Source organism: Calliphora vicina, chromosome 3 (genome assembly GCF_958450345.1).
Source record: "Calliphora vicina chromosome 3, idCalVici1.1, whole genome shotgun sequence".
Taxonomy (NCBI): Eukaryota; Metazoa; Arthropoda; class Insecta; order Diptera; family Calliphoridae; genus Calliphora; species Calliphora vicina.
In genome coordinates this window covers 36,235,959-36,289,049 of record NC_088782.1, presented here as the reverse complement: position 1 = coordinate 36,289,049, position 53,091 = coordinate 36,235,959, and the positions used below count along the sequence as shown (strand labels likewise).

General features: G+C 31.6%; 2 protein-coding genes across 2 annotated transcripts; both read left to right on the top strand.

Moving 5' to 3' along the window:
• The first annotated feature begins 11,967 nt into the window (after nucleotides 1-11,967).
• LOC135954658 (probable multidrug resistance-associated protein lethal(2)03659) lies at nucleotides 11,968-23,942 on the top strand. Its single transcript, XM_065504873.1, has 7 exons — nucleotides 11,968-12,064; nucleotides 16,608-16,841; nucleotides 16,907-18,913; nucleotides 18,973-19,381; nucleotides 22,290-22,440; nucleotides 22,508-23,456; nucleotides 23,519-23,942. The coding sequence occupies exons 1-7, from the start codon at nucleotides 11,985-11,987 to the stop codon at nucleotides 23,787-23,789; spliced, it is 4,101 nt and encodes a 1,366-aa protein (XP_065360945.1). The 5' UTR covers nucleotides 11,968-11,984; the 3' UTR covers nucleotides 23,790-23,942.
• A 2,978-nt stretch (nucleotides 23,943-26,920) lies between these two features.
• Nucleotides 26,921-41,827, top strand: LOC135954712 (probable multidrug resistance-associated protein lethal(2)03659). The gene is made up of 7 exons (XM_065504931.1): nucleotides 26,921-27,002; nucleotides 34,664-34,897; nucleotides 34,962-36,968; nucleotides 37,041-37,440; nucleotides 40,202-40,352; nucleotides 40,432-41,380; nucleotides 41,443-41,827. The coding sequence occupies exons 1-7, from the start codon at nucleotides 26,923-26,925 to the stop codon at nucleotides 41,711-41,713; spliced, it is 4,092 nt and encodes a 1,363-aa protein (XP_065361003.1). The 5' UTR covers nucleotides 26,921-26,922; the 3' UTR covers nucleotides 41,714-41,827.
• Nucleotides 41,828-53,091: the final 11,264 nt, after the last annotated feature.

The following is a 53,091-nucleotide window of genomic DNA, read 5'->3' as shown; positions in this document are numbered from 1 at the left end:
ACAGTTTTTATTGTTATTGGTTTCGAAGATAGTTTGTTTATTGAAATACTTTTTAAAATTTTTGACTAAACGTGTTAATACAGAAACATATTTTTAATATATCTAGAATCTACAGTAAAGAAAATTGCATTAATGGTAATGGTGACAGTTAAAACTGTAATTCATAATGAAAGTATGGGTAACCTTTAATAAATGGTTCAAAATAAGTTGGCAACATTTTGTGACAGACAAAGAAAACGCCATTAGTTGTTAGTGGGTGCCATGGAGCAATGTGTGTAGCGAAATTTAAGTTTCCAAAATGTTCGCCAGTGCCGAATATGACATCAATATATGACAAGAAACTTCTTGGTGAATTTTGTTTGTTTTTAGTCCGGTGTTGTTCTTAAAAATTACCTCGTTCAACAGCCTCATAAAAATCTTGACCCGGAAGTTGTGCAAAGTCTGGCAGTATATAAGTTTCATTATCCTTCACACAACGAGTGAACATTTTAGTATAAACAAGCTATATTCTGCTATGACGAATATTATGTACTCTTCACCAAATTATACTTCAAAATACAAATTTTAAATATTTTTAGGTAAACAAAAATTTTTTTCTAACTTGTTATTTTTAATTTTTTGGAAAATTTTTTTTTTCGAATTCTTGTTTTAAATTTTTTAAATTTAAATTAAAAAAAAAAAATTTTTGTATTATAATTTTTTTTTGGTGAAAAAAAATTCGTGTTGAAAAATATTTTTTCCGAATTTTATCCATTGTAGCTCCTACTTACTGTGGACTTATATACGTCGTTCCAAAGGTCTTTGAAATATCTATCATTAGATATCCATATTGTTTATATTTTTTCCTCATATATCAGCTACTTGTGGACCGATTTTGCTGATTTTAAATAGGAAACTTCTCGAAAGATTTGGATCCCGATGATATCTGGGATCTTCAGGAAATTGATTTCAACAGACAGACGTACATGGCTTAGGATCCAGAATATATATACTTTATAGGGTCGGAAAATTATATTGGCTTTACTCCATGAAGATTGTTTTAAAATCATTGGGAGCTTCTTAAGCATCAATTTCAAAACGGCAGGATTCATCCAAAAGAAGGGTACCATACGAATTGAAGTCGAGAGATCTTGAAATAAGATCTTGCATATCCGAAATGATGTTTCAACGCTATGAAATAATATAATTTTTGCACCAAATCATTACATTAACCCGAAGCGTAAGATATCGTTTGTGAAGCCCCATTGGTGTTAAGGTAATGTATTTGGTGTGAGCAAGAGGTTCCAATCTATTATGAGCTGCCGAAATCTGTCCAGATCATCATAGGGAACCTGCACCGAGCGCAACAGATTCGTTTGAAGCGAACATTTGCCGAAAAATGCCTAGAATATGCGGCCAGACGTGAAACCGCAATAAAGATACAATACGTGTTAAAAGGTATTTACAATGAACAGAGTATCCGATATTGACAGTATTCCTTCTTGGCCTCAAAAGATGAATAGATTGGCTCGGAATCCATATTTTGCCAGAAAGATGTAAAAATGACATAGCTAACACTGACCAATACTTTGAATAAATTTGCATTGTACAAACGTCTCAAAATAAAAGCTAACAATGTTATATGCGCCCAGTTAATAACTGTAGGTTTAGTATTTTATCACGCCGTTTTTGGAATTTGAAATATATCTATATTAATAATACTTATATGAAGTAATTTAAAGGTTTCTCTTAAAAAAGTACTAAATATTCAATTAAATGAAAATAAATTGTATCCTGAACTCATTACCCTAAGTCAGCATAATTTAAATTTCTCTACCCAATACCAATCAGTATAACAACAGATTAAAGTTTAAGTGTTTGATAATTTGTAGTTATTTAAAATTGTTTAATGATTAGATTACAAACATTTTTGCAACTAAAAATGTTCATATCTTATGTTATAAGTTTTATAAACTTGAAAACATATTTTACCTTGAACCTAATACCTTGAAAATAATACTTTTATTTTTGGCTTGCTTGGAGATTAAACAAATAATTTATTATTTTCCATTTCTATATAACTATGGAAAACTTGAGTTGAATTAAAACTCGAGAGTTTAGTCACAAATTTCGACTAAGTTTTTAAGTTTATGTATTCATATCTTGTAAAGCTGTGCTCGGATTTCTTTGATTCAGCAACCATATGAAACTACTGACTAAATTAAAATGCAATATATAAACGGATTGAAGATTATGTAAATTTATGTTAAATTTCTAAGTTTATATTAATAATATCGGACTAATCGTTTTTATGTAATCATTAATTATGTGAAGAAACGTCTAAAAAAGTTCACAATTTTACTTAAATAAATTTTCTTTTAAAACCTCTACATAGTAATTAAAATTTGGACTATATTTGTACACAATACATCAAAATTCTATAGTTGTTTAAAAACCCTGTAAAATGTTTTCGATTTTATTGCCCTGTGTTTTTAGATATCCATATTATATATATTAATTGCATAGTTATACAGATATATGTAGATAAAAAAATAGATAAAATATCGAGGATGTGGTTTTGTCCTTATATTTCAGCCATTTATTGGTAGATTTTCTCGATTTTTATATACAAATTGAAACAACAAATTGAGACATAACTATTGTCTTAGCAACAGTTAACAACAAAAAAATACACTGATATTTTTTTTTATAGATAAATAAGTGTATTTTCCATAGTTTCAGCATATAAACCAAAAAAAATTAATTTTGAACTGGGTTTGCGATATATACCATTACCACTCATAGTGAAGATTATAATAAACCTCAGTTTAACAGACTACTCAATCGATAATTCAAATATTCTCAATTAGCTTGTTTTGTACTCAAAATAAAAACTCAAATGATCTCATAAAAACAATTCCGTACTCACATATCTACAGTATTTACAATGAGCATGCTGTTGCTTGCTCTTATCTAAATTTGTATTTGATAATAGAGCGTATGCAGCAGCTCATTAATAAATAAAAAAAACACACACACAAGATTATTATCAGTATTGTCGAGTGGCTAACATGTGAATGTTAAAAACGTGTTGAGGATGTAGTAAAATAAATAAAAACAAAAACAATTGATAAGAACTATTAGAACGAATCATAGGCAATAGTTGTAATAGTAATTGCTCATTCAATGTAATCAACTTATTCATAAAAAGAAAACCCTTATCTGAAAAATTATATACATAAATATATTAAAAAAAATAAATAAAAATAAAACCTTACCTCCTTATTCATTTAGTATATAAATATTTAACTGACATAGAATTTTCATATTTTCCCATATTCTCCCGCTATTTACTTTGTATTTATTAAATGAATATTTTTTGTTGATTTTTCAAATGAAATACAATATTTAGATTATGTGTCACCTATTTGAGAAGCTAATTATCTTGTGTACATTTATGGATAATTGTTTATACAAACGACTTTATTGAGCACGATAAATTATACACTAGAATGGCTCTGCTTGTGTGAAACCCAAAACCATAGTCAGCCATGCCAATCCACATTTAATATTACTGAAAGATATTTTATACATTAAACTTAATATCATGGGCATAGATAAATACACATAGATCGGAAACTCTGCTATCAAAGTCCTAACTCAGTTGTCAAAAAACTTAAGTGCTGAGAATGTATTAGTAAAACCAACTATGTGAAAACAAAAACAACACTCGTGTATGTGATTATTATGAGTAATTTTGTTGTTTGGGTTTTTTTCTAGTTTCCGGTCTATATGTATTCTCTATGTAACCATAGAGAATACATACTGTAACCATATACATGGTTGATACAATCATGTGAATCGTAAATTAACCATATTATGGTTACCACAATCATGTAAATGGTTACTGTGACTATAATATTGTTAAAAAACTTGTAACAATATTGAAATGGTTACAGTAACCATGCCCAACTATATTTTTTCTCTGCGTGTAGGTAATATCAGCGAAACAATTTCTGAAAGTCAACTTTTTTTGAGACTATATCCCATGTCCGTCTGACCGTTTTTCTGTTGTATTCAACTTACCGAATTCCATAAATTTTTTACTGTGCCGAATCTTATATACTCTTTACCAAAGTATATTTTAAGCAGAGATCGAAAATAACTCGTCCATATACCAAAAAACCCAAATTGTGATTTATATTTTTGTGATAAAAATAAATCACTGAAAATAACAGTTATAAAATGATTTTTATTTAAATGGTTTGGTATGACCTTTATTGGTTTTTGTTGTTTTTTAATAACTGTTACTTTCTCTTTTATTTATATATAAATATTATATATATATATATATTAGTATGAAGTCTGAGTAACAGAAATGAGAATTTTTTTTAAGTTGTTATTAATCTTTTGATAAATTTTATATATTTAATCGTTGATTTGCATCAAATGCATTTTTGCAATTTATTTTTCATATTCGCAAATAAAAGTCACAAGCTGACCTTTACGAAAAAAATAAATTACAAATCACTCATCCAGATTATTTGTGTTTGTTTCTTTTCTGTTTCTCTCAACCCCAAACCTAAAATGTTCTCGAATAAATCACTCTTTCAGTGATATATCACAAAAAATTATTTATAAATGGCTGCGAATGAGAATTTACCATTAAAATGAAAGTGAACCCGTTATTTTCGGTTTCTAATATTAAGTTTGAAAATAATTTTTATTGAAAAATCGAGGTAGTCGAGGTTTTTTTGTCTCAATTTTAAATAGCAATATAAGTTGGACTATAGCGGATAAATTGATGTATCAATCATATATGAAAGCTATGAGGACTTGGGAAAGTTGATTTCATCAGACTGACGGTCATGGAACTAAAACGATCCAGAAGCAAATGAAATAAAACTTAATGTATGTATGTCTGTTTAATTAATTGTTAATTTGTTTGTCAGTGAATTATAGAAGCCTAAACCACTAGACCGATCCCCTTGGAATTGATATTGAAAATTCTGGTGGGAGTTGCACTTCCCACAAAAAGTAAATAGTTATTATGAAATAACTTGTGAATATGGTGAACTATTATAATTGTGAAAGCCGCAAAACTTCGCGAAATTTACTTCGTTACACTTTTGCGGTTCTTGGCTGAAAAATGGGCGTGGCACCACCCATACCATTTAAATTGTTATTTCCGAATATCTGCAGAACTGTAATTGTGACAGTCATCAAACTAAATACGAATCAATTTCTGATCAGTGTATGAAGTTTAACCAAAACTAGGACGGATCGGAACAGAGGTTGTGGATCCTCCCATACAAAGTAAATAGTTATTTTCGAATATCTGGAGAACTATAGTAGTGGAAATCTTAAAATGTTGCCCTTATTATTGTACAAGTCTTCAAAAATTATATGAATCAATTTCGTATCACTGCATGAAGTTTAAGTAAGAAATGGGAAGTATCAAAATTGGGATTGAGTCACCTTCCATACAAAGTAAACAGTTATTTCTAAAAGTCTGGAGTACTATAATTACGATATTGTTCAAAATTTGTTGGAATAGCTCCCTTATCATTTTACATAGTTTGACTGAAAATGGTCGGGATTGGATTAGTGGGCATGACAACTTCCAATAGATATGACAAATTGTATATAGGGGAAGCTATAGCAGCTATAAATATGAATATTTAGGACATTAATTTATGTAACCTTTATTAGTTTATTTATATTCACATAGAAAGGCCAATTATATATTGGGTTATTTCAAAATATTTCCAATTGGAAGCAGGAAACATTGAAAACTTGACTTTCTGTTCTCCTCAAACCATTTTCGCATGTAGATAACAATGGCTACGTGCATATTTAAATTATTTGTTTTCGAATAAGTTTTGCAATAAGTACTTCGGCTAAAACCAATTGCAGATTAATGTACAGTAAATATAATACTCATAATTCAATATTACTATTATATTAGCATTCATATATACATTCATATTTCAACATGTCATTTTAGTTTATTTTTCAATCTTAATATAGTAAGTTTATACTTATGTTTAATCAACAAATTTTGGCAATGCACATCGCAACAATGCTTGTCATGATTGTTAACAATTTTTATTTTTATTTTCAAAGGCGTGTTACTATCTGCAAAATGCTTTAGTTGTGAATGAGTTTATTTTCGAATTTATTATTGTATCGATTAGTAATCGGATTTTGTATTGATAAAAAAGAAAATTAGCAATCGTTTAAGAAATTTCACGTGTGTTTTTTTTTTTGCATGGTGAGTAAATAAATATAGAATATTTATGTTTTGATAATCTCAACATATTTGGAATTTGATTTATGCCAGCGCGGTTTCTATTGATGAAGTTTAATCTAGTGCATATGTGCAAGTTTCTAGAAAATAGTTGGTGTTGAAATAAATTCTAGAAAATATTGTTCTAGAGATTGCTGTTGCCAGAAAGGTCTACGTGATGATAGTATAAGTTCGATTCTACTACCAAAGGGTAGTAAAACCCTATACTCAGTTTTGCGATTTTGGTGACCAATTTTCATTTTATGGGCCTCCAAAGATTTTGAAATTCAGTGGGGCCTCATCACTTTTTAGCCAAAAGCTAATTCAGACTTGGTGATACCGCTTAATTGTGTATAGTAATAATACGATACAATTTTTTTGTATAAATTGTTTGCCAAAAAAAAGGTACAAAATGATATTTGTGAGCTATTCAGAGTACCTAGACACATTCAGATTGCATTGATATTAGGGTATTCAATTAATCGGATTTCTGGATTAATCGGTTAATCGAGCAAATAATTAAACGGGGTTTAGATTTAATCGGTTAATAATAAATAATTCGATTAACCGAATAATTTCTATTTTATTTTTAAATTGAAAAGAAAAACACGAATTTTGTATACTTATATAAGCATTTTGTTAATAAAAAGAACAAAAACATAAAAAACAAAACAATAAATAACACAAGTAAGAAAGTATGGTCGGTCATGCCCGACCATATAAAATCCTATACTAAGTAAAAGAGCAAAAACATGTTTCTTTTAAAATTTCAATAATTTATATTTTTGAGTGATTTTCGGAAGTGGGCCTTATATGGGGGCTATGACCAATTATGGGCCGATCACCATGAAATTAGGTCGTGTAATTTATGTATATATTAAAGTTAACTATGTTGAATTTTGTGTGTATACCAACATTTTTAAACGATTTATGCACGTTAAAGTGATTTTCGGAATCGGGACTATATGGGAGCTATGACTAATTATGGACCGATCGTAACAAAATTTGGTGACATGAATTTTGTATATATAAAAAAAAGTTATTTGGAGCGTAATTTGTAGAGATACATATATAAATTAAACATTTATGACCGATAAAGTCCAATTTCGGAAGGACATTTATATGGGGGCTATGTGAAATAATGAACCGATTTTAGCCAGTTTCAATAGGCTTGGTCCTTGGGGCAAAGAAATAATATTTATCAAATTTGATCGAAATATCTTCAAAATTGCGACCTGTACTCTGCGCACAAGGTTTACATGGACAGCCAGCCGACCAGCCAGCTAGACGGGCGGACGGACATCGTTTAGTCGAATCATAAAGTCGATTGGTATACTTTTAGCATTAAACACATTATACCCTCCCCGCTATGATGGTGTAGGGTATAAATATACACATGTGAGTTAATTTTTTGTCGATTTTAGGGAGATCTTTTGAAATAATCTTTTTAAAAAAAATGTAATTTAAATGCTTCAAATTTAAACGATTTTCTTTTAGTTTCAATTAAACTTGACTTGAAAAAACTATCTCACTGATTGATAAAAAGTTTCTCAGTTCTTTTTTAGTTTTTCTCTAAGCATATTTTTTTACATTTCTAATACTTTAATAGTTTCGTTAAGTTCTGATTAAAGGCTCATTTCAGTAGTGTCTTTAGTTTCGTCTATTACCATGTCGTCCTTCAACTCATTATCACAAAGTTCATCATACAATATTCTAGAAAAAATGTCATTTCCAAATTCCTTAGTTTCAGTTTTCGTACTATACTTCAAAAAACTATTGCTAGAAGGGAATGTGCACGAGTTAGGAAATTAAATTTTAAAAAATAATTCAGTTTAAAGTGCAAAAAAAAGACATTTCGGTTAATCGGTTAATCGATACAAATTAATCGGTTTATTCGTTATTTGAAAATCGTCAATTTTAAATTATTCGAACAGTTAACCGCCAAATATTGAAATATTGACAAATCGATTGAATACATTAATTGATATATTCACAGGAGTTGTTCAGTAATTTCAAAAAAAAGTGAACAAAATGTATTGCTATATTTTTCCAAAAAATAACACGAAACAGCTATTTTTTTGGCAAAAAAATTTTATAAAATTTGTTTGGTGGACTCTTAGCTATATTATTGCCATATATAGTTAAGCGGCAGCACTAAGTTTGAATTAGCTGTTGGCCAAAAATTGATGACACCATTTGTTGAGGCCCCACCGAATTTCAGAATCTTTGGAGGCCCATAAAAATAAATTGGACATCAAAATCGCCAAACTGAGTATAGGGTTTTACTAGACCTTGGTAGTACAGTTCAATCAATGATCGTGTGTTTTTCCAAAAGCCTTCATTTGATGCATAGTGTTATTGGTTCGAATAATGGACGAAATTTGAAAAATGTATCGATCATTAAATAAAGTTATAAACATTAATTCGTACTTATTGTTCTTTAGAAACAAGTCGAAGATTAATTATAATAATAACTTTTTTCAAAACGAATATTAAAAATTCTTTAAAATTTTAAGAAATGACAAAAATTTTAGAAATATATTAAACTCACCATTTTTTTATCATTCAGTTAAGTTTCGTATGCTTTTTAAGCTTTCTGAAAAATAAAGATCAAATAAAAGTTAAAAAATTATTATCGACTTTTTAGGTAAATATTTGAGAGACTAACAAGTAAGAGAGCTGTGCCGAATCTTATATACCCTTCGCCAAATTATACTTCAAAATACAAATTTTAAATATTTTTAGGTAAACAAAATTAGTTTTTTCCAAAGTTATTTTTTTAATTTTTTGGAAATATTTTTTTTTCGAGTTGTTTTTTATACCCTTCAGCTTCGTGAGAAGGGTATATATAAGTTTGTCATTCCGTTTGTAATTTCTACATTTTTCATTTCCGACCCTATAAAGTATATATATTCTGGATCCTTATAGATAGCGGAGTCGATTAAGCCATGTCCGTCTGTCTGTCTGTCTGTCTGTCTGTCTGTCTGTCTGTCTGTCTGTCTGTCTGTCTGTCTGTCTGTCTGTCTGTCTGTCTGTCTGTCTGTCTGTCTGTCTGTCTGTCTGTCTGTCTGTCTGTCTGTCTGTCTGTCTGTCTGTCTGTCTGTCTGTCTGTCTGTCTGTCTGTCTGTCTGTCTGTCTGTCTGTCTGTCTGTCTGTCTGTCTGTCTGTCTGTCTGTCTGTCTGTCTGTCTGTCTGTCTGTCTGTCTGTCTGTCTGTCTGTCTGTCTGTCTGTCTGTCTGTCTGTCTGTCTGTCTGTCTGTCTGTCTGTCTGTCTGTCTGTCTGTCTGTCTGTCTGTCTGTCTGTCTGTCTGTCTGTCTGTCTGTCTGTCTGTCTGTCTGTCTGTCTGTCTGTCTGTCTGTCTGTCTGTCTGTCTGTCTGTCTGTCTGTCTGTCTGTCTGTCTGTCTGTCTGTCTGTCTGTCTGTCTGTCTGTCTGTCTGTCTGTCTGTCTGTCTGTCTGTCTGTCTGTCTGTCTGTCTGTCTGTCTGTCTGTCTGTCTGTCTGTCTGTCTGTCTGTCTGTCTGTCTGTCTGTCTGTCTGTCTGTCTGTCTGTCTGTCTGTCTGTCTGTCTGTCTGTCTGTCTGTCTGTCTGTCTGTCTGTCTGTCTGTCTGTCTGTCTGTCTGTCTGTCTGTCTGTCTGTCTGTCTGTCTGTCTGTCTGTCTGTCTGTCTGTCTGTCTGTCTGTCTGTCTGTCTGTCTGTCTGTCTGTCTGTCTGTCTGTCTGTCTGTCTGTTTGTCTGTCTGTCTGTCTGTCTGTCTGTCTGTCTGTCTGTCTGTCTGTCTGTCTGTCTGTCTGTCCGTCTGTCTGTCTGTCTGTTGAAATCAATTTTCTGAAGGCCCCAGATATCTCCGGGATCCAAATCTGCAACAATTCTGTCAGACATACTTTCGAGAATTTTGCTATTTAAAATCAGCAAAATCCGTCCATAAATAACGGAGATATGAGCAAAAATCCGAGACAACCTCTGAAAATTTCATCAAAAAACACAATGTATTGCATGCTTTGACAAAAAAGCAACAAAACGTATGTTTTTGGATGTGCATGCTTTGCGTATTTTGTTTTTTCTGTGTTTTGTTTCTTTTGGCGTTGTTGTTGTTTTTTATACAACTAAACGTTTGTTTGGTTGTGTGTTGGCTTTTTTGACAAAAAAGCAACAAAACGTATGTTTTTGGATGTGCATGCTTTGCGTATTTTGTTTTTTTTTTGTGTTTTGTTTCTTTTGGCGTTGTTGTTGTTTTTTATACAACTAAACGTTTGTTTGGTTGTGTGTTGGTTTTTTTGTTTTGTGTTTTGTTTCTTTTGGCGTTGTTGTTTTTTAAACAATTAAACGTATGTTTGGATGTGTGTTGGTTTCATTGGCTTGCGTATTTTGTTTTTGTTTTTTCTTTTGGTGTTTTGTTTCGTTTGGCGTTGTTGTTTTTTGTGTTCTTGATAAATTTAGGATGCTGTACGCTGAAAGTGGGCAATGTACATACATATATACTAGTTATAAAAAATAATAATGCATCCACAACAAAGGTGAAGGGTATATAAGATTCGGCATAGCCGAATATAGCACTCTTACTTGTTTTAATTGTTTTTTCAAAATTTTTTTTTGTTTTTTTCCATTTTTTTTTTAATATTAGCGAAAAAATACTTTTGGTGAAAAAAATTCTGGTTAAAAAATATTTTTTCCGGTTTTGACCCAACTTAGTATGGTCCAACTTAGTATGGTCTTCTATACGCTGTTGCAAAGGTCTTTGAAATATCTATCATTAGATATCCATATTGTCTATATTAATGACTTAGTAATCCAGATATAGAAAAAAATAGGTCAAAAATCGAGGTTGTGAGAAGGGTATATGTATATAAGTTTGTCATTCCGTTTGTAATTTCTACATTTTTCATTTCCGTCCCTATAAAGTATATATATTCTGGATCCTTATAGATAGCGGAGTCGACTAAGCCATGTCCGTCTGTCTGACCATCCGTCTGTCCGTATCCTGTCCGTCTGTCTGTCTGTTTGTTGAAATCAACTTTTCGAAGCCCCCAAATAACTTACACAGCCGAATATAGCTCTCTTAATTGTTTGGAGTGAATTTGTTTTCAGTTTAATAAATAAAAATGTACACCTTTTACCACCCAATATTATGGTGATTGCTGATTATCCTACATAAATAAATACATATGTATATGCAATATTATTATCGGTTATCAGCTCTACGTACTATCGGTCGTACGTCAGTACTCATGAAATTAATAATTTCTTTGAAATTTTTATGATAAAATTTACGAGTGTGTGGAATGTAAACAATTGAGTTGTTTTTGAATTCTCTGTCCGCTCAATCATTCTTGTTTATATGTTGGCAAAAATAATTTTAAAAAGAATTAAATATTTCGGCGAGACATTAGTTCAAAAGTAAAACTGAAACAAGAAGCACTAAATTGAAATTGAAATAAAAAACCAAAGAGATATAATAAAAAATAAAAAAAAATAAAAATTGTATAATAAAAAATAAAACACAATTAATTTATATTTTAATTTTTTATCATGATGGCAGTGGCAATTTAATGAATTTCAATTAATGTGTAACCCACAAAGTGATTAATAATGTTTTATTAATTCAAATTAATAAACATAAAGTATATTTTAAATTCAAAATAAAAAAAATATTCCCATAATAATTAAGTATTATTCAATTTCAACGCACACCCAACTCATAACCACCGCTAAATAATGAATCGTCCAAGAAAAAAAGTTATACGTCCACAGAATCCATATGTTAAAGCGAATATATTTTCTCGCATGAGTTTTTGGTAAGTTTATGGGCAACTGATAGTAAAAAAAAATTATATTTTGCATTTGACAACATTATCAAATATGTATAGACAAATTATGTTTTTTTAACACCCAAAAAAAAAAAGTGATTTGCAAGTCAACAAGTGTTTACTAGTGAAAATTATATAAAAAAAAAATAAGAAAATATTCTCCACCTAATGCTGCACCTTATGAATTCCGTCTTATAGGTATTTTACGAATATGAATTCAAAAATGTTCTCTAAAAATTTAAAAAAAAACAACTGATAAGTTTTTTAATTATTTTGAATAAACAAATGTCTGGAAGAATTTAATTATTATACACGTTTTTTGTATAAAATATTAAACGAGTATTTTGTTTTAAATTGAACACAAAAGCATTAACAGCCTTTTTGGAATATGAAAGTATATGATATTGTTTGTATCATTTGTCAGTTAGAATGTGACAAAGATTTATGACTACAGTGTTTTTCAGAATTATTTTAGTTGCTAAGCGAAAAACTTTTGTAAGTAAATTTGGCTGACCAAGAAACATCATTACATTTGAAATAAATAAAAAAGTATAATCCCAAATTTGTGTACCCTAACCTATATATTCAAAAGCAGTTTTAGTTTTTAAATTTCAATATTTATTTGAATTTTATTTATCATTGGGTCCAAAAAAGTACCTACATGTACCAAAATGTTATCTTAAAATTTAAACAGACACCTAGTCAATTTCAGGTTAGAATTGAGATTAGTTTTAGTTTAGAATTAAACTTTTGGGCTTTACAAACATCAGCATACACCACAGTTTTTCCCTTAACATTTTTAATATTCATTCAACACTTATTAGAATCAAAAATAAATTGTTTACTGGTTTGAAATTCCGTTTAAACAAAAATATTGAAAATGTAAAAATTACACTAATTTTTTGGGTATTTTTGGTATCAAGTTATATGTTGAGCTTTCAAAGAAACATGATGTTAATACTAATAACACTCCATGTACCAATGATGCAAATTATAAATTGTGAATTTGACCAATATATAACAACCAAGATATAATAAACAAGTAAGAAAGACCCGCTTCCGAAAATCACTTTAACGTGCATAATTGCTTAAAAATGTTGGTATACTCACAAAATTCAACATAGTAAACTTTCATATAGACATAAATCACACGACCTAATTTCATGGTGATCGGTACATAATTGGTCATAGCCCCCATATAAGGCCCACTTCCGAAAATCACTCAAAAATATAAATTATCCCTTTCGGCTTTAATGCGGGAATTCCCGTCATTCACTAGTCCTTAAAAAAACTAATGACTGGAATTCCCGCTGATATTCATAACAATTTTTTTAACTATTACAGCTGATTTTTGTTTTTTCTTTGGACGTAGTGAGAGGTGCTATAGTGCTAAAATACTTACTCTGAGAAACAAAACTCAATTCAACAAATTCTTATTGGAAAAATGTTTGGGAGAAAGATGTACGTTTTTGGTTTTTTTTGTTGTGTAAAAACGTCCACCATAAAATATATTGCGGGAATTCCCGTCAAACGTCCATAAGAAATACATGTACGTAAAATTAGTTGAGTTTCTGAGTTTCAGTTTGATAAACTAATTTACTGATAAAAAAATTATAAAAAATAATTTTTGTAACGGTTTTATAACGTATTTTTCTTAAAAAATGGAAAATAAAAATTTGCAAAAGTGGGTGTCTGAAATATTAGAAGATTCTGAAGAGGAAATGTCATTGGATGGTGACTTAACAGGATATTCAAGCTCCAACGACACCGGCAATATAAGCGATGATAATGGTGAGCTAAATGAATCTGATCAAGAAGATTCTTATCAATATCTACATATATCTGATGAAATTTGGCATGAGAATACAAAGTCGATACCATCGTTTCCATTTAACGAATCAGGGGGCGTCTGTGGCGAAATTCAAAATGACGCAACTCCGCTAATGGTATTCAAAAATTTTTTTGATGAAAACATAATTAATTTGTTGACTTCTTCATGCAATGCTTATGGAAAAAAAATTGGAAAATAATGATACCAAACCGTCGACAAGAAAGCGACCTAAAATAATTTTTCCTGAAACATCAAAAGATGAAATGCTTAAATTTTTGGGCTTGTGCCTCCTACAGGGCCAGAACAGAAAACCATCCATTAAAAAATGTTTTCAAAAAATAAATTCTACTACCAACTAGTATTTGCGGCTGTTATGTCTGGAAGACGTTTCCAGCTAATTCTAAGGTGCTTTAGTTACCACGAGTCATATGAGCAAGTTAAATGGACAGGAAAGCTGGAAAAAGTAATACCGCTTTTGAATTAATTTTAAGAAGTTTTAGAAATAACTACAGACCTAATAAAGAATTGTCCTTAGATGAGTCTCTAATGCTTTTAATGGAAGACTATCGTTTAAGCAATACAATAAAGGGAAACGTGCCAAGTACGGCACGTGCAGGAAAAGTTATTGAAGATACGATAGGATCGAAAACAAAAACTGTAGTCTTGAAACTTATGGATCCATTTCTTAACCGTGGCCATCATTTATTTATGGATAACTACTACAACAGCGTTAAATTGTCTCAAACGCTACTTCATTACAAAACCCACACCACGGGTACCTTAAGTTTTAATCGCAAGCCAAATCCTAAATGTATAACCACTAAAAAACTAAAGAAGGGAGAAATGATTTGGAGAAGAACTGGAAATGTTTACGTTACAAAATGGAAGGACAAACGCGATGTTTTATCCATAACTACAGCACATCACCCATGTCTTATCGAAGTATCCACAAGAAGATGAAACCAATAGACATTGTTGCTTATAATGAAAATATGGGAGGAATTTATCGATCCGACCAACTATTATCATATTATTCTAGTCCAAGAAAAACTATTAGATGGTATAAAAATGTCCTGTTTCATATCCTGGATATGGCTGTGTGGAATTCTTTTTTTAAGGCAAGGATCTCGTGAATTACATATCAAGGACGTCATCTAAAGCCACAAGGAGAATCTCCTTCAATAGATTTGAGTACTCAGCACTTCCCAGAAACAAGCTTTCAATAAAAAAACAGTTTTAATTTAAAATTATCATTTAATGTTAGCATAAAAGTATAGTTTTTAATAAAAAATAAAAGATACCTTTTTAAAAAAACTTTTTCTTCATATTAATGACGGCATGTCCCGCAATTATATTCTGGGAGCTAAATAAACTTCATAAAACTAAATGACGGGAATTTCCGTCCTTAAGGAATTCCCGCCATTTGTTATACACTGCTACATATATCATTGACAAATTAAATGCGTGAATTCCCGTCATCGCGGGAATTCCCGTCATTTGATCCACAGTTAAAAAAAATGATTAAACGATAAAAAATATGTGATTCTCTTGGTAGCTACAGCTAAATTCATGTGCGGGTTATTGAAATTTTAAAAGAAAAAAGTTTTTGCTCTTTTACTTAGTGTAGGGTATTATATGGTCGGGCTTAATCGACCATACTCTCTTACTTGTTTATTTTTTGTTTGTGGTCGATAAACTTCTAATTTATTCGCTCAAACCCAAATAATGGAAATATGATGTTTAAAAATGTGACAACAATATATTATTCTTATAGCAAAATGTCACTAAGTATTAAACGTTAAACGAAAGTCTGGATAAATCTGGTTTTTATACCCTACACCACCATAGCGGGGAGGGTATAAAGCGTTTGTGCAGATGTTTGTAACGCCCAAAAATATTGGTTCACCGATCGACTTAGAATCACTTTCTGAGTTGATTTAACGATGTCCGTCCGTCTAGCTGGATGGCTGTCCATTCTAGAACGGAGTCTAGAAGTAGTTGGCATATCACTACTTCTATGGTTGCAATCAAATAATCTGAAGAGGTTTTGGAAATACTCATTCTAGAACTAGTAATGTTGAATCAAATTATATGATATAAAACATTACGAATTTAAAATCGAATTTTCGAAAACATGTTAAAAAACAATATGGAGCAACAAAATGTATGAAAGTTTTTAACATAGGATACAACTAGTGGCGCAACTGAGAGTAAGCTGAGAGTTACAATAATTACTCTCTTCAGACGTACTTGTGATATGTGAATTCAACATACCATTGAGAGAATTTAACATATCAAAATACTTGAAATTTTAACATTGATTTTCCGATTAAATACAGACCGAACCACTTTACTTTTGAACACTTTTTTGCCGAAACACGTTAATTTTGCTCAAACGAAAATAATACATAATACATTCTCACGACTTAGCTTTTTGACTACAGACTTAGGTTTTTCCCCTCTTAGTAACGCTTCTTTGGATACATTATTCTATCATTTTTAATTTCAATATTGCATTGTCACCAGGTATGTATGAATGACAAATTTCAGCCTATTCGGGCTACAAGAACTGGTACACAATTCAGTTAAAAATTATTACCTAGAAAAACATACAAACAATTACTGCAAGTTAAATAAAAACTAATAAGGAAACTAACATTTCATTTCATATTATGACTTTTTTTATAACTTTTTTTCCAGGTGGACAACAGACCTTTTCCGTTTGGGTTGGACAAAATCACTCGAAGAAACCGACTTATATGAAATACCCCGTGATTTAGACTGTGAAGATGGTACTGAATTCCTGGGTAAATTGTGGGAAGAAGAAAAGAGAACAAAGCCAAATCCAAATATTGTACGTGTGATATGTAAAGCCTATGGAAAACGCTTCTTGCCGGTTGGCTTTTTCTGTGCATTGTTAGAGACAACACTAAAGTAATGAAGTAATTAACTTAGGAAACATAAATTCAATACTAACTTTTACAAATAAACTCTTATAGATGCTTGCAACCATTATTTTTGGGAGGCTTAGTGTCATTTTTTGCTGCTGGTCAGACTAATGTCAGTGAAAAGGAAGCTTTCGCATATGCCGCTGGTATTGTCTTGTGTTCCCTGCTGTTGGTGATGTCTCTGCAGCCATATCTGTTCTATGCATTTAAGACCAGCACCCGAATTCGTGTGGCCCTGTCTGGCTTGATATATCGTAAATGTTTGCAAATCTCTAAGAATTCCAGTGATGATGGTCTACGTGGCAGAGCTATTAATATATTGGCCAACGATTTGTCTGTGTTTGATGCGGCGTTGTGCTTTATACAGGACTGGTGGAAGGGTCCAACTGAATCTTTAATCATAGGCTATCTAATGTATCGTGAAATTGGCTGGGCGGCAGTAGTTGGTATTTCGTTTTTGTTGGCTTTTATACCCTTGCAAGCATGGGGTGCTAAAAAGGCAGCTGGTTATAAACAAAAGACTGTGGAAAGAACCGATTGGCGTGTCAAGCTAATGAATGAAATTATTCAAGGTATTCAGGTGATCAAGATGTATGCCTGGGAAAAATCATTTGCCCGGGTTATAAGTTTTGTCAGACGCAAGGAAGTGAATGCCATTAAAGGCTCTTCTTATGTATATGCCAGTTTAAATTGTACCTACATGATCTCTCCCATTTCCATATTTTTGGCTTTGATTTCCTACATCTATTTTGGTGATGTCTTGACGGCCAAAAAAATATTTACCATTTCCTCGTTCTTTACCATGCTCAATGAGTCTATGGTAAGATTTTGGCCAATGTCTTTGATATTTTTGGCTGAAACCTGGATTTCAATTAAGAGATGTAATGCATTTTTGCTGTATAATGAAGACGGACAGACGGAAGAGACGAACTTGTATCATAAGAATATTCATAATCAAAATGGAAATGGAAAGCATGAAAAATCTGCCCAGGAGCTATTGCTAAAAGGCTTAAAGGACAACAAGCGTACTGTAGATGTACAGGCTAAAGTGAAAAGCGTGGAGATGCGCCATGTTTTGGCTACTTGGGAAACCCAGGGAGCCGAGGGTTCTATGAAGACACCAGCTTTACAAAATTTTACTACCACATTTGAAGAGGAAACATTGGCTGCTATTGTGGGTCCAGTGGGAGCAGGTAAATCTACTTTACTTAATGCCATTTTGGGAGAAGTGAAAATAGAGTCGGGAGAAATTCTAGTCAATGGCAAGATCTCCTACTGTTGCCAAGAGCCCTGGGTATTTGAAGGCACCATTAAGGAGAATATAATATTTGTGGAGGACTATGATGATAGGCGTTACAAGCAGGTGTTGAAGGTGTGTGCCTTGGAGCGTGATGTAGAATTATGGCCCAAGCGTGATCAGACAATGGTGGGAGAACGTGGTGTAAGTTTAAGTGGTGGCCAAAGGGCGAGAGTAAACCTGGCGAGAGCTATTTATCGCAAGGCCGATATATATCTTTTGGATGATCCCCTATCGGCCGTAGACACTCATGTGGGCAAACATATAGTGGACTATTGCATCAATCAGTTTCTGTACGATAAAATACGTATATTGGTGACACATCAATTGCAATATCTCGCCGATGTGGAACATGTCATTCTTATGGATGGTGGCAGCATTGCTGCCCAGGGCAATTATCAGGAATTACAAAACTCCAAACAGTTTCAGTTCCTGGCTCAATCTCAAAAGGAAAACCAAGACAATGATGATTTGGAATATATTGATGAGGTTTCAGAAGATGAAATAAGTCTTAAAACACATAGATCTCGTTTGGCTTCTGAAAATAGTACAGATTTTGATTTGCATGATATGGTGGTAGATGAAAAAGAAGAGATTGAGGAACTTAATAAGGAAGCCCAGGCCGGTGGCTCTGTTAAGTTTGACACGTATTTAACATATTTCAAGGCCTTGAATAATACTTGTTTTTTCATAACTGTAATTGGTCTTTTCATATGCACGCGTTTCATGTTGAACAGTATGGATTATTTCTTATCCAGATGGTGAGTATATTTAAATAATTTTACATAGATTTATAAACTAATTCGTTTTCTATTTTTAGGGTAATTTGGGAAGAAAAAATAGCTTTGATGCCATTTAATAACAACACAGATTTAGGTGAAAATAATGCTACTTATTTGGCAGCTAATAATAAGACAGATTTTGTATTCAATAGTACAACCCAAAAATCAAATTACGACAGTCATAGTGATGAGCGTTATGAACGCATTATTATGTATTTGATCATATTGATCTCCACCATTGTCGTTTATACTCTTCGTACTTTTGGTTTCTATCGCATGTGTCTTCAGATTTCATTACATCTTCATGATTTGCTATTCCGTGCCATAACTCGCACTTCTATGCTGTTTTTCAATACAAATCCTTCGGGTCGTATATTGAATCGTTTCTCGAAAGATATTCGTACACTGGATGTGGATGTACCACGTACTTTAATTGATTGTATATCGGTGAGTAAGACAAATTTATGATTTAATAGATATTTAAAAACAATTTTCTCAATACAAGAATATACAGAAGTGTGTTGGAAATCGAACGTTTTCCAATCGATCTATATATATAAGTGTAATGAATTTCGATAGATCTTAAGTACAATTCAAGCAATTCAATATAATTTCTTTTAAATGAAAATTCAAGCCAGAGATATGCTAAAAATTTATGGAAAATTATTGAAGTATAATTTTAAGTAATATTTAAATCGGTAATATTAAATACCATCGGGAAAATATGTTACTTCCACAACTGGTTCTAGGAAGCAGTACACATTCTAGTTTGGATTTGGGACCAATGATTATATCATTCACCATGAGTGGCCAGGATATTTACAAGTTTGTAATTCCAAAGTTTTTTATTTCCGACCCCATAAAGTATATATTTTGTGTATTGTTATAGACAGCAAAGTTGTTCTAGCCATGTCCGTCCATCTGTCCGTAGGGATGTGTATGTCAAATCCGCGTTACACATTTATGCTTACATTCCATCAATGGCCGGCTAACCCATCTTTTACTTTAACACACAACAAATTAGGTAACCAACATTATATATCTTTCTCTTGTTATTACAACTGCTTTAAGAAACTGATTCTGACTTTTTTGAAACGATAAAATCATCACCTTTGTATACTTTACAAGCTTTTGCACGGGGATGTTGTGTTACGATTGTTTACCAAATTTTTTTTCACCCAAACTTTTTTCTTTTCAATTTTTTCATCTCCTAAATTTGTTTTGTAAAATGTTTTTTCTTCAAATATTTGATGTTAATATTTATATTAAAGTATACTTGGTGAAGGGTAAAAAATCGAATATATCACTCTTACTTGTTTTTGTATGTAATTATACCCTACACCACCATAGTGGGGAGGATATAATGCGTTTGTGCAGATGTGTGTAACGCCAAAAAATATTGGTCTAACACCTTAAAGTATACCGATCGATGTCCGTCCATCCGTCCGTCTGGCTGGCTGTCCAAGTAAACCTTGTGCGCAGAGTACAGTTCGCAATTTTGAAGATATTTCGTTCAAATTTGGTGCATATTATTTTTTCGGCCCAAGGACCAAGCCTATTGAAACTGGCTGAAATCGGTCCATTATTTCACCTAGACCCCATACAAATGTCCTTCGGAAATTGGGCTTTATCTGTCATAAATGATTAAATTATAAATGTTTCTCCACAGATTGCGCTCCAAATAAGTTTTATATATACAGAATTCATGTCACCAAATTTTGTTACGATCGGTCCATAATTAGTCATAGCTCCCATATAGACCCGCTTCCGAAAATCACTTTAACGTGCATAAATCGCTTAAAAATGTTGGTATACACACAAAATTCAACATAGTTAACTTTTATATAGACACAAATCACACGACCTGATTTCATGGTGATCGGTCCATAATTGGTCATAGCCCCCATATAAGGCCCACTTCCGAAAATCACTCAAAAATATAAATTATTGAAATTTTAAAAGAAAAATGTTTTTGCTCTTTTACTTAGTGTAGGGTATTATATGGTCGGGCTTGACCGACCATACATTCTTACTTATTTTTACATTCAGAACTTGTTGTAGAGAATCATTACGGAGCTAGCTCTCGTTATTTAATCGAAATAACTAGTTCTAGATTAAACTAAAGAACCAATGAAATATTTTACTATTCAGAATCTTATATTTGTCGAAAAATTGTTTGGTGAAATTAGTGAAAACATATTTTGGTGCAAAAAAATTTGTTAAAACAAGTAAGAGAGCTATATTCGGCTATGCCGAATCTTATATACCCTTCACCAAATTATACTTAAAATTAATTTTTTTTAAACTAAATTTATTTTTTTTGTTCCATTAAAAAAAAAATTAAATTAATTTTTTCAAACATTTTTTTAATTTTTGAAAAAAAATTTTATTTTTAATTTTTAAAATTTTTTTTTTAAAAAGAGTTTATGACAAAAAAACTTTTACTCTAGCCTTATATACATCTCTGCAATGGACTTTGAAATATCTATCATTAGATATCCATATTGTCTATATTAATGTCTTAGTAATCCATATATACAGTGGTGGCCACCAATTTAAGACAAATACTTGAATTTTTTTCATCAACTGAATTTTAAGTGCGATAGAGCCAAAATAAAAGGCCTCTAAGGGTATGAAATTTATTATTAATGTTTCTAGTTTCTGAAAAATGTTTGGAAAAATCGGTAAAACATATATGAACAAAGATATGTGGAAATACGTTGACCCACCTCAGCGAACTTCAGCTGTTAATAACATGATATGAGCGAAACTAATGGAACTAAAAATACGAAATTTGGTCCGAATATTTTATAATAATAAAAATTACAAATTACAAACGGAATGACTAACTTATATTTTTGTAAAAAAAGTGTTAAACCGAACACTTTGTAGGTCTTCTGAAAGTTGATTTCAAGAGACATAAAAGGCTCCACTATCTGGAATGATCTAGAATATATACACTCATGATGAAGTGTATAAAAACTTAAGTATTACTATAGTGTTTTACAGAATGGTTTCTACAAGTAACTGCGACATTATTATTTAACCTTGAATTTTTTCTAAAAGTGAGTGGTTCATATTTGTGATATTTTACAACTCTTATTTAATTTCAATTGTCAACAACTACGGTAGGTTTTTGGAAAAAAAGTTACCATTAAAGAATTTGAAAATATTCTGATTACACTAGTTCTGGCACTAGTTATTCTAGAACAAGTTCTTAAAATATTTGTATCTTTTCATGTTTAAAATTATTTTCATTTCGAAATGATTATCCATCTTATATGTGATCTCAAAATATGTACTTCTAACTAAACCCAAGTATTTATTTCAATATATTTTATTATTATTTCTGCAGTTCATAATTGACATATCCGGTGTGATGGCCATAGTGGCCATTGTCAACTATTGGCTGCTGATACCTTCCCTGTTAATCGTTCTGGGTCTCATATCGTTAAGGCAAATTTTCGTCAATACCAGTCGTGATATAAAACGTTTGGAGTCAATTTGTAAGTTTATTTTGTATTAGCCCGAATTAATTTTGAATTAAATTATTAAACTATTTCTCCCTTACAGCCCGCAGTCCCATCTATTCCCTTACAAATCAAACATTCCAGGGCCTTACCACTATAAGAGCTTTGGAGGGTGAAAAGGTATTAGAATCAGCGTTTTATGATCATCAAAATACCAATACTTCGGCCTGGTTTTTGTTCTTCTCTTCGAATCGTGCCTTTGCTGCCTGGATTGATATCCTGTGTGTGTGCTACATAACCATAGTCACCTTTAGTTTCCTGGCTTTACGTTCAAGTTTCAACAGTGGTGATGTGGGTTTGGCCATTTTGCAGTCGTGTGCCTTGGTGGGTATGTGTCAATGGGGTATGCGTCAATCGGCGGAATTGGAAAATAATATGACAAGTGTGGAACGTGTTTTGGAGTACACAAATCTACCATCAGAACCTGCCATGGAAACTGAAGAACATGTAAAACCCAAAGGTCCCTGGCCTAGCAGAGGACGCATAGAATTCATAAACTTCCATTTGAGATATAATCCCGATGATGAGTGCATTTTAAAGAATTTAAATTTTACCATAGAACCCAAACAAAAAGTTGGTATTGTGGGTCGCACGGGAGCTGGCAAATCATCTATTATACAGTCACTCTTTCGTTTGGCTTACAATGAGGGCGTTATACGCATCGATGATGTAGATATTGAAACAATTGGCTTGTATGATTTGCGTAGCAAAATTTCCATTATTCCTCAAGATCCGGTTTTATTCTCGGGTACTCTACGCTATAACTTAGATCCTTTGCAAGAATATAGCGATGAGAAAATGTGGCAGGCTTTGGAAGATGTGGAATTAAAGGAACATGTTACAAAATCTATGGGTGGCTTAGGCTGTGCCATGTCAGATGGAGGTTCCAACTTTAGTGTGGGTCAAAGACAATTGGTTTGTTTGGCTCGTGCAATTTTGAGACAGAATAAGGTGTTGATTTTAGATGAAGCTACTGCCAATGTGGATCCCATGTAAGTTTGCTAAAACTTCTTTTAAAAATAGTTCAGTTTTATAATTAAGACTTTATTTCCAGCACCGATGCCCTTATACAGAACACCATACGCAGTAAATTTGCCGATTGTACCGTCTTAACAATTGCCCATCGTCTGCACACCGTTATGGATAGTGATCGTGTTCTTGTTATGGATGCTGGCCAGGCTGTGGAATTCGATCATCCATATTTGCTATTGCAAAGACCTAAAGGTTTTCTACGCAGTTTAGTAGACGATAGTAGTTCGGATGCTGCCGCTGCTTTATTCCAATCGGCCCAGGAAAGTTACAAGTCGAAAGTACAAAATGTATAGCGACATTTAGACTATAGAGGAGAATAACTAATGGACTTAAACTAATTTAATTTATTTAGGGAATAATTATATTAATTATTAAGAAGAATCAATCTTTATGGACTTAAATGTATTTACACATATGAATAGAATTTTAAAAATTGTATATATGTATTTAAACATGTGTTTTTTTTGTAAAATTATTTTTAATGTATAAGAAGAATTTTACCAGTATTTGTTATCAGTTCATTATTAGGTGAAGAAAAGTATAACAATATGGCAAAAAAATGACAATTTATCAAAATTCAATTTTCTAATTTTCAAAAATGTATTAAAAATATCGCTCTAAATCAGGGAAATGCAAACTCACACCACTACAGTTTTTAGATATTGTAGTTGTATGAGTTGAGAATTATTCTCTGGCAAAAACAAAAACAACTAGCTGAAATAGTGAAATAAACAAGCATAAAATCGTAACACAACCTGCTTCTATCAATGCTCATGCGAGACTGACTGTTTTTATACAATGTGTGTGCTTGCGTACATGTGAAAATAAAAACAAGAGAGCTCATTTGAGAGCTCATTGCATTTCGCTGCTCTAAATTCAGATAATTTTGGGTTTTTCATAAACTCAAAACTTTTGCAGATGTTTCTTCCCAAAAATAAATCCTAGAACAGATCAGGTTAGAAGATGAGTCTGAAAAAAATGTATGCAATCGAAAATTCTTTTCATTTTTGCCAGCTTTCCTATAATACTGTTCTCTGGGAATAATTTGGTTTGTAAGAAACTTTAGCTTAAAATATATTGCTACGAAATTGTACTTGAATTCAAATATAACGATTTTAACGGCTGATTTAAAGTTGCATAATGCTATTTGAAAGCAGTGCCTCTCAAACTGTAACATATCTGTGGGCACTATTAACATTAAATAAAAGCTTTGAGTCGATCATTGATCGTAATTATGGCAACGCTGAATGTTAGCTGCAACTCGTATATTCGAATATACGAGCTTTGACAGTTAAATAACATTGTAGGAAGTTCACCAGAGATGGCGTGTGCTCTAGGCTTCGAATATAACAGCTTTGACAGTTGAAGAACAATCTAGAGTGCAGATGGCAGTGTTATAAATAGTGGCAGATATTGCAGTCGTTAGTGAGTTTATCAGAGACGCTATTCGAATAAAAATCAACTGAGTGCCTTAAACTGTGCTGTATTTTTCAAGTGAATTCGTGTACATTTTTTTGGTAAAATCGTGAATTTTTTTAGACGTTTCTTCACATAATTTATTATAACTTAAAAAGGGTTAGTCCGATATTATAAAAATAAACTTAGAAACGTTTAAAGTTACATAACCTTTAATCCGCTATTTATTGCGTTTTAATCGGCTCAGTAGTTTCTTAGTTATAATAACAAATTGAGCAAATTAGTTTGTTTTAAAAAAATCTAAAACGGCAGAAATTGTTCAGATTTATTGCCTTATCGCAAAGCCTCAATTAAGAGAATACACTTATTTTCAGAAAATTGTATTTTAAAACCATCAATATTTTGATCGAGCTGAAAGTAATAACTCAACTGTAACTCAACATATTTTTAAATATTTTTCTGCTCAAAAGAAAGCTTGGGTATATTCCTTTAAGACCTATTTTGTTGATTAGTGGGATATATAGCAAAATAAATGTTTTGAAACTCTTTTTAAATTTTTTTTTACTCAAATTAAAGCATAGGTCGATTCCTTTAAGAGCTTTTTGGTCTCTTATCAAAATAAATATTTTGTAACTCAAGATATACAATGGGTGTGTTAAAACATTTATTTTGATACTTCCCACTCGCATCCCATTAAGAGACCAAAAAGCTCTTAAAGGAATGGACCTAAGCTTTCATTTGAGTAAAAAAAAATTTAAGAAGAGGGCCCATTTAAACTAAAGTGTAAAATTTTGACCCCCTCTAACTAAGAGAGTTCTTGACCGATCTTGTTAAAAATTGTGTCTGAATTACTATCCAATAGGTCTAACCGTGGTGCAAATTTCATCCCGATCGGATGACATCGATTTTAAAAGTTAGTAGACATGAAATGTCCCATATATAAAATTTTTTCTGGAATAATTTTAAATCATAAAAGCCTTTAAAAAAATTTGAAAATTCAAACATTTTACTTCCCATGAAATTGATTTTTTCCACAAATTTCAACTTTGCTAACCCATTAGTAGGCACTTGAAAGGAAAAGAACCAAAACTTTGTAGACTAGTGTTATTAATATTGCGCACAGTGGCGAATTGTAATGAATACAGCTTCTAACTATTAAACTGATCATTTGCTAAGAGAGCTCCACTGATAAATTAGATATCTAACATAAATAAAAACAGAATAATCAATTATTGCTTCTCTCTCTCTCTTTAGTTTCTTATCTCTAGCAGTTTGAACCTACCCCAACACAAAAAATTATTATTTTCAAATTACTTATCCAAATTTCGAATAAAACAAACTGAACACACAAAAGCAATCAAGTTTATTTTTGGTTATCAGCACTACGTGCTACATGCTGTTGGGTAGCCGTACTCACAATACAGTTTGTTGGGTATCTGTGAATTGTGTATGATCAAATACATGAGTGGAGTGTAAATATTTGAGTATTTTTTTGTTTCTTTCTTATAATCGAGTAAGTATGTAAAGCTCTCTGCTCCCATAAATCTTGTTTATGTTGGCAAAATCATTTTAAACCAAATAAAATATATGAGCGAGACATTAGTTAGTTGTAAAACAAAACTGAGGCAAGAAGCACTAAAATTTAGTGACTAAATACAAAATTTAACAAAAAAAATATTTGTTGTTTATAAAACAAAGAAAACTAAATTAAGAGAAAAGATAAAATAAAATTGAGTAATAGTTCATAAATAAAGCTTTATGAAATATAAATTTATAAAAAGCATAAAAACATGTGTAGCTGCTGGCAGTGGCAGTTTAATGAATTTCAATTAATGTGAAATTCACAAAGTGTTTAAAAATGCTTTAGTAATACAAGTTAATACATATTTTTAATTATTTATTTAAAAAAAAAACAAAGTAATCTCAAATATACAAATATAAAAATATATATATAAAAGAAGAATTCAATTGATAAACCTCATATAATAAAAACCCACCGTTAGTTAAATAATGAATCGTTCAAGAAAAAAAGTTATACGTCCACAGAATCCATATACAAAAGCGAATATATTTTCTCGTGTGAGTTTTTGGTAAGTTCTTTGTTGGCAACTGATATTAAATAAATAATTTCAATGAATTCAAAAAAAATATTGCGAAATATTGTTAAACAAATTAATCAACCAGTGCCGGTCTGCTAGTGTTTTCTTGTATAAAATATTCACATTGACTAAAAAAAAATCCCCGCTATAAATTGCTAAATATTTGAAGTAACGATTTTTTGTTTGTTAGACAATTGTCTGGAAGTATTTAATATTTGTTGTTCATGTATGCACGTTTTTAATTCAGTTGAAAATAAAACAAGTTTTTTGATTTTAATTAATTTTTTTATACCAATTTTATATTTATACTTTTTATGAATGCGTCAGTTGTTTGTATCTTTTATTTATTGATATTTATTTGCGGCATTTGTTAATTAAAACGTGAAACAAATTGACGGTTAGTATTTTAAAATAAATATCATTGCTGTTCTTAATAAAGATTAGGGGACAATTATTGAACATTTGATTAAGGAACAGTTCTTAGTTTTTATTGAGTGAAAAAAAATGATCAACGACATTTTTTCTTTTTTGTAAGAAATTGAATTTAAACTAAATATGAAAGTATAGTCGGTCAAGCCCGACCATATGATACCCTACACCAAGAAGATGATTGTAATCAGTTTTCTTTTTAAATTTATATGGAAGCTATGACTAATTATGAACCGATCGTTACACAATGTTATTGCTCGTCTTATATAAAACTTTTTTCTGTTGAATTTGGTTTTGACCAATTCACAACAGACCCAACAGACTCCATTACATCCAATAACATGTACCTATTGGTACAGTTTACACGCTGGAAGCTGTAGCTAGCGTTACGGCTAATGGAGATCGTTACAGCATCATGATCAATGATTTCTATGTTCTTAAATAAGGATAAAATTGATCCGGGCAAAATGTGGTTTTAACAGGATTGCTCTACGTGTCGTACGGCGACCACAACCATAGATTTTTGAAACTAAAATTTGCCGATAACTTGATTTCGAGAATAGGACCTTCCAATTGGCTCCCAAGGTTAATCGATTTAACTACTCTCGATTGTTTACTGTCCACAGCAACAATTTACGCCTTGGAGGCCAACATTGTTTGGGTTATTCGCTACATTCGGCCAGCAATGCTCGAAAAAGTTTTCAAAATTTTGACGACCAGAATGTTCTTCATCAGGAACAGATGAGGTGTCCATATGTCCGTAATTATTTTTAAATATTAGTGCCATGTATAGATCTTTCCAATACAAATATTTATTGCTTTTGCAATTTAAATGCTACTGGTTTATGACCCATTTTTGGGGGCGCACAGTGGTTCAGAAACGTATTTTTTTGGCAATAATTCGGTATCTCGGGAACTATTAGAGATATTATTACGAAATTTCACGTGATTGGAGCTGAGGTGGTTTCGAGTTGATTTGCAGTTGTTCAGCTTCCTAGGGGTAATGGGGGCCAGCACGTGGCCCCTCAAATTTGGTCACCTCGGGTCTTAAATTTTTAAAAAAATCGCCAAAAATCCATTTATAATCCGAATGAGCTGAAATTTAAAATATAAATAGTCCTTGAGAAGATCTACTAAAAATACGCTTACACGTGTAGGTTATCTCTATTAGTTGAAGAGATATTTAGGTTTATTGATTTATTTTTTTTAATTTTGTTCGACCTTTTTTTGGTTTTTTAGTTATGGCGGGCCAACGGAGGGTCGAAATTTTTTTTTAAAAAATCAGCTATATTGGCGATAAAATTCTAAATAAAATACAAACAACTTGCGACGAGTCATGTCGTCACTATAAAAACTTACACTCATCCAAATTTGGAACATGTAAAAAGTCCGTATTTTTTAAGTTTTTACCAAAAAAGTGCCTATATTTTTTCTTTTGTAGAAAAAAATTTTCTTCGGAACTATATACAATTTGTATATGATCCGAAAAGAGAACTTAATGGAAAAGCGTGTAAACTAAAACTTGGCTCACATAAGCGAACATAACACTCCCTAGATCTGTCCAAACTTGGCCAATTTAAAAAAAAAAAAATTTGGTTTGAGTAAAAATTTTTAAAAAGTCAAAGCATCGATCCTCGAATTTGTATAGCCCTATATGTTTCTTAAATATTTGCAAAGTTTTTTTACTATCACACGGTAAATAACGTCACAGTAGGCAGTTTTCTAAAAAAAACTGAGTTTTTGGAACACATTTTCCCCGTTTCAGGAATTTCGGCATTTGAAAATAAAAAATGTCAAAAATTATAATGCCATTGATTTAAGGACATTTGAGTCTATATCAGTTCCCAATTTTGTTATGATATCTTTAACCGTTAAAATTTTACATTAATTAAAATTTTATATTTTTCTTCATGGAAAATCACCATATTATAATTTTTTTTAGTTTTTACATTTTCTAACTTTGGATGCATGTAACCTTTTATAGGGACAACATAACTGTCTCCAAGTTGTTTTTATTTTATGTAGAATTTTATCGCCAATATAGCTGACGTTGTGAAAAAAAATTTCGACCCTACGTTGGCCCGCCATATCTAAAAAACCAAAACAAGGTCGAGCAAAATTAAAAAAAAATAAATCAATAACCCTAAATATCTCTTCAACTAATATAGATAATCTACAAATCTAAGCGTATTTTTAGTAGATCTTCTCAAGTACTATTTATATTTTAAATTTCAGCTCATTCGGATAATGAATGGATTTTTGGCGATTTTTTTAAAAATTTTAGACCCGAGGTGACCAAATTTGAGGGGCCACGTACTGGCCCCCATTACCCGTACGACTCAACTCGAAAACACCTCAACTACGACTCAACTCGAAAACACCTCAGCTCCAATCATGTGAAATTTCGTAATAATATCTCCAATAGTTCCCGAGATACCGAATTATTTTTAAAAAAAAAGCTGTTACTGCATGCGCAATAACATGCTTTTGAAGCACATTTTTCCTAATTTTTTGTTTGTTTTTTGTACCGGAATTGCTTAGGGGCAAAATCGTTAGCTGAGACTTCAGGCTTTAATTCGATATAAGTCTCGGGCTAGAGGTCGTTGGAGATCAATAGGTACAATCCATAGAATTTGGAGAAAATAAATATTTTTGGACAATTTATAGTAGTAATTTTTTTTTTTTTTTTTTAATTTTCAAAGTTTTTTTTATTTGCATATATAATATTTATAACATCCAATTCTATAAAAAAAATCATTATAGTGTCATTACAAGAATATTTTAACAGCATGAAGCGATAAAAGGTAATGATAATTAGATTGTTTATTACAAACTGTGAAAAAATCAGGCAGATCAGAAGACATAAAAAAAATTAATTAATGCCGCCCTTGAACCAGTGTGGGGCGTTTTCCTACAAACTTTTGGCCTTAATCATAATCAGTTTTAAAATTTATCAAAGATAAATCGAATTTTGTATGGAAATTTTGTTTCATGAATCTTTTATAAATTTAAAAGTTGTTTATGAAAATGAGGTTTATGTTTTGAGGCAGTTTTTTATTATATCCTTTACCATGTGTGGCAAGGGGCATTTCATGTCAAGTGAACCAACTTTTGAAATCGAGGTCTTCCGATCGGAATGAAATTTTCACCAACGTTAGTTCTATTGGATAGTAACTCAGACACAATTTTTCAACAAGATCGGTCGAGAACTCTCTGAGTTATAGGGGGTCAAATTTTGACATTTTGGTCAAACAGGTGTTTTTTCTTATCCATGTAACTTATTACCTATTGTTCTTAGCAAAATGTGTCCCAAATAGTTTAGATAGCTCTTTCTTCAATCTTTCGAAAAAAAATATTTAAAAAAAAAATCCGAAATCAAAAACTTTTTTTTTTAAAATGGGCCCTTTTTTTTTCTTAAAATAAAGCTTAGATATTTTCCTTGAACACCTATTTGGTCGCTTAGTGGGATGCGAGTGTGATATCTATCAAAATAAATATTTTGTAACTCAAAACATAAAATTTTTTACTTTTTTTGCAAAATCAAAAACTTTGTTGACTTTTTTTTTTCAAAATGGACCCTTTTTAATTTTTTTTTTAGCTCAAACAAAAGCTTAGATATTATCCTTGAAGACCCTTTTGGTCGCTTAGTGGGATGCGAGTGGGATATCTATCAAAATAAATATTTTTCAATTCAAGACTTACAATTTTTGACTTTTTTTTTGCAAATACGATTTTTTTGATTTTTTTTTGCAAAATCGAAATTTTTTTCCAATATGGGCTCTTTTTTTAAATTTTTTTTTTGCTCAAAAGAAAGCCTAGGTCCATTCCTTTAAGATATTTTTAGTCCCTTAGTGGGATTCGAGTTGGATATCTATCAAAATAAATATTTTGTAACGCAAGACATACAATTTTTTAATTTTTTTTGCAAAATCGAAATTTTTTCCAATAAAAATTAAAATTTTTTTGCTCAAAAGAAAGCTTAGGTCTTTTCCTTTAAGACCTATTTTGTCACTTATTAAGATGTGAGTGGGATATCTATCAAAATAAAAATGTTAAAAATATTTTTTAACCCAAATTTTTTTTCCAAAATTTTTTTTGTAATAAATTCTTTTTTCAAAAAAAAAAATTTTGAAAATTATAAAGAAAAATTTGAAAAAATTAAAAAAAAAATTGTCAAATGTGTAGTATGTATTCCCACATATTGATGGTGGTATGCAAGATACGGAATAGACGACTTGTTTTATTTCAGATTGAAAAATAAAGAGAATATGATTGGATTGTTATGTAGAAATTATGTATGTATTTTTCTTTGTATACAAATATTTTACCTTATATTATTAAAGTTTTGGTAATTTTAATTATTAAATTTTATTTTCGTCACGATATTAAATATTACAAGACAATTCTGAATGTTCTATTAATTTTCTTAGGGGGCCTTATATGGCGACTAAGGACAAATGTAGCCGGATTTTCGTCATACTTTGCAATATAATTTCAAAGTACTTAGACCTAATTTGTGCAAAATTGTATAACGATTGCCTCATAAACAATATATTTATTACAACTCAAACAGTATTCCGGTGGGACATTTGTATTGCGGCTAGGTGAATTCATGAAGCACTATTGCCTATTTTCACTACCAAATAAAACTTATCAGCAAAAAGCATTTTTGAAAAATTTTAGTCAGCTAGCTCCTCTCTTTTGAGCCCTATCGGGATTTCAACAGACAGACACACGAATAGACTATCGGACATTGCTAGATCAATTTTGAATTTGATAGGGACCCAGAATATATAAATCAATATACCCCCATCTATTTTGCAACAGTTTCACTTTTACATTTTTTTTAAGTAGCAAAACGTCATAATTATACCCTTGAACAAAATTATGAAAATCGATATCTTCAGAATTTGGAAAAACTATGTTTTTTCTGAAGCTGACAATCTGCTCTCCTCCAATACAAATGGGTTTTTCAATTGGACATTTCGTTTTCTCGACAGAAACGCCAGAAATTCAAAAAATTTTTAATCATATTTTCGTTAATTTTGTTTAATATTTTACTACTTTACTAAATTAGATATATCTCAATGGTTTTACCATATAGAAATTCATACTTCAAAACATAGATAAACATTGATATAGGCTTTTATTAAATGTATATCTTATATTTATGGCTATATACATCATTTAAAGAAACGTCTGGGGAATGTCTTTGTAAAAATTGTAGCTGCCAGCACCCGCCGAAATACTTTTTTTTAATTTTTACGGAATGGAATTTTTAGAAATATTTCTTTATTTATTATTGATTTTTATATATCTAGACCCTACTGTAACTTGAAATATAGTAAATACAGATCTTTTTAAAAATTTAGTTTCAGAAAGACATGAAATCGTATTTTTTTTTAATTTTTAATTAATGTTTTTTATATGTATATCTAGACCCTACTGTAACTTGAAAAAAAGTTTATATTGATCGTTTAAAGATTTTTTTTGGAATCGGAGATACCAATTCTATATAAAACAAGTAAGAGAGCTATATTCACCAAATTATACTTAAAAATATATTTTTTTTAAATATTTGTATTTAAACAAAATCAAAATTTTTTTTTTAATGTTTTAAAATTTTTAAAAAGAAAAATTTATTTTTTAATTTTTTTTAAAAAAAGTTTTTTCAAATTTTTTTTTTTTAAATTTCTGTAATTAATTTTTTTTGGAAAAAGAATTTATGACAAAAAAAAAATTTTTTGATGAAAAAAAAATTCGAGTTAAAAAATATTTTTTTCCGATTTTGACCCTTTGTATGCCCAACTTACTATGGTCTTATATACGTCGTTGCAAAGGTCTTTGAAATATCTATCATTAGATATCCATATTGTCTATATTAATGACTTAGTAATCCAGATATAGGTCAAAAATGGGTCGAAAATCGAGGTTGTCCTAGTTTTTCCCTTATATCTCAGCCCTTATATCTCAGCCATTTGTGGACCGATTTTCTCGATTTTAAATAGCGACCGAGCCGGAAGAATTTCGGAGATATTGATGTATGAATCGTGTATGTAAGTTATTTGGGGGCTTCGGAAAGTTGATTTCAACACACAGACGGACAGACGGACATGGCTATATCGATTTCGCTATCTATAACGATCCAGAATATATATACTTTATGGGGTCGCAAATGAAAAATGTGGAAATTACAAACGGAATAACAAACTTATATATACCCTTGCCACTCAAAAAGATCGACAAATAATTTTGTCAACCTAGATTTTGATTTGGAACAACAGTGAAAGGGTATATATAAGTTTGTCATTCCATTTGTAATTTCTACATTTTTCATTTCCGACCCTATAAAGTATATATATTCTGGATCCCTATAGATAGCTTAGTCAATTAAGCCATGTTTGTCTGTTGAAATCTATTTTCTGAAGACCCCAGATATCTTCGGTATCCAAATCTTCAATAATTCTGTCAGACATGCTTTCGAGAAGTTTGCTATTTAATATCAGCAAAATCGGTCCACAAATGAGGAAAAAACCAGGAAAGCCGTTATCTAATGATAAATATTTCAAAGAACTTTTGCAATGACGTATACAAAACCATAGTTAGTTGGACCTACAATGGTTCAAAATCGGAAAAATATTTTATAACCCGATTTTTTTTTTCACCAAAAAAATATTAAATAAAAAAAAAATTTAAAATTTCCAAAAAAAATTTTCAAATTTTAAAAATTTCATAAAAATAATTCGAAATTTTTTTTAAAAAAAAATGAAAAAACTGCAAAAAAAATAATTTTTTTTTACCTAAAAATATTTAAAATTTTTATTTTGAAGTATAATTTGGTGAAGGGTATATAAGATTCGCACAGCCGAATATAGCTCTCTTACTTGTTTATACTAAAATTTTGCTATCTCTTTTAAACCACTGGTTGTTTCATTATAAATCTAACACACGTACATACAATATAATCAGACACTTGATTTTCATACTTTTTTAAATAAACATTTTAAATTTTGAGATTATGAGATAATGACCTTTGACCTATGACAAATAAAATTTAATTAAATGATGCTTGAAAGTCTGTTTCTATATAATGTCTCGTTTAATATTGGAATATTGACAGCCTTAATGATTTTTAATCATTTAGATTATATCTGTGACGACTCTTTTAAACATATTTTTTATTCCCACTTTAATATTCTTTACTATTTTTTTTTTTATTTCAGCTGGACAACTCACATTTTTCGTCAGGGTTGGAAGAAACCACTCGAAGACACAGATTTATATGAAATTCCTGAAGAACTAGACTGTGAAGATGGCACCAAACTTATGGCCAATTTATGGGAAGAGGAAAAGAGAACCAAAAAGAATCCAAATATTATACGTGTGATATGTAAGGCCTATGGAAAATATATTCTGCCATTTGGCTTTTTCTGTGTATTGCTGGAGACAACACTAAAGTATAACTAATTTCGAAGTTAAAGAAATTTCAATAATAAATTTATTAAAATTAATAATTTATAGATCCCTGCAACCTTTATTTTTGGGAGGTTTAGTATCATTTTTTGCTGCTGGCCAGACTGATGTTAGTGAAAGAGATGCTTTCTTATATGCAGGCGGCATTGTTTTGTGTTCCCTGTTGATGGTGATGTCGGTGCAGCCGTATCTGTTTTATGCCTTAAAGACCAGCACGCAAATACGTGTATCTCTTTCCGGCTTAATATATCGCAAATGCTTGCAAATCTCTAAGAATTCCAGTGATGAGGGTTTACGTGGCAGAGCCATTAATATATTGGCCAACGATTTGTCCGTGTTCGATATGGTTTTGTGCTTTATACATGACTGGTGGAAGGGACCACTAGAGTCATTAATTATCGGCTATCTTATGTATCGTGAAATAGGCTGGGCAGCAGTGGTTGGCATTTCCTTTATGTTGGCCTTTATACCCTTGCAAGTTTGGGGCGCCAAAAAGGCGGCCAGTTATAAGGAGAAGACTGTGGAACGTACTGACTGGCGTGTAAAGTTAATGAATGAAATTATTCAGGGTATCCAGGTGATTAAGATGTATGCCTGGGAGAAATCATTTGCCCAGGTTATAGGAGTAGTAAGACGCAAAGAAGTAAATGCCTTTAAAGGCTCTGCACATGTATATGCGATTCTGAATTGTACCCACATGATATCCCCCATTTCGGTATTTTTGGCCCTGGTTTCCTACATCTATTTTGGTGATGTCTTGACGGCCAAGAAAATCTTTACCATTTCCTCTTTCTTTACCATGCTCAATGAGTCCATGGTAATGTATTGGCCAATGTCTTTGATATGCTTGGCTGAAAGTTGGGTCTCAGTTAAGAGATGTAAAGAATTTTTAATGTACAGCGAAGAGGCAGGTAGAGATATAAACGAGGAGCACAAAGCTACTCATGAACATGGCGAAAAGGAAGACAAGACTGCCCAGGAATGTTTACTTAATGGAAAAACCCAGCAGAAAAGCAAAAGAGTTGTAAATATTAAGGCTGAAGTGAAAAGCCTGGAAATGCGTAATGTGATGGCCACTTGGGAAAGCAAGGGTGCTGATGGTTCTACAAGAACGCCAGCTTTACAGAATTTCTCTACCACATTTAAAGAAGAAACTTTGGCTGCTATTGTGGGTCCCGTAGGAGCGGGTAAATCTACTTTACTTAATGCCATTTTGGGAGAAGTGAATATAGAGTCGGGAGAAATTCTAGTCAATGGCAAGATCTCCTATTGTTGCCAAGAACCCTGGGTATTTGAGGGCAGCATTAAGGACAATATCATATTTGTGGAGGACTATGATGATAGGCGTTACAAGCAGGTATTGAAGGTGTGTGCCTTGGAGCGTGATGTAGAATTGTGGCCCAATAGAGATCTGACTGTGGTGGGAGAACGTGGTGTTAGTTTAAGTGGCGGACAAAGAGCTCGCGTCAACCTAGCAAGAGCTATTTATCGCCAGGCAGATATATATCTACTAGATGATCCCCTATCGGCTGTGGACACTCATGTAGGCAAACACATAATGGATAACTGTATCAATAAGTTTCTATACGATAAAATACGCATATTGGTTACACATCAATTGCAATATCTCGACGATGTGGAACATGTTATTCTTATGGCTGAAGGTAACATTGCTGCCCAGGGTAACTATCAGGAATTGCAAAATTCCAACCAGTTTAAGTTTCTCGCTCAATCTCTAAAGAAAATTGGCGATACAGCAGATGATATGGAATACATTGATGGAGTATCAGAAGATGAGATAAGTTTAAAAGTCCATAGAGCACGTTTGGCTTCCGAAAATAGTGCAGATTTTGATGCAAAAGATTTGATAGTGGATGAATTGGAAGAAATCGAAGAACTTAATAAAGAGGCTAAGACTGCTGGTTCAATTAAGTTTGACACTTATTTAACATATTTCAAGGCCTTGGATAATTTTTTCTATTTCTTTGTGATAATAACTCTATTCATAGCTACTCGGTTTTTGTTAAATGGCATGGACTACTTCTTATCCAGATGGTAAGTTGTATCTTAAATGAAATTTGTTAATAATTAAAATCTGATTTATATGTATTTATGTTCTAATTACAGGGTAATTTGGGAAGAAAAAATAGCTTTGAGTAACAACACCGATTTAGATGTAAATAATTTCACAGATATTAGCAGCATTAATGACACAGATTTTGCAGTCAGCATGTCAAGTGGTAGAATAAATTACGACAGTCATAGTGATGAGAGATATCAGCTAATTATTACTTATTTATCAATATTGATTGCCACTACTGTCGTTTATATCTTGCGAACTTTTGGCTTTATTGACATGTGTCTGAAGATTTCATTACGGCTTCATGATTTGCTATTTCGAGCCATAACTCGCACTTCTATGCTGTTTTTCAATACAAATCCTTCGGGTCGTATCTTGAATCGTTTCTCAAAAGATATTCGTACATTGGATGTAGATGTGCCAAGGACATTAATGGATTGTTTATCGGTGAGTAATATGGTTAATGTAAATATAAAATAGATCACAAATATCAGGGAATAAGAAATATGTTTATGCGCTCAAAAAAACCTAAGTCACACTGTCAGCATATCAGAATGAATACATTTTTCTTTCGAACAGGTTATTTTAATGCGGAGAAATATTAAAAAGTATTGTTTCTGAAATAATGTGTTAGAATCAGAAACAGTAAATAATGATTATATATGGGCATTTTCTGGGATCACGAACGTACGTTCGTATGCTTTTGATGTCCAAATGTCGTAGCATTTTTTTTTTTTTGTGATTCAATAGCATTTCGGTAGCTCTATGTTTAGTGCAAAAGATGGATTTAATCGAGTTTAGGTTTTCATAATCATAGTTATAAACATGTGGTCACGAACGTATGCAAAATAAAAGTCAACTTTGGCTGACAGTAGTGAAATGTAAAAATCTGCGGAATGGAAAGTAATATTTAAAGGAGATTAATTTATGTTAAAAGTGTATTAATATAGGTCTCTATCCGGTATTTATACAATAAAATATCTCTATTGGTTTTTGTTTAATTGGCTTAAGTACCGGTCGCGAACGTACGATTTTTCCATATGTTTTTTACATGCATTTTCCCATAAATATCTTAAAATTTCCTTAACAAACAAGTAAGAAAGTATTGTCGGCCAAGCGCGACCATATAATACCGTACACTAAGTAAATGAGCAAAAACATTTTTCTTTTAAAAATTTCAATAATTTATAATCGTAGTGATTGTCAAAATGGCGAGAGCTATGACCAATTATTGACCGATCACCATGAAATTAGGTCCTAGTTTATGTCTATATGAAAGTAATTAATGTAAAATTGTTTGTGTATAGCAACATTTTTATGAGATTTATGAAGGTTAAAGTGATTTACGAAAGCGGGACTTATATGGGAGCTATGACTAATAGGGTGGGTCAATTTGTTCGGGCCCAAAAAACGTGGTAAAGCGTATAGCAAATTCGTAATCTACGGAAAATTCTATGAACTTTTTCAGAAGAAACAATGGTTCTAAAATCAAAATCGAGCTTCCGGTTTTTTCGAGAAGATTTGGAGCTCAAGACCTCTTTTGCTAGGAGACTTCGGGTATTTTCAATTTTAAAAATAATAATATTTCTTCGTTTGTGTACCGATTTCAAAAAAATTGCATATATATATAGAATCTTCTCGTCGAGTACTACATATAACATCTCGTAGCTATATATTCTTTATACATCTTCTTAGAATTTTTTTTAGATGACTTAAAAAGAATAAAAGCACCTTTTTCCCAAAAAAATAACGAAAAATCGCCTTTTTTAATTTTTTGAAATTTAAGCATTCTGGTTTACTAATCGGAGGAAATGCCCATATATATATAAATTAATGGATGTCTGTTTATTTGTTTGTTATTCTGTTACTTATAGGAACCCATATCAATATACCTATCCTCTTAAATATTTTACTGTATATTCCTCTATATCCGAAAGGAACAACAGGCTGCTTTTTATTTTGACATTTCAAGTGGGCGTGGCACTTCTTATGCGAAGGAAATAGTTATTACAGAATATCTGCAGACCTATAATTGTGAGTCTTTAAACTTAATACGAATAAATTTCTTATCAGTGTATAAATTCTTACCACAACTGGGACGCATACGAATAGGGGGCGTGGCACCTCCCATATAAAGTAAATAGTTATTTTCGAATATCTGGAGAACTATAATCGTAAAAGTATCTAAATATTGTATGAATCAATTTCTTATAACCGTATGGAGTTTGGATGAAAATGGGCAGGATTGGATTAGTGGGCATGGCACCTATCACACAAAGTAAATAGTTATTTTCGAATATCTAGAGTAATATATTTGTGAATGTCTTCAAACTTTAGATGAATAAATTACATATCGCTATATGAATTTAACCAAAATTGGAAAGGATCGGAACAGGGAGTGAGTCACCTCCCATATAAAGAAAATACAAGGTATTTCTAAATATCATGAGAACTATAAATGCCAGATTCTTCAAACTTTGTTCGAATAACTCTCTGAAAAAGTCTGGATTGAATTAGTGAGCGTTGCATCTCCCATACTAAGTAAATAGTTAATTTAGAATATCTGGAGAACTATAATTGTGAAAGTCTTCAAATTTTACACGATTCAATTTCTTATCATGCAGTGATACAGGTTTAACCAAAAATTGGAGGGTTCGGAAAAGGGAGTGAGTCACCTACCATACAAAGAAAATTGTTGTTTCTAAAGATCTTAACAACTATAATTGCAAGATTCTTCAAACTTTGTTCGATAGCTCTCTTATAATTTTAGATAGTTTGGCGTAAAATGGTCGTTGTATTCATTTATTACTTTATAACATCTTTTCACATAACAGAAATTAAAAAAAATAAATTTAAAAAACAATTTGGAATAAACAATGTTTGAATTTTTTTTTTTTACATTTTGTTTACCTAAAAATATTTAAAATTTAGCTTTTAAAGTATAATTTGGTGAATTGTATATAAGATTCGTCACATCCGAATATAGCTATCTTACTTGTTTGTTATCAAAATCCGCCTGTAAAGATTACTATTTTGCACTTAAAATGTTTTCACTGTTAGTTTCGATATATACAAACCTACATATGTATATTATTGTTCCGGACAGTAAATGAAATTCCGCACTTTTTCTATATTCAAATCATATTTCAAAAGCTCACAAAATGAAGGCAATTTTTTCATTAACCAACTTTTTTTATTATTTCTTCAGTTTGTCGTTGATATATCTGGTGTAATGATTATAGTGGCTATAGTCAACTACTGGTTGCTGATACCAGCCCTGGTAATTATTGTGGCTCTCATAATGTTAAGACAAATCTTTGTTACCACCAGTCGTGATGTGAAACGTTTAGAGGCAATTTGTAAGTTTTAGTAATATATTTCAAGTATTTTAAAAAAAAATGGTTAAGCAGTTGTGTAAATTTTCTTCCTTCAATGTAGCTCGCAGTCCCATTTATTCCCTAACAAATCAAACATTCCAGGGTCTAACCACCATAAGAGCTTTGGAGGCGGAAAATGCCTTGCAGTCTGAGTTTTATGATCATCAAAATGCTCATACATCTGCCTGGTTTTTGTTCCTATCAACGAACAGAGCCTTTGCTTCTTGGACTGATATCCTGTGTGTATGTTACATAACCATAGTCACATTTAGTTTCCTGGCATTGCGTTCTAGTTTCAACAGTGGTGATGTGGGTTTGGCCATTTTGCAGTCGTGTGCCTTGGTGGGTATGTGTCAATGGGGTATGCGTCAAACGGCTGAATTGGAAAATAATATGACAAGTGTGGAACGTGTTTTGGAGTACACAAATCTACCGCCAGAAGCTTCTGCGGAAGTAGCGGAAGAAATAAAACCTGTAGAAACTTGGCCTAATAAGGGACGCATAGAATTTATAGACTTCCATTTGAGATACAATCCCAATGAGGGCTGCATTTTAAAGAATTTAAATTTCACCATAGAACCTAAACAAAAAGTTGGAATTGTGGGTCGCACGGGAGCTGGTAAATCTTCTATTATACAGTCAATCTTTCGCTTGGCCTACAATGAGGGTGTCATACGCATCGATGACATAGATATTGAAACAATTGGCCTGTATGATTTGAGAAGCAAAATCTCGATTATTCCTCAAGATCCGGTTTTATTCTCGGGTACTCTACGCTATAACTTAGATCCCTTGCAAGAATATAACGATGAGAAAATGTGGCAGGCTTTGGAAGATGTGGAATTAAAAGAACATGTTACAAAAAATTTGATTGGTTTAGACTGTGCCATGTCAGATGGTGGTTCCAACTTTAGTGTGGGTCAAAGACAATTGGTTTGTTTGGCTCGTGCAATTTTGAGACAGAATAAGGTGTTGATATTAGATGAGGCTACTGCCAATGTGGATCCCATGTAAGTTGGCTAAATTTTTATTAAAAATAGGACAATGATTTAATTCTTATTTTTTTTTTCAGCACCGATGCTCTTATACAGAACACCATACGTAGTAAATTTGCCGATTGCACGGTCTTAACGATTGCCCATCGTTTGCACACCGTTATGGATAGTGATCGTGTTCTTGTTATGGATGCTGGTCAAGCTGTTGAATTCGATCATCCATATTTGCTTCTAAAACAAACTAAGGGGTTTCTTCGTCGTTTGGTAGACGATAGTAGTTCAGATGCTGCCGCAGCTTTATTCCAAACAGCCCAGGAAAGTTATAGGTCAAAAGTACAAAATGTTTAGTAAAATTTAGCTTTATTGTTTAGATTATAATTACTTTAAGAAAAAATAATGTGCAATAAGCTATTACTTACATTTAGCTACTTAATTAAATGAATTTTTAAAATATTTAAATAATACTCTTACTGTTTTTATAACACTAGTGAATTATCTCTTCGTTTGTCAATTCAAAGAAAAATCATAGAACTATTTCCAGATAATTTTCTAAAAATTAATGCTTATAAAGCTTCTCGCGAACTAGTACCGATTGTGTCAACTTAAAATAAAGTTTTCCAAGATGTATGTCGCCATCGCAATGCTTCACCCGTACTAGCCAGCGCCAAATGCGACATTTGCCCACACAGAAAGAATTATTGCTAAAATATTTTCAAACAATCGCCTGTATGAAACTAATTTTATTTTCTATTAATATTTTTATAGATTCTATTAATGTTTTTGTTTGATTTTTATTTTAATACAACACTTGGGATAAAACAACAACACAAGCAAGTAAATAAGGGTGTTTGTTGTTATCATGTGCATATTATCATGTGCATATTATATTATCATTTGACATTGCAATGTCAAATGATAAAGCATGTGACTGAGCCGATCAGTTTAATAAAAACTTTTTATTCCCTTCACCATGAGTGGCAAGGGTATATATAAGTTTGTCAGTCGGTTTCTAATTGCCACATTTTTTATTGCGTCCTATAAAGTATATACAGTGGTTGACAAAACAATGGAAACAATTAGTGGCCTAAAATCTGAAATAATTTTTTAAAAAATTTTAAAATTTTGTAGTATTTTATTTGTATACTTTTATTAGCTTAATTTAACAAAAAACAAAGGACATAATTAATTAAATTATAAAAATGAGAAAACAAAATTAAAAGATTTCTTTATTACGGCATTGACAAAACAATGGAAACTTAGGTATTATTTTAACAAATATGGTCTAAGCTTTGCAATAACTCAATTTTTTGTTGGGTATCCCTTATTTTTTATAACTGATACACATCGACGATGCAATTAAAGAGTCAATGGTCTCCATTGAAATATTTTGCCATTCCCTTATAACCGCCTCCGATAAATCTGCCTTCCTGGTGTAATTTTGGGTCCTTATTTTACGATCTACAATTTCCCATAGATTTTCTATGGGCTTGAGATCTGGCGATTGGGCAGTCCACTTCAAAACACGTACCTCGTTGGATTGTAACCACTCGGTTACAACCATAGAGGTGTGTTTCGGGTCGTTGTCGTGTTGGAATCTCCAAACTAGGGGCATATTTTCATCAGCGTATGGATACATAACATCGTTCATTATGGTTCTGTATCCTATACCTGTCATGGTATCTTTTATAATATGAATTGGGCCCATGCCTTGCCCTGAAAAACATCCCCATACCACCGCCAAACTTTACAGTCTTATTTGTGTACTTTGGATCTAATCTTTTCCCCTTTGGCCGTCTTACAATGTTCTCCCATCACTGCCTCTTAAATTGTATTTGGATTCGTCGGAAAAGAGGACAATATTCCCTTTCTGTATCGACCAGTTTAAATGATCCCTGGCAAATTCTAAACGAGCAGAACGGTCCTTTTTAGAAATGAGTGGTTTTTTCACAGGACGATAGCAACCAAGACCAGCCTCATTTGCCCTGCGACTAACTGTTCGGGTACTTATTTCTAACTTTAGGCTATTAACAACCTCTCGAGGAGTTATTTTTGGGAATTTCTTGAACTCTCTCGCTATTAAATTATCTTGTCTAGGAGAAGTCTTACGTGGTCTTACACCTAAATGTTGAGTTTTTACAGAACCGGTCTCACGAAATTTCTTTATAATTTTTGAAACTGCTGATTTATTTATTAAATTTTGTTACAGATACTTTTTTTGTTTTAAACCAGCTTTAAAATCGTTAATTATTTAATTTTTTTGTTAGTAGCGAAATAGTGAATATTTTTAATGTTGTTCCCTTTTTTCAGAATATAATTAATTATGTTGTTTGTTTTTCAGTTAATTTATATAAATAAAACTATACAAGTAAAATACTAAAAAAAAAAATTTTTATTTTAAAAAAATATTTTAAATTTTACATATGGAATATTTAGAAAAGTTTCCATTGATTTGTCAACCACTGTATATTCTGGATCGTTACAGATAGCGCAGTCTGTATGTTGAAATCAACAGACTTTAAGAAGCTACCAAATAATTTACATACTTGATTGATACATACCCTGCAGGAAGTGTCAATAGTGAAACTATACTGACTTACTATTGACACAGTCACCAGTACTAGTGACTTATTTTACCCCAGACAATGCTATTTACTGTAGACATTTAACATGTGCGTGTCATTGGAAGTCTACTACTGACGATATTACTATTGACTAGGTACTTATTCACTAGTACATTTTAGTAATTCTAATCTACACTTTTGGTACTTTTCTGAAGTAGATATAAATAATGAAACTGCATATTTTGTTAACATTTGACGTTGTATTAAACAAATTAAAAAACGAAATGGTATGAATTCATAACAGATGGAAGAGTCGTCTTCGTTGACGCTTCGTTGACAATGTCGCTAAAAAGTCACCAAAATAGTCGACAAAACTGGTGACTTGGAGACACTTGTCCTCAGGTTTCCTTCAGGGTAAATTTATCGGCTATAGTACAACTTGGATTGCTATTTAAAATCGAGAAAATCAGCCCATAAATGGGTGAGCTAAAAGCAAAAAAAATTGTTGACCAAAAATTTTGTTCACAAAAATAGTTATTCACCAATTTTTGTCCACCAATATTTTTTTAACAAAAAAAGTATTTCACCAAACATTTGTCTAAATATTTTTTTTAAAGTTCTCAATTTCCGTCCGTCTGACCGTCTGTAAGTTGAAATCAACTTTGATTCATACATCAATATAGGCGGTATAGACCTGGTTCGGTTGTTATTAAAATAGAGAAAATCGGCCCACATATTTTTTATCAATATCTGGATCACATTAAGTCATTAATATGGATATCTAATAGGGTATTCATTCGACTAATGATCGTTCGATTAATCGAATAATTTCTTACAAATAATTATTCGAACAATTTAAAAATGGCCATTTTCGAATAACAATTTTATTTAGAATAATCGAATAAATGTTCATATATATTTAAATTTATTAAATTGCTTAAAATTTTTCATTATTTTCAAATTTAAATAAGTAATAATGACTCACAAAAATTGTATTGTTTCTGAAATTCGACAAATAACTAAAGACAAAGGGACTTTCGATCACTGTTGATGAGTGTCTCGATAGCTCCTTCTATAAATATATAAATATTACTGCAAGAAGTTACAATTCTAAAAACAAATCTTTCAAAATTTTTAACTTAGGTCTTGAACCAATGAAAATAAAAGGTACGGAAAAGGAAACTAGAAGAAGCGCAATTAATAATTAAAATTTTAACTTAGATTAAAATGAAATTGAATGTGATGGAGAATGTAATTTTGAAATGGTCGTCGAAAGTGATATTGAGGATGACATATGTGTATATAAGTGATGTTATTAACCACGTACGTAAGAGTTGCAAAATATTTAATAAATCGAATGATAAACACAGATATTGCAAACTAACGTTTTGTTGCAAGAAAAGCATGGAGTTCGTCTTGTACATGATTTTGAACATCTTTGTCTAACATGGTAATAAACTTTCTTGCGTATTAATAAATGCGTCAATCATGCACTGCCTGACTTCAAATTAGCCATGTTCACTGACAATGATATCAAACTTTGGACAGATTCCCTTTATTGTGTAATTCCCCAAGACCACTATATTAAGCAAAGATTCGGCAACGTTGATAGAGCTTGATATATAATACAATTTGTTATAAATAATTTAGAAATAGTGAATAATTAATTTACTAAAGAATTAGTTACTCAATTTAAAACCCGAATTAATGAACTACATAAAAAAGTTCTTAATACGTTTATATTGCATTTGAATTCAGGATCGTGTCCAACTAGCTAAAATTTTTTAAAGCATACCACCAAAACGGAAACTAAAGGGTTTGCTAGTCAATTATTTTGTAGATTGTTCGGTAGTTAATCTGATCAGAATATTTCTGTTGAAAATTTAATGATGGACTTTGTTTTCGAATGTTTTATAACATTATCAATACTTGAATTGATAACTTTAACGCTATTTTTAGTTTTTCTTTAACAATAAAATATTAAAAAACCGACATCAAAACTTCATTCTTTACTTTATTAAAAAAATTAAAATTATTCGAATAATTTTAAACGTGTGATCGAATTATTCGAACAAGTTAAAATCTCTTATTCGAATTATTCGTTTTATTCGAACAAGAGAAAAATCGAATAATTCGAATACCCTAATATCTAATAATGATCTAATGAAGACGTTGCAACGGCGTAAAAAATTCCATAGGAGGTCGGACCTACAATTGGTCAAAATTTGGAAAAATATTTTTTAACCCGAATTTTTTTTCATACAATTTTCTTTACTAATTTAAAAAATAAAAAATTTTAATATTTTTTCGAAAATTTTTTGTTAATTAGTAAAAAATAAAAAGGCATTCAACAGTATAAAGAAGATATGAGCATTGAAAGAAAACCAGGATCAGTAAGAAAAAAAGGTTTAAGGCAAAAGAAGTCAAACAACTCTTTCGATAAGCACCGAACACTTCTATCAGAAAAATAGCTCGTAAAGCTAAATGATCTGATTCTTTTTTGTGCAGAGGAAAATATAATGCTGGGTTGAAGTCAAATAAAGTTCCAGATCGCAATTAGGTAAAGAACTTAGAAGCAAAAGAACAAGCAAAAAAATTGATGTAAAATTTTATAAAAAATACATCTGTTTGTGATGGATGGATTTTTATATAAATGAAGGACGAGGTAATGTTCAAGAACTATTCTTCTATTGCAAGCAATTTGCAGTTGTGGCAAAATAAGACAATCATTTGTGACATCAGGCATGATAAACACAGAAATACAAAGTGGCGCAAAAGTAAACTTCCGATGTTTTTTGGCTGTAATTAAAAAAAATGAAAAACTTTGATTCTTCTTGTGGATTATATTTATTTGGTCTTTTAATTTTTTTTACATCAAGTCGAGAATATGATGTCATGTAAATGGCCGCCGCCACAGTTGATTGTCATTTGAGCCCTTTTTGTGGCATTTTCCATCACTTTGGCCAAAACTTCCGGCGATAGGTCCTCACATTCTTAACGGATATTGTCTTTAAGAGCTGCAAGAGTCTGAGGCTTGTTGACATAAACCCGCGACTTCAAAAAGCCCCACAAAAAGAAGTCTGGAGAGGTCAAATCAGGCGATCTTGCTGGCCAGTGCAAATCGCCAAAACGGGAGATTAGGCGCCCGGGAAATGCATCCTTCAGTATATCGGTTGTGGCATGTGCAGTGTGTGCCGTTGCACCGTCCTGTTGGAACCACATGCTTTCCAATCCCAATTCATCAAGTTGCGGCAAAAAGAACTCGTTGATCATTGCTCTGTAGCGCTCAGCATTCACAGTAACCGTTTGGCCAGCGACGTCTTCGAAGAAAAAAAGTCCGATGACTCCTCCAGCGAAAACAGCACACCATACAGTGACTTTGAGCGGGTGTAATGGCTCTTCGTGGGTTACATGCGGATTTCAGTGCCCCAGAAGCGTAAATTTTGCTTAATGCCGCTAAGATGAAAATGGGCCTCATGATTATTTTTGCTGAAAAATCATCTTCGATTATTGGTCAAATAAATAGTCAGCAATATTCCGCGTTCTGGAGCAGTGTAGCGTAACATTGTTTATTAACGTGTATTTCGCATGTGTTTACTACACAAATGTCAAAACAGAACTGACATTAGGGGCCAATAGCAAAAATTTATAGCATTTTCTGATAGGAGGATTACTTTTGCGCCACCTTGTACATCTGTGGTAGTTTGAATGTCTGTTGATAAGAAAAGTGTTGCCCTTTCAGTTAAGAGCTGGAAAATTCAAATAGTCACAGACTTATGGACCTGTTAATGACACCCTTGGAAGGGTAGAAAATGCATTCCAATTTGCCAGTTGTCTAAGTTATTACATAGTAATTATAATAAATGAAATTGAGCCGGAATTAAAAAATGTACTTTCAAGTTGTGGCATCAATTTATCTTCATTGAATTGGTATCAATTTGTCTCTATCAATATTGTCTCATCATATACATACTTGGGGTATTCACACGGTCTACTATTTGGTCATATTGTCATAATGTCCTAATATATTATGATAGTTTAATCAAATTTTTGTTGTGTTTCAAACAAAAAAGTTCTAAACTAATAAGACTATTTGAACTATGTTTATTGTTTTGTCATAAAATAATACTTTTTTTTGTATAAAACACAACAACAAATATTATAATATATTAGGACATTATAACAATACGACTAATAGGAGACCGTGTGAATAACCCAACTATGTATGTAAAGTCTCATAGTATTCCAATATACAATATTTAATACATTTTATTTAAATTGAAGTGTCTTAATATTTTAAGATCTTTTGCTTTAACCATTTCATTTGCAGTTAATTTTTAAATTCCCCTCTTTTAATTTCCAGCAATTTAGTAAATTTTTTTTATTGTTTCTTGGTTTACAAAACTTCTGTGTTTCATGGCAAACAATTAACAACAATTAGTTTATATTAAATTTAATTCTTGGAAAACATTTGTAAATTATTTATTAAAGTACAGCAATTGAACAATTTAATGATATCAATATATATTTTTTGTTCTTTCGTTCTATCGTAACTGGTATAAAAGCTATGTAGCAATGTAAGTGGCTGTAGCTGAGGTTTTTTGTATGCGAGAAAAAAAGAACAATTAAAGAAATACAAATAAAAATATATATATTTTTTTTTGGTTTTCTTTGTGTATATGTATTCTTCTACAACAATATTCCTAAATGATATGGCAGTTTTATAGCTGTCGTCTCTTTTATGGTACCCGAAGTTTGGCCAACAAAATACCACATCCATACATAGAAAAAGAAAACATCACACACACGCACCAAAACACGCATATACAACATCAACAGCTAAGAGAGAGAAAAAAAATATCGTCTATATTTATAAAAAAAAATTAATTTAATTAAAAAACTTTAGCAATTAAATGCAAACCGACTGAAATTGTCTTTAGTGGATTTCGGTTGTACGAAACAAACGACACATACACTCACTCACTTCTAACATAGCCAGAGCTTGCCAGCGGGAAAAGAGGCTTTTATAAAGGCCTTATTGTGCAAACAGAACTTAATGGCTCAGAACTTAATTTCGTCTGCCAAAAGTCCATTTTTTGGTTAACAACGATTTTCAAAGTTTTAATGCCACACAGCAACCGAATTTGTTGTCAATCGAATGATTCGGTTGTACACATAGAATTTTTCGATTCTATAAACAGAAAGACAGTTGACAAAGAAGAATTTCGATTAAAGCAACCAAACTTTTGTTACCCCTTTTAAAATTCTATAGCCACAACTGTAAAATTCGGTCACTAAGGTAGAATTATTCGATTGTCAACAAATTCGGTTGCTATCACGAATCTGTTTTCTATGTGCATTCAATAGTAAACATATTGAAACTAAAGAAGCCAAAAAATTTGATAAAAATATTATTAATTGTGGGCGTAATAAATATTTGATGTTATTTTACAAAAAAAAATTATTTTTGTAAATTTGATCGGAAGTAAACTACTCACAAACTATTATCGATATTTTATTGAAGTTGGTACACAGAGAAAAGAGATTCATGATAGCAACCGAATTTGTTGCAAATCGAATGATTTTACCTTAGTGACCGAATTTTACAGTTGTGGCTACAATATTTTGGAATGCGTAACTAAAGTTTGGTTGTCTCAACTGAAATTCTTCTTTATCAACTGACTTTCTGTTAGAACTTGAAAATGCTATGTGTGCAACCGAATCATTCGATTGGCAACAAATTCGGTTGCTATCATGAACCTGTTTTCTCTGTGTAGGATAATAGTCTTTGATGTGTCGTACCGTTTATACCTGCTGTGTTATAAAATCTTTTCTTTTTAGTCAAATTTTAATGGAATAGAACTTCTTAGGGTCAACAGGGGTTAAACAAATTTTACTACCAGAATAAAGGTGAAAATGTCTTCCTTAGTCCCATATATACTTGTTTTGAACTGTCTGTAGAAACCTTTTTTCATTGGAATGAAATTACTCCAAACATTTTTTCTATTTTTATTTTAATTGTTCATATGAACAGATTGTCGCAAAGTATAAGTCGCAATTTTGAATATATTACGATAAAATTTGGTACATAAATTTGTTCGACCCGAGGTCGAGGTCTATTGAAACTTGCTGAAATCGGTCCATTATTTCACCAAGCACCCATACAAATGTTCTCTCGTAATTGGACTATACGGTCATAAGTGGTTACTTTATATAGGTATCTACACTAAGTAAATTTTATATATACTGAATTCATGTCACTTAAATTTTTGACGATCGGTCCATAAACAGTCATAGCTCCCATATATGGCCCGCTTTCGAAAATCACTTTAAAGAGTATAAGACATAAATCACACGACCTTTCATAGCGCTCGGTATATATAACTAGTCATAGCTCCCATATAAGAGAGCATAAATCTCTTAAAAATTTTGGTATAAATATAAAATTCAACAGAAATAACATCCACATAGGCACAAATCACACAACATAATGTCATGGCAATCGGTCAATAATTAGTCATAGCTCCCATATAAGCCTATCTTCCGAAAATCATTCCCGAAAATAAATTATAGAGTAGGGTAATATATGGTCGGGCTTGACCGAACATACTTCCTTACTTGTTTTTATCTGCTTATAATTTTATATATATTTAGATACTAAATGCTATAAAAAATTTAAAGTTCAATTTTAGCTTTAAATTTCTTAATAACTGATGAAGCGATTTTTATGACATTAAAACTGTAGAAAAATTCAGAAAAAATAGTTCTCTCCAAAAAAAATTCTAAAATATCTCCATCACGATTTTGGCCGATGAAATACGATTCTGAGCCACTGTGTGTCGTTGCAAAGGTCTTTGAAATGTCTATCATTATATATTCATATTATCGATATTAATGACATAGTAATCCAGAAATAGATAAATAATAAGTCAAAATTCAAGGTTGTCCTGGGTTTTTCCTTATATCTCAGCCATTTGTCCGATTTTCTCGATTTTAAATGGCAACCGAGCCGGTACGCAAAGTTGATATATCTATAATAATATATATACTTTGTGGGGTCCCAAATGCAAAATGTAGAAATTACTGACGGAATGACAAGCTTATATTTATGTACTATATAACCTTACTACCTTAAAAACGACATAAAATTTTACAAAAGATTAATTTTTTTGGAAGCTCTTCTTAAACCTTCACTTAACGGTTTATAGTAAAAACAGAAAAACAAATATTATTGTAGAGAGACAACAGATGAGAGTAATTTCAGAACCAATCATGTTTGAATTTTAAATAAAAGTTTGTTAGACTTTATTTTGCATTACAATTTTCCATTTTTTTTGAAAAGAAGTAAAGTCGTTCTGGAACATCTTCTGTGAGAGGGCTGACGTTATAGAATATGTAAACAGGTATATTTTAAAAGGCCTAGTGAAGTGAATCCCTAGCATTTTGCCCGCTGGGCTTACACAGGCCATATCACTGCTTGAAAGTAAATATGTGTGTGTGTTTCTGAAGTTAATATGAAAATTCAGACAATAAAACAGGGAAAATTAAATATTTTCTTTTATTTTTGTGAAAACAAGAAGAAGTCATTTTAGAATACAATATTAGAAGCTGTTGTTGTATAACTAAAATAGACATTTTAAATATTTAATAAAATTAAGTCAATTAAAGAAATTTTCAAAATTTAAATGCAGTAACATTTATAAGGAGTTAGAAAATTATTATAAATTTTAAATTGTTTAAAGCAACTCATGCTATATGTATAAAACAAGTAAGAAAGTATGGTCGGTCAATCCCGACCATATAATACCCTACACTAAGTAAAAGAGTAAAAACATTTTTCTTTTAAAATTTCAATAATTTATATTTTTGAGTGATTTTCGGAAGTGGGGTTATATGGGGGCTATGACCAATTATGGACCGATCACCATGAAATTAGGTTGAGTGATTTATGTCTATATTAAAGTTAACTATGTTGAATTTTGTGTATTTACCAACATTTTTAAGCGATTTATGCACGTTAAAGTGATTTTCGGAAGCGGGTCTATACGGGAGCTATGACTAATTATGGACCGATCGTAACAAAATTTGGTGACATGAATTTTGTATATATAAAACTTATTTGGAGCGCAATTTGCGGAGATTCATTTATAAATTAAACATTTATGACGAATAAAGTCCAATTTCGGAAGGACATTCGTATGGGGGCTAGGTGAAATGATAGACCGATTTCAGCCAGCTTCAACAGGCTTGGTCCTTGGGCCGAAAAAATAATATGTGTCAAATTTGATCGAAATATCATCAAAATTGCGACCTGTACTCTGCGCACAAGGTTTACATGGACAGCCAGCCAGCCGACCAGACGGATGGACGGACATCGTTTAATCGACTCCGAAAGTAATTCTAAGTCGATCGGTATGCTTTAAGGTGGGCGTTAGACTAATATTTTTGGGCGTTACAAACATCTGCACAAACGCATTATACCCTTCCCACTATGGTGGTGCAGGGTATAAATAATATACATAAATCTATCTTTATATACATGTGTATGTACATTAGAGTTAATTTCAAAAATTTGATTTTCTGAAGTTTTTAGCGTTAATAAAAATAATGGCTTTGTAAACAACAAAGCTTCGAAAATGACGAATTTTGTTCGAAGGAATCGTCATATGTGGAAAATTTTCCTTTACTTCTTTAATGTGAAAAAGAAGTGCCGCCGAACCATACTAATTGCTAATCATTGCAAACGATGAAAGTGTTCCATCAGCTTTTACTGGGGAGTAATGGTGTTTGATGTTCAGAAGTGGTGATTTTGAGACAAAGTGCTGAGACAATGTCAGCCAAACAAATTTGAAGACCAAGAATTGAAGATTGTTGTAAAACTCAACAAGAGCTACTCAGTCAGCAATTTCAAAACATTTGCGAGCACCAGGATTCATCGAAAAGCAGGCCAATTGGGTATTATAAGAAATGAATCCAAAAGACCTTGCAAGACGATTTTGCATGTCCGAAATAATTCTTGAACGCTATAAAAGAAAAAAATAATTTTTTCACCAAATCATTACCTGTGATGGAAAATGGATCCATTACTATAGCCCGAAGCGTAGGATATCGTATGTGAAACATGGCCAACCAGCAGACTCCAAAATATCCATGACGCTAAAGCAA

Excerpts from the sequence above, each read along its gene's own strand:
- LOC135954658 (XM_065504873.1), top strand. The coding sequence starts at position 11,985 with ATGAATCGTCCAAGAAAAAAAGTTATACGTCCACAGAATCCATATGTT. Across the intron at positions 12,065-16,607 it reads TTTTCTCGCATGAGTTTTTG|GTGGACAACAGACCTTTTCC; the intron begins GTAAGTTTATGG and ends CTTTTTTTCCAG. Across the intron at positions 19,382-22,289 it reads CTTTAATTGATTGTATATCG|TTCATAATTGACATATCCGG; the intron begins GTGAGTAAGACA and ends TTATTTCTGCAG.
- LOC135954712 (XM_065504931.1), top strand. The coding sequence starts at position 26,923 with ATGAATCGTTCAAGAAAAAAAGTTATACGTCCACAGAATCCATATACA. Across the intron at positions 34,898-34,961 it reads TTGCTGGAGACAACACTAAA|ATCCCTGCAACCTTTATTTT; the intron begins GTATAACTAATT and ends AATAATTTATAG. Across the intron at positions 37,441-40,201 it reads CATTAATGGATTGTTTATCG|TTTGTCGTTGATATATCTGG; the intron begins GTGAGTAATATG and ends TTATTTCTTCAG.